General features: G+C 35.4%; 4 protein-coding genes across 6 annotated transcripts; all 4 read left to right on the forward strand.

Annotated features, from left to right (window-relative positions):
• The first annotated feature begins 284 nt into the window (after nt 1-284).
• On the forward strand, nt 285-9,712 carry LOC147395954 (uncharacterized). 2 transcript variants are annotated; one of them, XM_086450630.1, is made up of 4 exons: nt 285-509; nt 591-694; nt 3,392-4,201; nt 7,293-9,712. In XM_086450630.1, exons 2-4 carry the CDS (start codon nt 689-691, stop codon nt 9,099-9,101), a joined length of 2,625 nt encoding a protein of 874 aa, XP_086306756.1. In that variant the 5' UTR covers nt 285-509; nt 591-688; the 3' UTR covers nt 9,102-9,712. The 2 variants fall into 2 exon arrangements, with proteins under 2 accessions (XP_086306756.1, XP_086306757.1); XM_086450631.1 differs by having other exon boundaries at nt 649-694.
• A 14,029-nt stretch (nt 9,713-23,741) lies between these two features.
• On the forward strand, nt 23,742-31,916 carry LOC147395955 (dynein beta chain, ciliary protein). Of its 2 annotated transcripts, none has more exons than XM_086451104.1 (3): nt 23,742-24,124; nt 30,201-30,325; nt 31,364-31,916. In XM_086451104.1, the coding sequence occupies exons 1-3, from the start codon at nt 23,776-23,778 to the stop codon at nt 31,643-31,645; spliced, it is 756 nt and encodes a 251-aa protein (XP_086307230.1). In that variant the 5' UTR covers nt 23,742-23,775; the 3' UTR covers nt 31,646-31,916. The 2 variants fall into 2 exon arrangements, with proteins under 2 accessions (XP_086307230.1, XP_086307232.1); XM_086451106.1 differs by lacking the exon at nt 23,742-24,124 and adding an exon at nt 26,323-26,452.
• Nucleotides 31,917-33,003: 1,087 nt separating this feature from the next.
• Nucleotides 33,004-39,406, forward strand: LOC147395956 (Tudor/PWWP/MBT superfamily protein). The gene is made up of 2 exons (XM_086449956.1): nt 33,004-34,982; nt 36,495-39,406. The coding sequence occupies exons 1-2, from the start codon at nt 33,242-33,244 to the stop codon at nt 39,050-39,052; spliced, it is 4,299 nt and encodes a 1,432-aa protein (XP_086306082.1). The 5' UTR covers nt 33,004-33,241; the 3' UTR covers nt 39,053-39,406.
• An 18,366-nt stretch (nt 39,407-57,772) lies between these two features.
• LOC147395957 (protein SRC2-like) lies at nt 57,773-58,884 on the forward strand. Its single transcript, XM_086450976.1, has one exon. The coding sequence runs from the start codon at nt 57,866-57,868 to the stop codon at nt 58,757-58,759; it is 894 nt and encodes a 297-aa protein (XP_086307102.1). The 5' UTR covers nt 57,773-57,865; the 3' UTR covers nt 58,760-58,884.
• Nucleotides 58,885-72,089: the final 13,205 nt, after the last annotated feature.

Raw genomic sequence — 72,089 nt, forward strand, 5'->3', positions numbered from 1 at the left:
AAATTTTAATCTTTGATCGTATTCAACCACAAGATTTTTTCTACTTCAATCTTCAAATCTAAAGAACAAAATAAGATTATCGATGAGGTTGAACACGATGAATTTTAGAAGAAAATAATGGGTATTTCTATAATTTCACATTACTCTCTAAGGGAAGATTAAAGTCAAGAGTATGCCCTCACTCTAATTTTGGAAAAAAAGGTTTATCTCTAATTTTTCCAAAATTAGGAGGGGGTACTTTAAGATTACCATTAATACTTAATAGGAGCATTAGCGTAGACTAGACTACTAGAGAGCTCGCCCGCGTACAAACTCTGGGGCATGTGACCATAAATCTGCCATCTCTCTCCCTCTTGAATCCCTCCTTCGCTTTCTCTCTCTAAAAACTCGTATATTATTTCCCTCTCTCTCTCTCACAGAAAGCGAACGACTTTGATTTTTCTTTCCCCTTGAAGTCCACAAGAATTCTCACCTTACTTAGCCATGAAAGCTCACATCTTTTAAACCAGGTAAACCCTTTCTCTCTCTATGAATATATATGAGCTGTTCTTCATTTTGTGTTCTTGTTTTTTTTTTTTTTTTCTTTTTAGTCCAAAAGTCATCAATCAAGGTCAATAAATACATAACCACGAATACCCATTTTCCCAGACTTACTTTTCCACGTGGGTTTTGACGTTAAAGCTCTTCCATGGAGGTTAGCTAATCCTCTCCCTTCTTTTCTTGTTTAAGCATGTTTTACTCTTAATTTATATATCTGATTTAATGCAATTTTCTTAGTGTTTTAATGCTTGTTTTAGTGTTTGAAATTACTAGAATTTGATGGTTCACCTGGGAATTCTTAATGTTTCGATGTGAGATCATGTGGCGTTTAGTTAGAGATTGAGATTGATTCACTTATTGGGTTTCTTTTAATTTAATGTGATTTTCTTGTGTTTATGTTAGCTTGATATATGGGTAATCTTCGAGTTTGAAAATGGATCTGGGTTTGGTTTTTTTTTTTTTTTTTTGGTGGGTTTGTGACCTTGAAGCTCTGTTCATATGTTTCATGTCAAAATCTGTTATTTTGGATCAATCTTGTTTATGGGTTTATTGGGTTGTAAGTAGATGAATGCCTGTCTGTGTGTCTGTTTAGCTCAAGCATTCCCTGTGATCCCCGCCGAGATATATATATATATAGGGATTTTCATGCTGAAATACTGTTAATTCTAATGTATTTACTCATTTGATCTTCAGTTCCAATTCAAGATTTTTTATTGGAATAGAAGAAATTATTTTTCCCCTATAGAAGCAAATGCATGGCTAATTGGGTTTGGTGATAGGTTTAATTAAGCTATTTTTCACAGTATTTGTTATATTATGAGAAATTTCCTGCTTGAATTGTTGTTTTTTTTTTTGTCTGTTTGAAATTCGAATGTTCTATAGGTTGATCATTGAAACTTTTGGAAATAAAAAGTGGTAACTAATTCGGTATGTCCAAGTAAGAGTAAGAGTAGCTGCAGATGCAAACTAACTTAGTTGATAAAGTCTATGGGTGGTTATACAATAGACCTGCAATTCCCGCCAGCACCAAGTTACCAATCTCATTAAAAACAACCTTACTAATAGAAAAAGATAGATAGGGTAGCTCTCTAATGCATTATAAAATGCTTGGTGTTTGTCCCGTTTAAATGATTACACATATAGGATGTATACATTCACAAGGCATACATATACATTTAAAAAAAAAAAAAAAAGAATTTCCTAACAAGTGGAAACTATATACATTTTTTTTATTTTAATTTTCTTGAAAGAACAACATCTATATATTTTGGAAGCGAACTAACTTGCAGATAGCTTATTTGGATAGGAATTCAGATGTGAAGAGGAGAAGTGCCCTTTTTGTTCGAAATCTATGGCGTTAAGATCGAAAATTATCTTAGAATCCTAGTTTTAATGGCTACCTTATTTGATGGTTGAGTGAATCCTAGGGGTAGCTTATCAACTCTATAACAACCTGTATGAAAGATAGATGTTAGTGCATTTCAGTAGCAATGATATTACTAAACGATGTTTTTGCTATGATTTCAGCACGAGGGCATCATGTTCTTGTCTTATAAGTATGGGTAGATGCTGCAACTAATGTTCATAAGAAACTTCTATCCATCTTGTATTCTAATTTTTAATTACAACTGAAAGATGAAATCCTGTCAAAAACTTGATTTACCTATTTTGGCATTAGGTTTTTAATTTTTGGGAAAATTACTTAAAGGACCCTAGCGGAGGGTTTTCTTTCTAAATAGTCCCCAAGTTTTGGGCAGTATCTTAATAGTCCCTGAACCACTTAGTGCTGGGTTCACCACTTTTTATTGTCTAGTTCACCACTTTTTATTGTTGTGTTCGACGATTTTTTTAATGAAAATATTGTCGAACTCTGCACTAATTAAACATGACTTAAAAAGCGTTGAGTTCATCAATAATATAACAAATATCATCGAGCTTGATAATATTAATATTTTGAGTTCGACTATAACTATTGATGAACTCAACGCTTTAAGGTCATGTTTAATTATTGTCGAGTACAACAATAAAAAGTGGTGAGCTTGACAATGAAAATATTGACTAGAAAGTGGTGAACTCAACACTGAGTGGTTTAGGGACCATTAAGAAAGGTTTTTTTTTCTTTTTTTTACTAAATGGACTATTAAGATACCGCCCAAAACTTAAGGACTATTTGGAAAGAAACCACTCTGCTAGAGTACTTTAAGTAGTTTTCCCTTAATTTTTTTCACCTGTTACTTCGTGAGATCCACATCCTCATCTCATTGATGGATGGAAACTGTGAACCATGTATAATTTTGCTTTACATTTATGGCCTGAACAAAGGTTTCCAGCTCAATTTACAGGCTTTGGAAGTTCTGTATAGAATGTATATTGCCTTTGAATTATCCCTCTATCTTCATTCTTTCTTTTCATTTTAAAACATAAAAATTTATTAGATAAAAAAGGGTAAGTAATTGTGTGATCTTCCACGAAAGAGAATCAAAACAGACACCTGAGTGCCAACATATGAAAGCTCTTTACAATCTTCAGTACTAACTAGAGATATATTTATATTAGTGGAAGAATGTCTATTCCATTCATATCAGTTTTCACATTTATTTAGGTCATACGTTGGTTTCTTCATCTTTTTAATTTCAGATGGTTCTCTATTAATTAAAATGATTAACTCACTTTGGTTGACATATGGTGTACCCACATTGTACTTCTATGCATAAAAGAATTGGTTTAAAAAGCTTTCATCTTTTATTTCTTAAATAATGTTTGGGTCTATTTGAGGTATTCCTAAAGAATTAGATTAACATCTTTGCAAGTTTCTTGGGCTCACAGTTTTTAGTTTCAATTGTTTTGACAGATGGATTTAGTTGAGCTGGATAATGATGGAGAGAGCATCATAGAAGAAACATCTGCCAATCAGTTTCTTTCTCCGGGTTCTCCTGATGTGAATGACATCTTTGGAGATCCACACATACTTCCTCGAGTTGGAGATCAGTACCAAGTGGAAATTCCACCCTTAATTACAGAATCCAACCCTCAGCTTTTAACAAACCCATTTGATACTGAAGTCATGGTTGATGTTGATCATTTTTTTCTAATGGGATTACCCATCCCAATCATTTGGATCCATGACCAAGTTAATATTAAGTCCGAATCACTAGAATTTCTTGGTGGCCCAGATGTTGCTCTTGATAAAAATGGATCGGCAGAGTCCAAAAACAGTCAACAAAGCTATATATGTTCAAATAACAAAGATTCAAATTTTAAAGATGAAGCTTTAGATGTACACTTACCTTTGCAACAACATGAAAATTCTAACTCGGATCAGAAGTATACGGGCAAAGGTTACGTTCCGGTTCCTGGCTCATTAGGTAACTCTTGGAGTGATATGGAGCGGGAAAGCTTTCTTCTTGGTCTCTACATTTTTGGGAAGAATCTTGTTCAAGTGAAGAGATTTATTGAGAGTAAAGAGATGGGGGATATATTATCATACTATTATGGGGAATTTTATAGGTCTGATGGACACCGTAGATGGTCAGAGTGCCAAAAGATAAGGAGCCGGAGGTGTATAATGGGACAAAGGATTTTTACAGGATGGAGGCAACAAGAATTGTTATCACGTTTGCTTCCACATGTATCAGAGGAATGCCATAATACTTTGTCAGAGGTAATAATGTTTCAGCTTTCCTCTTTAATTTCTCTGACCCCAATATTTGGGATGAATAAAAGATGAAGATGGACTCTCTTTCTGTTCTTTAGTTATGTGTTTTTTTTTTATATTATAAATTGGGACTCGGAAAATAGTCAAAGTTGTTCTAGAATAAGGAAAGAGATCTGATAAACTGAAACTTTTCTAAGAAATTTTCTTTTCCATTGATTTGATATTTTATTAGTCTCCAAAATATTGTCAAACAACTTTGTTTACCAAGACAATTGAGTTTTTTATGCACTCTAGATATCTCTATTGGATACCATCTACACCCAAAGCCTTTCTTATCTTTTCATCCTTGACAAAGCTTCCATCACTTTTACAATTCTAATTCTAAGAAAGTTTATGTGCCACCTTTTTAAGATAAACTTTTCCTTCTAGTTTGAAGCATGCTATGTGGTCTTTACTTGTATTTGTAAAGTAGCCTTGCCATCTTTTCTTATTCTCTGATCCCTTACAGGACTCCTGGTCGTCATTATTAATGCATCTAAATTGATTTAGGTCTTTAGTTTTTCTCTCTTATTCTTGCAAATTTGTAAAAATCTTCCCCAACTATTTGGTATCCAACCCACTGTTTTAAGTTATAATATGACTCATGTTTTGCTTGATTTTTTTTTTTTTTTTGTTTCCTTTACATACTTCAATATTTTAAAGTTTCTTGCTTTTAGTTCATTGCTTAGTCTTTACTTGGGCCTCTTTTCTCTAATGGCCTTTGAACGTCATTGTTCTACCACCACTGTTATGAGTGATGTTCACTTTAAACTATCTTACAACTTTTTATGTTTGCTAATTTTTTAATAAAAATCTATTTCATTCTTATTTAAATGTAATGCCCGCTTCTAAATTACAAAAAACATGGCTTTAGGCAGAATCGAATGGAGGAATAGGATTTGGTTAGCCAACCCCAAATTTAGGGATAATGCTTTGATGATGATGACAACAACTTGCATCTAAATTCCACTTTCAAAATTGTCTCTAAAGTATTCTGTTTTTTTTTTTCTTTTTCATATTCCACCACCTTATTTTCTGCCATTTCTTACTTCCAGTCATTCTGTTCTGTCTTTCACTTCAAACATCTAAGGTAACTAACCCTTGTTAATTAAAATCTCTCCTAAGATATTGTTACATGTCTAGAGTATATGCAATGCAACAATATTTAGGAAAATGGAAAATAATTTTGTTCTTTGTTAGAGTTTTGTTCCCATAAAAATACGAGTTTGCTTCACTTTCAAGAGTTTGTATGATGGGTAGACTTGTAAGTTCACTTGACTTATACAAGCCTAGGAGTCTGGGCATGGTATCCAAAGAGTTAACACTTTCTAATTCATAGACATATGGGACTTGCATGATTTAAAATCTCATCTCAAGGCATTGTCCTGGTTAGGGAAAAACTGATATCATCTTGGCCAAGAATGTCTCATTCAAGTCACCATCGAGACCAAGACATCTTGGGCAAGAGATTCTGAGTTGATACTAAATTTTGAACCATGCTTGCAAGTCAATATTCTAAAGAGACGAGCCCAAGTAGCCCTGATATCTAGTGGCTCTTACAAAAATGACTTGGGAACACATATGCTCTTTATAGAAGCCAAGAAATGGTTTGGTGGGTAAAGAAACTGAAGTACTCTCATTGATTAAAGAAAGAAATTGGAGGTCTTGCCTGTCCAAGACTTTTCAACCCTTAAATGTCCTAGCCTTCTGAGCTAAAGCTCCTGGAGACTATTATTAATTGTGACTGGATTAGACATCAAGTATTTGTGCTTCAATGTGGTATTTTTGATGGATCGGATGTCAAGTATTTGTGTTTCAATATGGTATTTTTTGATCCCGCAAGTTCCTTGGGGTACTTTTTTGATGTGACCAACATTAAGGTGGCATGAGTATGAGATCTGTGGCAGATGTAGCTCAGTCATACCGAATCTTTTTATTAAATTTTTTTTGATAAGTATAAATTTATTAGAATGAGAATAAAAGGAGGCCGAGAAAATGATTCCAAATTTCAGTACTAAAGGCACCATGAAGCAAAATGTGATTTCCTGACTCACCATTTGCCCTACACAGAAAGCAATAGTTTGGCTTAAGCAAGCCCCTTTTGATTAAATTATCCAGGGTTAAGATTTTACGAATCTAGACCACAAATGTTTGCCTCCATGAGAACACAATCGAAAGAAGGCAAAAGAGTTTTGTAAAAGAAACTCACAGATAAGATTCTTTTCTTATTTGCGCTCCACTCTCTTCTAACTTCCTCAGTCCTCACAAATCTTGTATTAAATCATATTTAAAGTTTCTAGAATTTGACTAAATAGAATATATTTAAAGCATATTTCCTCCAACCAGGGCCAATTACAGCCTTAGAAGAAATATAAAATTGAAGGTCCTAAAAGAGCAAGATGAAGACCCAAAAGAATGTGAATGAAGATGGTGAAAGCAGATTGAACTCTCTTTCAAGAACAGAAGATGTGGCTCTGGACAGAGTGGGATGGAGGAACATGATTCGTTTAGCCAACCCCAAATCTTTAGGACAAGGCTTTATTGTTGTTTGTTATACTAAGTACAATAAGTTGAGAATATAAAAATCACTTGGGAGAGTAGAATATGTAGTAGAGCACATTCATTATGTTAACTATATAGAGCAGTATCTTTGTGCCCCAAGATTCATGGTTCAGTGTTACACATACCCAGTACAAGTTATTCTGCTCAATACAGTATGGCAGGAAAAAAACATCCAAGACATGGTTGTCATCTCTTTGAGGAAAACAAAGAGGAATCTTTCAAATATTTTTGGTGGTTTAATTGAGATATTGGATGCTTGCTTTAATTGAGGAATATGGGAATACATAGGAAAATCGTAAAGTAAAACCAGTGGACATTTCTTGTACTTTATGCAAAAGGCTTTGAATCTGCTTTACAAGTGAAAATGATTAATTACTTCATTTTAATAGCCTTTACTTGTACCTCTAGAATTACTTTTTTATTTATTTATTTCTTTTTCTGATAATAACAGAAATTTCTGTCATTCTGTTTTCTTTTATCCATATTTCATGGGCAGGTTTCTAAGACATTCGGAGAGGGCAAAATTTTTCTGGAAGACTATGTCTCAACTTTGAAAGCTAAAGTTGGCATAAGCACTCTTATAGAAGCTATAGGAATTGGCAAAGGGAAGCAAAATCTCACTGGCATTGTGGACCCAATTAAGACAAATCAAGTTATCCCTATTCGTCAAGAAATACCGAGTGGCAAGGAATGCAACTCTCTTACATCTACTGACATCATCAAGTTCCTAACAGGAGACTTTCGATTAAGCAAAGCCCGGTCCAACGATCTTTTCTGGGAAGCCGTTTGGCCCCGTTTGCTTGCAAGAGGATGGCACTCTGAGCAGCCGAAGAATCACTCTTATGTTGGCTCCAAGCATTCATTGGTGTTTATCATACCTGGTGTTAAGAAATTCTCGAGAAGGAAACTTGTGAAAGGAAGCCACTATTTTGACTCTGTTAGTGATGTCTTGAACAAAGTTGCATCAGATCCAAGGCTTCTTGATGTTGAGGTGGAAGCATCTAAAGGTGTTGGCAGCAAGGAAGAATATGAATTGGACCAAGATGGTCCTTCAGATCGTCAACGACATTGTTATCTTCAACCACGAATTTCAAAGTGCAATTCAGAGCTCATGAAATTTACTGTTGTTGACACAAGTTTGGTTTATGACGAAGGACCATTCAAGGTGAGAGAACTGAGGACTTTACCCGTCGAAACTACAAATAGTTCCACCCCAACTAGTCTTTCTGGGGAGACTGATGGGGAGAGCTCTGAAGAGCCTGTGGATGAGCCGGACTCCAATGAAATGTTATCAAATGATCAAGAGGAAGCTAATACTTCTAGGCCTGCAGAGGATGTACTTGACTTATCGGATTGTTTAGTTAATGTTTCTAAGCAAGCAAAGCCAATTAATGGCCCGGCTACCACCAATGCTTCGATGTCCAATGATGATGATCGCTATCCCAATATGTGTAATGAGAAGCACCCAAGGAAGAATACCGTAAAGTGCCAATTCAGCCGAAGAGTCAAATCTGGTCAATCGAACTATTTATCCCCCGTCACGAAACGACGGAGATTAACTGTTTGTAGTTACTCAGAGACAAGTTACAGCTTGAACAATCTTTCTGAGGGCTCCAAGCTAAAACAAGAGGAACCCCATTGCTGTTTAGATTCACGTGATGCAGATGAGAACATGGTATCTGAAGTTGGTCCATCTCAAGAAAAAGTATCAACTAGTACTTCACCTAAAGGCAGTCCAAATGATAACCATGAAGGCATTCTTAGTGAGAATTGTTTCGGCTCAACAGTGTCTCACGAGAAAGCTGAGCCCCGAACTTTGATCGACCTAAACCTACCACATGTCCCGCAAGATTTTGAAACTGGTGAACCTGTCGTCAGCACCGAAGTGGTGGACACCCAGGACGATCCAATTACAATAGAAGTGGATTCCCAGACATTGAGAGCCTCTAATGGCATGCCCAGTGTAGAACATGAACCTGTTGTGAATGTGCGGAGGCAGAGCACAAGAAACCGGCCATTGACCACGAGAGCATTGGAAGCTCTTGAATGTGGGTTTCTAAACACAAAGCGGAGACGGAGGGGCACAGAGGCTATATCATGGGAGAGCTCGATACTGAGACCCTCTCGGCGGGCCCGTGGTAGGGTTGGTGTTACTGAAAACCTTGGTAGTGTCGGTACTGGAGTTGTGGATCCCAAGGTGGATGATGGGGTTGATGAAGAGTGCAGTAGTAACCTTGTCGTGGTTAGCAATCCAGTTACCAATCATCCTGGAATCTTTGCGGGCAAAGACAATCAAGCTGGTTAGGTGTTCTTACATGCTTTGGACAAGGTTTACTTGTCATTTGGCCTTTAGGGTCCTATCTATCTTTCGCACCCATAACAACTGATTCTACATCAAGGGCACAGCAATCTTGTTCACACTGAAACTATGGTGTTTGTGGCTGGTGAAATCTCAGAATGGTATACAGGCTTGGACAAAAATGGGAGAAAGGGGTTTAGGGACAGTTGGAGTCATGTAGTGGACAAGAAGACTTTGACAGTCTCGGCACTTTTCTCTTTTAAAATATAACTGTGGTGGCTGATCCTATTTGTTATTCGGAAACATTGTTTCGACCAAAAAGTTGCAGATACCGATCTCCGGAAAGATAATAAACCCTATGTTCCTTCTATTTACATTTACACGGGTTTGACCAAAAAGTTGCTGATACCATCTCCAGAAAGACAATAAACTGTATGTTTCTTCCATTTACAATAAGATTGCATATTATTCTCAAATACCCATAGTTGTAGTAAGGGTAGTTCTGGTTATTTTAATCGTTAGCCTTCTACCCTTAACTCTACTGCAATGAAAGATCCAAGGTATGGAGTCTACTTGCTACCTTTTTTATGAACTTGAGATATGTTTGATCCTTTAAATGAGTGGCAGTTGCTAAGAAGAGATATCATACTCTCTCTCACAAACTAGAGACACTCGGCAAAATCCAGTAATCAAGACGATGAGCAATTATTCCAAAACTCTCTATCTACACCATGGTTTTTAAACTCGGTATCTCGTCTCGTCTCGTCTCGTCTTGTTCAACTCTGATACCGAGTTGACTCGGACAATACGTCTCGTCTCGTTCGACATTGAGACAATGGTTTTTAACCATTTAAAGAATTTGAAAAAATCTAAAAAACTTCGTAAATGATTCCTATTAGAAAAAACCCAAAAAAATATAAAATTAAAAAAAAATTGATTTGGAGGTGAAAGAATAGAAGATTGAGGCATAACTCGTTTGTCTTGATTAACTCGGACGAGATTTTGAAAATCTCGTCCGAGACGTCTCGTTTAACTCGCGAGTTAAATACTTTACTGCGATGTTTCGTCCGTATCATTCGTATTGTCTGAGATAATCGAAAATATCATTCGTGACGACTTGTTTATCTCACGATACGCAGTGTCTCTTAACACTTTGTGAGTTGGTCTCGTTGGACTTCGATATCGAGTTAACTCGGGCGGTACGTCTCGGTCTCGGACAAGTTTAAAAACCATGATCTGCACATATGTATTGGTATCCATTTTTCTGTCCTACATTTGAAAAAAAAGGGTTCAAAGCCTATAATGGAGAGGATAACATGGTTAGAAATCAGTATGAAATTATAGTTGTTGTTGATTTGTGTTTCAACGCTGTGGAAGATATTTCTTGAGTGAGTGACATGTGGCAATCTTGAGGAATCATAACCGACTCACCGAATTATGTGGAGGGCCAACCGACCAAGCATTAAGACCAACCTTTCAAATTACGTTAGTGGGTAGGTCGGGGGAGACTCCGTAAAACCTGGTATGTTAGATGTAATTGCTCCTGCAACTAAGAGGTTAGGTGTACCTGCTCTTGCAACTGAGAGTTTAAGGGCAATTGCTCCCACGAAAATCGAGGCAGATCACAGAGTAGATGCACCTACTCCAGAAAGAATCCAGGGAGATCCACAAGTGGAAAATTCTATAAATATAAGGTAGCAACACACCTAAAATTAGGGGTGCACACTGGATTGGGTAAATCCGAGAACCGAGCCAATCCAAAGCCTTTTGGATTAGATTGGTTCGGATTGAGCATGGGTTGGTTCGGGTGCGGATTGTTAAAAAAAAAAATCTGATTGATTTGATTCGGTCCCGGATTAGGGGTATAGTAGAATCGAACCAATCCGAGAACCGAACTAATCCGAAGTATCTATTATAATATATATTTGTACTAATTTTTATATGCTTTAACAATATATTTCGAAAAAGAACGATTTTCTCCTAATGAATTTTAACTTCCTTTCTATTTCATTTTATGAGTATTTTGTGTTACACTCATATTTGAATATGATTCTAATATTTATTTTCTTTTCAATTTCATTAATTACGGATCTTTGAATTATAAGAATTTCTTTATCGATCACTCCCCCACTTGAAATATCCATGAAATTTTCATTTAAAAAAAATAAATTCTAGTAATTTTTGGTGCATAGGTAGACCGATGTAAGATCGGACTATGGGTTTGTTATTTTTGTGTTATGTGTGATGCTTTGTTCATATTGAAATAAAAAGTATGTTCATGTTTTGTTTATGCATGCTATGTCTTATGTGTGATGCTTTGTTTAATATTTATTTTGCTTAGTTTTAAGTTTTAATTATTTTAATTTTACTATTGAAAATAATAAGTATGAGAACCGAGATCCGATCTGAACCAATCCGAACCAAAGTTGGTTTGGATTGGTTCGGTTCTATAGGGTAATTGGATTGGTTTGGTTCTAAATTTGTAAAACCGATCATGTTTGGTTCAGTTCTAATTTTGTCAAAATCCGAACTAATCCAAACCATGTGCACTCCTACCTAAAATGTTAGAAAAATATTCCTTGGAGAACACTTTGTTAAGTCGTCATTGAAATTCTAACTTGAGCGTTGGAGTGGTTTTGCTGCAAGTCCTCCTCCGAGTTTAGGAAGAATCAATGAGGATCACGAGGTAGATCAAACTTTTGCTTCTACAATTTGGCGTTGTCCGTGGAAAACGTTACAAAGAGAGAAATGACCAACATGGTGAGAGTAAGAGGTGAAGGACGTGGAGAACCGTCAAACCCCTTACCAATGGACTTACCTCCAGCACCGCAAGATCCAATGCTTGCGCTGCATCATTTGTTAACGGAAATGAGAGAAGAAATGCATAAGGGATTAGAGAAGCAGAATGACGAGATTACAACAATAAAGAGGGAAAACGAGGAACTCGGACAGAGACTGGGTGAGGGAATGAGACATGAGGAGGTCTGGAAGGGGAAGGTATTCAAGGACACCCGTCCCGTGCAGCGGAATGAACCAAGGGTGTGGACTCGGCTGCAATAAGAACACGATAGGGAAACTTTGATGCTCGGAACTCGATGACGAAGTTGAAGAAATGCTGATAAGGAGAGATGAGGAACTCGTTCGAGAAAAGAATCTGGGACAAAAAGCTCGAAATGCTATTCAAGAACTTAGGGAGACACTATTCTCACCAACAATAATGGGATCCAACCACCCGAGGGCATTCCATTAACCAAAATTCGAAGCATCTGATGGAACGAGTGACCCTATGGACCATATTCTCCATTATAGGAGTCAAATAGTCTTGTATCAGAACGATAATTCGTTATTTTGCAAACGCTTCCCGTCAACTTTGAGGTAGGGGCTATGACGTGGTTCTAAGGGCTGTCTGCTGAATCAATAACAAAATTTTCCAAGCTGGAAGAAGCGTTTGTCCGACAATTCGTCCACTTACGTAAAAAGAAAGTCGGTGTAAACACGCTTTTTAACCTATGACAAGAAGTCGGCGAGAGTATACGTTCTTTCGTGACTCGATTTCGGACAAAGACACTAGTTGTTGAGAATATCGATGAGGTGCCTGCTTGCGCAGCCTATGTAGCGGCAATCATCCTTGAAACTCGGTTGCATGAATCATTGATCAAGTCTGACCCTCATGACTTGAAAACCTCTATGCGAAAGTTGAGAAATACATCTTAGTGGAGGAGTCGCTGAAGAGTAGGGGGCAAATAGTACAAACAGTCGTCGTCAGTACGGCAAATCCTGAGACTCCAAAAACTGTAGTCGAGCCAGGTAACGGGGGTAGTAGGAAGAGACGTTGGGACCAGAAAGAGCAGTCGAGGTGGAAGAGGGGGTGAGTATATACATCGCTCAACGAGAAGTTGTAAGTGATACTGAGACACATCTACAGCGACCCTGGCTTCATGCAACCACCTCGTGATTACTGAGGAAAGTCGGGAAAACTATACTACGAATGCCACGGAGTAGAAGACCATCTGACCAAAGATTGTTACAAATTGTGACATATCGTACAAAATATGATTGAAGATGGAAAACTCACGAGATATGTGGTTGCCACCACTAGAGAATGACGAAGAGATCAAAGGGAAGAGAATTAGATACCATGACCTCAAACACCTAGGGGATAGAGGCAGCATGAACCCTAGGGGCGTAGAGTAGTGCACACAATCTTGGGGTTATATGAATTAGAAAGGTAGTCAAAGCATGTGGCCAGAACAATAGTAAGAAAGATATGCTATGAAGTTAGCATCAACCAAGTATCCTCGGGGGTCGGCGAAGCACGAAGATTGTGTCCCGTCTCGGGGGAACATGCAGTAATGTTCACTGAAGATGACTTCCAAGGTATAACAATGTCTTATCAAGACGTGCTCATAATAGCGTTGCCAGTTGGAAGCGTAAACCTCAGGAGAATTTTGGTGGACGTCAGCAGTGTAGTAGACATCCTCTTTTTTAGGAGTATCGAAAAAAATGGGGATCTCAGAAAGCCTTGAGCTAACTTAGTTCATTGTGTTCAAATTCAACGGAGCCTTGACTTTCTTAGTTGGAGAAATAACCCTTCCAATAGCAGTAGGGTCAAGGGTTGTCATAACGATCGATGCAGATTCGGCGTACAATGCCATTCTCGAAAGGAGATGGATACATGAGATGAAAACCGTCCCTTCAACCTACCATCAAGTAATACGATTCCCAAATAGGAAGGGAATAATGGAAATCAGTGGAGAACGAGAAATGTCCCAAAGGTGTTTTATAATGGCACTCAACCCCGGACAACATGGTGGAATCGAGCCTCGGAAGAAGAGGAAAGAGCCACCTATTGAAGTTGAGCAATTATAGCAATTACAAAAAGAATTGCAGAAAGAATGGGTGGCATCGATCGAGGAAGTAGAACAAATAGATCTTAGTACCAACAAAAAATAGCTAATTAACGTCGGGACATTACTACCAAATGAAGAACATGATATGCTGGTGCAGTTTTTGAAAGCCAATAAAGATGTTTTTGTATGGTCTTTCGAATATATGCCAAGGATAGATCCCCTTTTTGTGTGTCATCGATTAAACGTCGATGAGACATTCCGACCAGTTTGGCAAAAACCAAGGATATTGTCCCCACACCTGAGACAAAGGTAAATGAGGAGTCAGTAAACTCTTGAGAGTGGGATTCATCAAAGAACTTAAGTATCCTGAATGGATAGTGAATATAGTAGTAGTGCCAAAAAAGGATGAGAGGGTCTGGGTTTGCATCGATTTCACCAACTTTTACAAAGCCTGCCCAAAAGATAATTTTACCTTGTCGAGGATCGATAGGTTGGTTGATTCCACTTCGGCACATGAAATGGTGTCATTCATGGACGAATACTCAGGATATAAGCAGATTCCCCTGGCAGTAAAGGATCAGGAGATAACATCTTTCATAATTGAGCAAAGGTTGTTTCACTACACAGTCATGCCTTTCGGGTTAAAAAAATGCAAGGACAACATATCAGAGACTGGTAACTAGAATGTTCGAGGACATGATCAAGAGGACGGTAGAGGTGTACATCGATGATCTGCTAGTAAATAATAAAAAAATAGAAGACCACCTAAGAGATCTTGAGGTGACGTTCAAGCCCCTAAGGGGATATCGAATGAGGTTAAACTCGAAAAAGTTATCAGGGTGTCTTTTGAAAAAGTCCTTGAGTATATAATTACAAATAGAGGAGTTGAGGCAAACCCAAATCAAATACGATTTTTGATCGAGATGCCAAGTCCGAGGAACCTGAAGTAGGTGCAGACTTTAGCCGGGAGGATACGACCTTGAATAGGTTCATCTCTCGAGTCTCGGATAGATGTTGTCTATTATTCAGCTTGTTGAAGAAAGGAAAAAGGGTTTGAGTGGAATGAAGAATGCGAGACAGTTTTCCGCAACCTTAAGAAATACTTGAGATAGCCACCTATTCTCAATACTTTAAAAGAAGGGGAAGAGTTGGAGATCTATTCGGCAACCACAACATTGTCTATAAGCTCGATCTTATTCAAGGTAGACCTCGGGCAAGAGTATCTTATCTATTACATCAACAAAATGCTAGGCCCATCAAAGGTCAAATACACAAAAATTGAAAAGGTTAGCATATCCCTAGTTTATGCAGCATAGAAACTTCGATCCTACTTTTTGTCTCATTGAATCCGAGTAGTAAACAATCACCCTCTAAAAGACATGATGTATAGGCCGGAAAAATTTAGGAGAATGGTGAGATGGGCAGTAGCTCTTGGAGAGCACGACCTATAGTTCGAAAAAAGAACAACATTGAAAAGACAAGTGTTGGCGGATTTCCTAGTAGATTTTTCAATCAAGGATCCTAACTGGGAAGAGGAAGAGGATGAAATAGTAGAAGAAATCGACCCATGCAGCAGTCAATCAGGGTAGAGAATGTTCGTCGACGGGTCGTCAAACTATACTGGGTCAAGTGTCGGCATAGTGTTGGTAACCCTGAACAATGACATGCTCAAGTATTGAAGCTCGGGTATGGGACTTCAAACAACGAGGTAGAATATGAAGTCGTCATAAATGGGTTCAAAATGGCTAAGGACCTCAAGATCAGCAAACTTATGGTATTTAGACTCCTAGCTAGTTGTAAACCAGTGTGGTAGAGAGTACAAGGCTAAAAATAAGTAGATGGCAAGATACTTGGCAGTAGTAAAAAGATAGCTCAACAAATTAATCGAAGTACAGATAAATAGAATTTCGAGGGACAAAAACAGATACGTTGACTCGCTAGCGTTCATTGCTTCAATACTTGGAGATTTGGAATCTTGAGTGATACCCGTGGAATATCAGCAAAAGGCAAATATCGACTGTCAGCTAGAGAAATGTATATAGATCGACCAAACGCTGGATTGGATGCACAACTACATGGAATACCTTCGGTCAAGACTCCTCCCTGAGGATAAGAAAAAGGCAAGGAACCTCCTTTATAAGATCAGAAGGTATACTAGTCGATAGAGAACTGTACAAAATGTCGTTCGGGGGACCACTCTTGAAATGCAAAAGAATCCGAGCTAGTAATGGTAGAGATGCATGGGGGAGTATGTGGGAATCACTTGGGAGGACGGTCACTGACGAATAAAGTAGTAACTTAAGGATATTTCTGGCCAAGGATGCAAGAAGATTGTAAAAGGTACAACAGAACGTGTGACAGATGCAAAAGTTCGCTCATTTGAACCTCCGACCTTCTGACGAGCTTCACTCGATGACAACTTCCTGACCATTCACAATCTGGGGAATGTATATCGTTGAGCCCTTACCTCAAGAGAAAGGGAGTAAGAAGTTCATACTGGTGGCAACGGACTACTTCACAAAATGGGTAAAGGCTATCCAACTTACTCGAATAAGAGAGGAAGAAGTTATCAAATTTACATGAGAACACATCATAACACGTTTTGGGATCCCATATGTGATAATCTCAGAAAACGACATACAATTCAAAGGAAATCGAGTGCAATTGTACTATAAAGAGTACGAGATCCACTCACTCCAATCATCGTCGAGTTACCCACAAGGGAATGGATAGGTAGAAGTTTCAAACAAGACGATACTGGATAACCTAAGAAAAAAGACTAGCCGAACATAAAGGGAAATGGGTGGAAGAATTGTACAACGTATTATGGGCATACTGAATGATGCTTAGACAAGCCTCGGGGCTAACACCGTTTGCATTAGCATATGGAATGGAGGCCGTCATCCCCACCAAGGTACAAATCCCCACAATCAGAGCGCAAGTTGTTGAGGCAAGCATGAACGAGGAAATGATAGCACGAAATCTTGATTGGTTGGATGAAACTCGAGAGAGAGTAATGGAGAGACTCACACGGTATCAATAGCAACTGAAGAGATCTTATGATCGAAGAGCACGGAAGAGGGAGTTCAAGGTTGGAGATATTGTACTGCGAAAGGTATTCTCCAACACAAAATAGCTAAACAATGGAAAGCTATGAGCAAATTGGGAAGGACTGTACATCGTCTACAAAGTCGAAGAAGCAGGGGTATATTATTTAAAAACGGTACTAGGAGATGTAATCACGGCATTGTGGAATGCCTTCAACCTCAAAAAATACTATCAATGAAATATCTTATCTCCAAACGTTATTACATTCTATTACCCTTTAAAAGTCTTGGATCATCTAAATTTAAACCTATCCTGGGACTTCTGTCGATTATTATCAGAATCCTCCGCAAGATGAAAAGCCTTGGCATTTCACTAGAGTCAAGCCCAATTAAGGAGTTGGTATAGAGAAAAACCTTGGCCTTTCACTAGAGCCGAACCCAACTGAGGAGTTGGTATATCAAAAAGCCTCACCCTTTATTGGAGTTGAGCCCAATTGAGGAGTTGGTATAATGAAAAGTCTTGGTACTTCACTGGAGTCGAGTCCAATTGAGGAATTGGTACAACAAAGAGCTTTGACCCTTCATTATGGCCAAGCTCGGTCCAGGATCTCATTCGGTCATGTTATTATATACCTAAGTCTTTGGTCATCTCACGATCTAAGCCCAATCTGGCATTTCAAACAGTTTTTATGTGAACTCGGCTCATCGCAGGAGCAGAGCCCGACCATATGAAGTTAAACATCTATTTCATTTTCTGAATCTCAGATTGTTTTGAAATCATATCCCAAGTTGGGAATGCATTATCAAATTAAATCCATAATCTTTTGGGGATTACTTGGTTTGTAAATAAAGTCTATAAGGCGAAACACAAAGAAGAAACATATTTTTTATTGATAAAGAACTAAGTTAATTACAAAAGATTTCCTAAGAAAGATTGGCATCATTGGGAATGTTGCCCGTATCCTTTGGAGCTTCGGTAGGGTCAGTAGAAGCAATAACAGCTTTCAGAGCCAGCTCGACTTTTGTCAATTTTGCCTTAATCTTGTTATAAGCCTTCTCCCAGGCTGACTCTGACTCATCAAGTTGGGCTTACAGGTGAGCTAGCTTTTCCTCGAGTGCTTTCTCCTTCTCTGCCTCCAACTCTTTTTCAATCGAGGCAACCTTTCTCTCCACCAAGGCGAGACTTGTCCTCACCTATTCTAGCTCGGATTTCATAACATCCAGGTTGCCATGGATCTTCAGAGAGTTGGACGTGACAACATCATTTTCGTTTTGAAACCTTTTTGCAGCCGCTTCAGCATTATCACAATCGGTTAGCGTCGCGTCCCTCGAGTGGTTGATCTTCGTCACAGCATGCTAGACCTGAAAAAAAATAGAGACGTCAAAACTGGGCAAATAGAAATAAAAAAGAACATTAAGGGAAGTCAGAGAGCCTCATTGTAATCAAAGCTCGAAAAGTATCGTTGAAGAACCTTGATGGGTCCTTCGCAAAATGCTTGTTAATAATTGCCATGTCTTTTGGAAGACATGACGACTCAAACAACACTCGAGCAACTCTGGAGCTGATGAGCGCGAAATCTTGGTATGTGATTGACTTTCCAGCCATGGACTGGAAAACGACCCATGGGACGGTCTGGGGGCTAGTTTCCCTGTGTCCAGTCTTAGATGTGGAAGCTGAGGTTTGGGATCGATTGGTAGGGGCTTGAGAAGAAGTAGCAACTGTTGGAGCAGGAACTTGGGGGGTAGCGGTTCCAATTTTAGAGGGCTGGGGGTCATTACCCCTCTTTAGTTTCTTCAGAAGAGGCTGCTCGTCCTCCTCATCTTCAGCTTTGAGGTGGGAAAGAGCCACTTCCACCACCTCGTCGTTAGAGGCATCGGAATCGAAGGTAGGAGTTGGCCGATTCGAACAAAAAGACATGTCCTCATCGTCAGAAAGCTGGTGAGCAAAGCTCGGACACCTCGATCCTTCGCCCTCCCTATATGAACCGACGAGCTGTAGAAACTCAGTGGCGTGGTGATACAATTTCAGGTTGGAGAGATAGTGCGTGATGATTACACGCCTTTATCTTTGCTCGGACTTGTAGTCATATAAAAAAAAGGGTTAAACCTCAGAAAAAACTTGAAGGATGATAGGAATAAAAGGGATAAGACTCACCCGTCCATTGAAAGAGTTAAACGCGAGAGAGAGAGAGAAGCTTGTCCCTGGGCACGTACTCCCACCGACCAGTTAACTTCATCAGGAATAAAAACCATTCCTTGTCCGAGTCAAGAAGCTCGAACAAGGATGACTTATCTCTCCTCTTGGTTAAATAAAAAACCTTTGTTTCTTGGGACACCTTTTTAGGGCAAATTGGGCCCTTATATCGAGGAGCCCGAGATGGAGACCTTCCCCTAGCCGAGCATTCATCTGCTCTATAGCATGGATTAAGTGAAAAAAGTTTTCGCTCATTTGACTTGGGACCCTTCGGTAGAAATTTAAGACCTCTTGAGTTAACCTACTTAGAGGGACTCAGAAGTCGACTTTAAACTACCTCCAAAACACCACTGTGGTACCCTGGGGGAAGCCTTAAGAGCACGAGGGCATATTCGTAAGAGATGTGCCCACGTCATCAGGGATAGCATAGGTATCCTTGATTTTGGATAATGGAGGACGTGTGGGGGAATAAGTCTTCCCCATAGCCATAAATGAATAAGGTATAAAAAATATGAGATTTCTTTTGAGGAGAGGGGAAAGGACTGGCAATTTAACCTTGTGGTTGAAGAAGTACACTAAATGTAAGAATTTTGGAAGAGAAGAACTCCCTGATGCCGAGCTAGTACAAGCTTGAGAAACGAGAGAGTAGAGTGTTAAGAGAGGAAAATAGAGAGTAAAGAGTAAAAATTGAAAAACGAGAAGGAATGAGGTATATATAGGCCTATGGAACCTCGAGATGTGTAGCAAAATGGAAGGCTAGGAAGCCCTCGAGAAACAAGGCAATAATGAATAGGATGACATATTGATTGGCGTTAGGAACGAGGCAAGAGGTACAAACGCGTGTGCGAAGCCGACTAATACCATTGCGCCATGTGTAGACGACGCATAAATGTGCCGCATAACAAATTCACCGAGAGCACGAGTTACGAAGGAAATAATTACAAGTGCTAACATGGACGTTCAAACGGTCGGATTTTGAGTTTAATGCCATTAATGAGTGCTTGATGAACCACCACCCAGCAAGAGGTCGCCATGCGTCTGCCATTAATTACGGTATCTTGGGGCCAGCCGCGGATCATGATCCAAAATCCCGAAAGGGTAGTGTGGAGGATATTTTTTCAGCGAGTAACATGTGGCAATCTCGAGGAATCATAACCGAATCACCAGATTCTGTGGAGGGCTAACTGACCAAGCATTAAGACTGACCTTTTAAATTATGTTAGTGGGTAGGTCAGGGGAAACTCTGTAAAGCTTGGTATGTTAGATGTAATTACTTCTGCATCTGAGAGGTTACGTGTAACTGCTCCTGCAAGTAAGAGATTAGGTGTAATTGCTCTCACGGAAATCGAGGTAGATCACAGAGCAGGTGCAACTACTTCGAAAAGTATCCAAGGAGATCTACAAGTAGAGAATTCTATAAATACAAGGTAGCAACACACCTAAAATGTTAGAAAAATATTTCCTAGAGAATACTTTGTTAAGTCGGCATTGAAATTCTAACTTGAGAGTCGAAGTGGTTTTGTTGTAGGTCCTCCTCCGAGCTTAGGAAGAATCAGTGAGGATAATGAGGTAGAGTGAATTTTTGCCTATACAAACGCCTTGGGTGCGACTTGGAGCATGCATGGGTTTTCAATACTTCTAAATACTCGATTTATTAGTAAGTCTCCTCGACCTCCTTTGTAAACCATTTTGTTTTATTTTCAATTAATTTTATAAAAAAAATAATCTGAAACATGTATTTCAATGAATTGTTTCTTTGATTTACTTTGTTAAGGTGCTTGTGGCTTGCATGGTGTTGATGTTTGGTCTCTTTGAGTCGGACAAATTTGTTTAGCCTATTTGCAGAATCTGCTTGAAAGCATCCTCAAAATGTAGTATTTGTGTGCTTGGGTAGTATGATTACAAGGTCATGGCTTGATGGTCTTTGAACTCAAGAAGAAACGAGCCTTCTTTTGGTTCACTCCAATCGCCTTTCATCCAATTGCGACCCTTAAGGTACTCTTTTTGATCTTTAAGATTGTATGGTGGTTTCTATAATTGTTTTCATTTTTCAATTTGGAGGTGTCGGTGTTATGTCCAATGAACCGCTCCCTATATATATATAGGGTCAAGATCAAGGGCCATATGAAAAAACATATGTAAAAACATTGTAACATTAATAAAATTTTAAAATATAGGTTAGAAGTTTCGAATTGAGCTGATTTTTCGTGAGGATGATCTCTATGATGTGAAGATCATCAAAAAAAAAAAAAAAAAAATCAGTCCAATCTGAAATTTCTAACCCCATTAAAAGTGATTTAGAATGTGGACCGTCGATTTTTTGTCAACTTTTTTCAATAATTTATAAATCATTTTTGATGGATTTAGAAGTTTCTGATTGAGCTGATTTTTTGTGAGGATGATCTTCTCATCATAGTGACCATCCTTGCAAAAAATCAGCTCAATCCAAAACCTCCAACCCTTATTTTGAAAAACCATTGTTTTTTCATATGTTTTTACATATGGCCCTTGAACCGCCCCCATATATATAGGTCCCTTTCAGCAACAAACATTTTGACAAACATTTTGGCAAAACATTTTTCAAAACATGGGTTATAGGTTTTGGAATAGGCTGATTTTTGGTGAGGATGATCTCTACGGTGAGGAGATCATCCTCATCAAAAATCAGCTCATTCCAAAACTTCTAGCCCCATGTTTACAAATTGAAAATTTGTGGACCGTCCATTTTTTGTAAATCATTTTTTATGGGTTAGAAGTTTTGGAATGGGCTGATTTTTGGTGATGATGATCTCCTCCCCGTAGAGATCATCCTCACCAAAAATCAGCCCATTCCAAAACCTATAACCCATATTTTGAAAAATGTTTTGCCAAAATGTTTGTCAAAATGTTTGTTGCTGAACATTTTCCATATATATATATATATATATATATATATTATATATATATATATATATATATATGGGTCACGTTATTACGACCCCCTTTGCAACCCCCTTTGCGACACACCTTTTTGTCTTATATGGGCAAAAATGTTTGGAATGGGCTGATTTTTTGTGAGGATGATCTCTATGGTGAGGGGATCATCCTGGAAAAAAATCATCCCATTCCAAAACTTCTAACCCCATCAAAATTGATTACAAAAATTGGACGGTCTATAATTTTTCAACAAAAATCGGACGGTCTAGAAGTTTTGGAATGGGCTGATTTTTTGCCAGGATGATCCCCTCACCATAGAGATCATTCTCACAAAAAATCAGCCCATTCCAAACATTTTTGCCCATATAAGACAAAAAGGTGTGTCGCAAAGGGGGTTGCAAAGGGGGTCGTAATAACGCAACTCTATATATATATATATGAGTTGCGTTATTACGACCCCCTTTGCAACCCCCTTTGCGACACACCTTTTTGTCTTATATGGGCAAAAATGTTTGGAATGGGCTGATTTTTTGTGAGGATGATCTCTATGGTGAGGGGATCATCCTGGCAAAAAATCAGCCCATTCCAAAACTTCTAGACCGTCCGATTTTTGTTGAAAAATTATAGACCGTCCAATTTTTGTAAATCAATTTTGATGGGGTTAGAAGTTTTGGAATGGGATGATTTTTTGCCAGGATGATCCCCTCACCATAGAGATCATCCTCACAAAAAATCAGCCCATTCCAAACATTTTTGCCCATATAAGACAAAAAGGTGTGTCGCAAAGGGGGTTGCAAAGGGGGTCGTAATAACGCAACTCTATATATATATATATGAGTTGCGTTATTACGACCCCCTTTGCAACCCCCTTTGCGACACACCTTTTTGTCTTATATGGGCAAAAATGTTTGGAATGGGCTGATTTTTTGTGAGGATGATCTCTATGGTGAGGGGATCATCCTGGCAAAAAATCAGCCCATTCCAAAACTTCTAGACCGTCCGATTTTTGTTGAAAAATTATAGACCGTCCATTTTTTGTAAATCAATTTTGATGGGGTTAGAAGTTTTGGAATGGGATGATTTTTTGCCAGGATGATCCCCTCACCATAGAGATCATCCTCACAAAAAATCAGCCCATTCCAAACATTTTTGCCCATATAAGACAAAAAGGTGTGTCGCAAAGGGGGTCGCAAAGGGGGTCGTAATAACGTGACCCTATATATATATATATATGTATGTATATCCATTGAATTACATCATAAGGTTGAAGATGAGGATACAAATTATTAAAAGCAAGGGTGCAATATAATAATTTTTTGGTCTCTCATAGAGGGCTGTGGTCAAGGGGCATCCTATGACTTTGAAAATGCAGGGGAGCTTTCTCAAATATTCACCAAATAACATTTTTCGAGGTTGAAGGTAAAAAGTGGAGTATGTCTAACTTACCCAAAATTTATTGATCCAGATCCGTCTAAACCTGATCTGATCCAATCCACCACGATTGGATCCGAACCGAACCTGTACCATTGAGTGACGTGGTTATCAAATGCAAAAGCTACGTGGATGATAGATCATCCATCCAAGTCGCATTAGAGCCATTTCCCAGTTTTTCAGCGTTGCGTATTTAAAACCCCATCATTCTCGTTTCTTACACCTAAAGCTGCAATGTGCCTATGTCTATATGTAGTTTTCGTTCTCAGATTTCTCCAAATAAAACCCTAATTTCAGCTCTTCGTTTCTCATCAAACCTCTCTAATCCAACAGAAACAGCATCAAAACCTCCTGATTTGATCCCAAATCACCCTAAAACAAGTCCGTACAGTGGTAGTAGTTGGAAAAAGGCGGAATCAGGGATGGGGCAGGCATTGAGGCGAGCCACGAGTCGAGTTCGGAGTTCGAGTCTCGATCCGTCTTCTTCGTCACAGGTCAAGAACGTTGAGAGGCGTCCGAAAGTGGTTCCAACAGTGGAACCAAAGATGGATCCGAAGAGAGGCGAAGGTAGAACCGATGGTTCCGATCCTGGTGAGTGGGTTAAATTGCTGCCGTTTTTATATCTTTCGTTTTATTCCTAATTTTTTTTGTAAGAAATTTGAATTTAACTGATATTAAAAGAACCAATAATAAAGAATTTACAAGAAAATAACCTCATTGAAAATGAGAATTTTTTTTATTATTTATAAGTATAATATATTGAAAAAGGGGGAAAACAAGATACAAGGAGATTGAAAATGAGAATTACCAACACCCCCCACAATAAAAATCCCATTTTTCTCGACTTCTCTTCTTCTTCTCTCTCTCTCTCTCCCCCCCTCCCCCCCCCCCCCCCCCCCCCCCCCCCCCCCCCCCCCCCCCAACCACAATTATCTCTTAGCATTAAAAAGAAGCTTAATGGACTTAAAATGTAGAAAATTCTATAGAACAAAATATCAACAATTGGAACTGTCTTCCACCTAGGTTATGTGCAGGGTTACAAATTTATAAGAAACACCCAAACAAGAGAAAATCTAACATCACTTTATCTGATTCCATAAAACCCATCAGTATCAATGTTGCAGAAACTTATGCCCTTTATTGTTGAGTGTTGTCTTTTCCTCTTCCACTCCGGATGTCACGTGCTCCCGTATCGTGCCCTAGTTCGACCCGTGACCCTCTTATATTCATAGTTGCACCCTTCCCCGTCAGATAGGTCTTTTGAGGTAAATGGTTGTCAACATGGTATCAGAGCCTTAGGTTTGTTTATGTTGTGGCTAGATCCCAAGCTATACATAGAAATCCAATTATTGAAATTAATCCCTTCTAGCACTAAAGCAATTAATTCCAACAACCAAACCCCAAGAATGTGTTGCAAAATAAATACAAGTAATAATAAAGAAAATAGAGAAATGAACACAATCACAACACAAGATATACGTGATTCACCCACAATGAAGTTACATCCACGGGCAATCCGGCAAGTAGAAATTTACTACTTAAGGAAGAAATTACAAGAATGAAGATTTATACTTACCTCCAACTCTCCGGTGAAAACCCACCAAATCTCTACACCCAACTCTAGTAAATACCCAAACAAGAAATTGATCCCACTTCCGTTGTCACAAGCCTTCGACTATAATGTGGAGATCAACCCCAACAACTTTGAGCATCTAGGTTTTACTAGAGAAGAAAAATACTCACATAGAGACTCAATCTTTTCTCACACCTTTTAACAAAAGAGAAAAATTCATTTTAAAGGAACCCCCTTTTAAAGTCTCAATCTAAGGACCCCTTTTGTTTCTCATAAGCTAATGAAAGAAAATACTAAAAATACCCCACATAAGTAGAAACCTCAAGAAACAAAAGAATGTGGTGATTTTATATCACCAAACCCAACAATTTAGGTCATGGATTCGAGTCTCCCCGAAGGAATTTTCCACCCTTATGGGTGAGAGGGAGTGTTGAGTTATCCGCCTCTGCTCTCGGGTGTCACGTGCTCATGTATTATGCCCCGGTTCGACTCGTGACCCTCTTATATTTATGGTTGCATCCTTTCCCATCAGATCGGTCTTTTGGGGTAAATGGTTGTCAACATTTATTTCCTTGGTCTTTTAGCATGGAACTTCTAATTGAGACATTTATTGTACAAAACAATGGGTAATGGGCATCTGTCAAACACTTCCATAAGACTAAAAAAACTTATAAATTGTAGTATTACAATTTTTTTGATTGATAAGGGAATAAAATGATACAACGACGGGAAGGTTGAGACGACCCACCCTGAGGGAAAAAAAACAGGTAACTAAGGAAGTTCAATACTACAAATGTTTTCTTACAATTTTATTAGAAATACCTAAATAAGAGAAAACCCAGCATGGCTTGATCTAGGCCTGTCAATGGATATCCGAAAATTTGAATTCGAATTCGAATTCGATTCGAAAAATTGGATATTATTCGAATTTTTCGGATATCGAATTCGAATTTGGATGTTATTTTAATATTCAAATGAGTTTCGGATACGAATTCGGATGTTGTGAAATCCGATTTGATAATATCCGCTCCGATTTAAATATATATGTTATATATTCATAATATACAACAATATATATATATATATACAACAAAATTTAATTTTAAAACTTTATCTTCTCTAAACCGCAAACGCAAAAACCAGTCGGTAGCCGGCAAAATGGTAAGGGTGGGTTTCGACCGGACCATCTCCATAACCACTATCTTCTCCGGCCGGCGAGCATCAGGTAATACTTCCTCTCTCTCTCACTCTCAAAGCAAAACGATTTTTGCCAAAACCCTTTATTTTTTTCCAGCGAGCTCCATGACCACCATCTTTCTTCGGTCGGCAAGCATCCATGCTTCCAGGTAGATACTTCATCTCCCTCTCTCAAAGTAAAACCCCATTTTTTTCCTTTAAAATTCCATCGGCTTCAACCTCAAACCAAAATAGGAAAATCGGTTGGGTTTTTTTTGTAGATTGAAGAGGATGGTAGAGATCGAATCTAATTTTTGTAGGATTTTTATCGGATCGGATATTATCGGATATTCGATATACTTTTCAAATTCGAATTCAAATCTTGGTTAGTGATATCTGATCAAATTTGAATTTGAATTCGGATATCACTATTTTTTTTCGGATTCGAATTCGGATATAGCACTATCCGATCAGATACCTATCCGTTGATAGCCCTAGCTTGATCTGACTCTAAAAAACTAATCTGTATTAATATTGCAGAGAGTTAAGCCATTGTCACTTAGGGGTTGTAACATATAACTTCTAATTGAGACATTTATTGTGCAAAACAATGGTTTCATAATAAGCATCTGTTGAACACTTTCACAATAGTAAACACGTGTATGACTTGATCATTTATATTTTATTCAGGCTTGTATTGATAAGATTACATCATATCATGTATACTAATTCAAACTAAACAAAAAAGAATTGGACTTGGGGTTCTAGATCTCCTAGATCACTTTGAGAGTGAATGACTGATGTAGGACAATAAGGGGAGATAAGAAAATGGAATTTGATTAGGCAAAATAAGAGATTTAGGGAAATCTGGTTCGTGATTGGGTTAAGGATTTGGGCAACATTAGGAGAGATAAGAAAATGGAATTTGATTTTGGAAAAATAGAGGATTCAGGAAAATCTGATTAGGGATTGGGTTAAGGATTTGGTTTAGGATTGGGTAAGGATTATAGGTTGGATTCTTAAACGATTAAAGGTTCTTGATGGTTTCTTGATTTTTCACATCTCACAAATAAAAAAAGAAGATAGATGATAAGAAAGAGATTAAAGAAAAGGAAAATATATATATATATATACCTTGGAATCACTCCAATGATTTCCATGGCAACAATCATGTTGAATGCACCAATATTCAAAGAAAATAGAAAGTTTTTGTTTATTCCATTCATTTTCTCCATAAATAAACCCTAATACAATCTATAAATAAATAAATAAAATCAACCAAGAGTCCTAATAAAATTAAAATACCTAATTTTCGTAACTTTCTCTCTTCTAAATGTTCAACCCTATTAAACTTAAATAAAACACATCCTAACTTATATAAAACACATCCTAAAGTTACCAAACTGTCCATAAATATTATACTAAGACCATGGGCCAATAAAACATGAAATAAGCCATAGAAACATAAATTCAAGTCTTAAAACAGAAATTTAAATAGAAATTAAAATCTACTCTTCAAGATTTGATGTCCCCATCAATTCTCCTCAACTAGGAATATTTCGTCACTAGAAAAATAAAATTGTAGTAATTCTCATCATCGGTTACGTTCCGCATTATTCTCTTCTAGTTGGAGAAAACTCGACCTCGAGTTTTAAAGTGCTTGAGAATGATCATGATAATTTGTGGTTCATCTCTTTTGGTGAAGATTCGTCTTTGTGTCTTGATGTTGTGTTGAACTATTAACTTCAAATTGCTAACTTTTATCTTGGAAAAGTTTTCATTATACCTGTTTGAGATGATTAAGTCGATTTGAGGTATTGAAGGAATAACTTTATCATTAACAAAAACTCTAGATGTTGGCTACAAAAGATTTTCCTTAGGCTCTTTTGACGTAATTTCTACTTCATGATCTTCATTAAGATTCAATAATGATGCTTCACACTCCTCAATTTCACTATCATTTAGATCAGGCTCATAGATTTCTTCATTACTCGCATTGTGTTTAGAAGGATGGACTTCTATCACATTTGCTTCATTATCCCTGTTTGAGCATTCTGATTTAAAGTGTCCAAAATGGTTGCACTTGAAGCACAAGTTTTGTTGTCTGAATTGTTCATACCATGTATCACGTAATTGCTTGTGCTTTTTGTTTTCCTTTATAATACGGTTACGAACAATCCGAAAATATGCTAGAGAGGCGCGTTGACGTAATTCTAACAACATATATTTCAATTCCTTTGAGAACATCTTTGTTGAGTCCATCTCCCATCAACATATTCTGCTAATTTTTTTTTTGCTTGGACCTATGCTTTGATACCAATTTAATGCAGGACGATGAGTGGAGATAAGAAAATGGAATTTGATTTAGGCAAAATAGGAGATTCAAGGAAATCTTGTTGGGAATTGGGTTAGGATTGGGTAAGGATTATGGGTTGGATTCTTGAAAGGATTAAAGGTTCTTGATGGTTTCTTGATTTCTCATAATTGAAATAAGAAGATAGAGATGATAAGAAGAAGATTAAAGAAATGAAAAAGAAAAAAATATTTACCTTGGAATCACACAAATGATTTCCATGGCAACAACCATGTTGAATGCAACAACATTCAAAGAAAATAGAAATTTCTTGTTTTTCCATTCGTTCTTCCCATAAATAAATCCTAATACAATATATAAATAAAAAAAATCAACCAAGAGTCCTAATAAAATTAAATACCTAATTTTCGTAATTTTCTCTCTCCTAAAATTTCAACCCTAATAAACTTAAATAAAACACATCTTAAAGTTATCAAACTGCTTTTAAATATTATACTAAGACCATGGGTCAATAAAACATGAAAATAAAGTCCTAAAAAAGAAATCTAAATAAAAATTAAAATCTATTCTTCAAGATTTAATGTCCCCATCAATTCTCCTCGATTGGGAAGATTTCGTCACTGGCAAAATAAAATTGTAGTAATTCTCATCATTGGCTGCGTTCTGCATTAACGACCTTCTAAGCTCGAATTCTTCATTTATATTTATATGGAATCCAAAATAAATCCCAAGTTAGCCAAATTCTGTTTTTGTATAAGTGATTTGCTCAAAGAACCCAACCCAACTAGGAACCTAGAATGTAACACTAAACAAATAACTAAACCTAGAATCCCATCGAACACAATCTGTTGTTTTGATGTTGCAAGTTCCATTTTTTCTATCGCTACCATGATAGATCTCCTTCTACCTTTGAAGCCATCTATTTGTCACTGTTGGTCCTTTTCAGTCAAGTCACTATAGATTAAAGGTGTTGTATTAGTTTTTAGAGAATATGTGTCTCCTTTTATGTAGCATAAGAGAAAAGGGAACTTAGCTCAATGTATATAAATGAGAAAAAATGAGGTGAGGTGCTTCAACGGCCTAAAGTGTGAGGCGTAAGCCTCATGAGCAAGCCTTTTTAAATGAAAACTAAAAACAAAAGATAAATGAATAATAGGATAAATTTAGTTAGTAAAAGAAATTTTTCAAGAAATATACAGTAACTGAGATATTGGATTAGTAAAATTATTAAAATTCATCAGGAATTTCCTTTTTTCCTATCTTTGGTAGGAAAACTCAACTTTAAATCAAATGAGAGAATATGGGAATTTGTTTAGATAAACAAACCTAGTGCCTGAAAATACGAAGCTAAGTTATTTTTGGTTCGCTTATCCTTATGTAAGCATCATTTCTGACAATTCAAGAAACCATTCTACATCTAGAACTGTTAAGATCCACCGATAAACCATGGAAAAGAAAACTATAAATGTCCATTAGCTTTTGAGCTATTTGTGAAGGATTATTTCGGACAATTATTTCTATAAACTGTATTTTTTTGTGCATAGGAACAATAATATATATTTTTGTTTTATCTTTCTTAATTTTTTCTTCTCTCTTTGTGCCAGATGGCATTTCGAAGACTACCACTGATAATACCCTTGAAGATCGTGACCCAGGATACGATGCCATGCTTAGTCAGATGGTAGGTCGTATCAAGTCAAAACCTGGAGGAAAGCCTGAAATGGGCCAGGTGAGGTTACGAGTTGATGCTACTTTTTTTTATAATTTTCCGTCAGGAAGTGTTGTGAATTTGGACCAGAATTTTTTGTGAAGGGCTTTTATATTGTTATCTATAATGTTTGAATTGTATCTTGAATCGTACGTAGATCTCAAGATTGGTGATTATAGATTTGTATCTAACCAGATTCAAATCGTTTGGAATAAGGTTTGGTTTTAATCATAGGATTTTAATAAGACTGATTTTGATATTTCCCACAGTTGCAATTAGATCATTGATGACAAAATATCCAGAATGTATCATCTTAATTATAAAGAATATGTTATGAATTATTTAACACTATTTTGTAATTAATAGATGTTTCTTTTGCTCTCTTGCTTTTTGAATTTTTCAACTGCTGCCACTAATTCTGACTTGTTCTTGCTTCCATATTTTCAATGGGCCCTGTGTTGTAACTATTGTACTGGAAATATATACGGCCTTCTACATAGCCACCTAGGGAAATATGTATAACTGGCTTCTAATATGGAAATATATTAGGGAGGTCGGTTTTCATGGATTGTGGGTGGTGTTTTAGCCCCTTAAGGTGTGGATGCACTTGCTTCTTCGTGAGTGCTGGGGGGGATGGCTTTAAAATATAGTGCATCCTCAGATGTCACGATGGAATCCTTTCCATTGGAATGTAGACAGTGCTGCAATAAAAATCAGTGTACTTAGATTGTCACAAAGACACAAAATTTAACCTCACCTTTGTCTGTAGAGTGTAAACAAATACTTGTCAAGTAGAACAGGAACTACCTTCCTCCTTGCTTACACTGTGCCACATGGCGACCCACATCGATAGGTCTCACATTAGAAATCTCCTAGACCAGAAACCTTGATGTTTTTTATTCTTTTCAACAATCTAGAAGTACTGAAACCACTCAAGAAAAAAAAATCTAGTTTGCCCGGTTATATGATCATTTGGTCTATAGTTTGATTTTTCAGATCTCCGTAACCACAAATTTTTATTAGATTTTTGAATTTTAAATATCTGGGTGTTTGGTGCAGGCATTCATCGTGGAGAAGTATAATCGACCCATGCCAAAGCTGCGAAATACAAAGCCAGAATCAAGTCGCTATGAGGAAAGACCAGTTCCTCCCGGAACCCTAAACGTAGCTCAGCTGCGACAGATCTTCCTCCTGCATAAAGGAAAGGGTGAAGATCATGACGGGCCCATGGATGTCCACCAGATTGCTACAAAGTTCCGAATCAATGTCTTGCAGGTTCAAAAGATCTTGCACTTCCTATCCATTCCTCCTGAAGACAGGGCCGATAGGCGAAAAGATTAGTGATGTCTTATGGCTTTTGCATCTCGTCTTATGATGATCTTAATGGGAAAGAACATGTAATGGTCAGATGGGCTTCAGAGTGCTTACAAGTGGTCAGTTGTTTGGTGGGCCAAATGGAGCAGAAAGGTCTTCATGTTTAGGAAGTTTTGTATGAGAAACCTAACTAACTGTTCCTTTTATATTGAGTGTAATTATGAGATTCAAAATGAGAAACACAAAATTGTTTCATAATAATCAATTTATGAGATTTAATTGTTTGAATGGGGAATAATGCTTTTGTACTCATGGTTTTAAAACTCGTTTGACGCCTCTTCTCGTCCATGAACGAGTCTTCCGATATGTTTGAGTCGTCACGTTCAACAATGAGCATAATAAACCTATGGTTTTAAATCTTGTCCCATATGTTTTACTTGTCTTGGTCTTGGATGAGATTTAAAACAATGTTTGTACTACATTTGTGAATATTTTCATTGTTTTTTTTATGACAAATGATCAAGGAAAAGTAGTAGTGTGGGTTTGATAGCTATGATCATCTGATTAAGTTAATTCTGGTCGGTCATAATGGTCCAGCTCATTAAATACCAAGTCTTGATGGAAACTTGATTGGATTCGAGCAATTTTCCCGAACGATGGACAGAGCAAAAGAGTATGACTGCAGGAGGAAAATGACTTCTCCCTTAAAAGTAGAATTGACATGAGTATAATTGTACATTCTTCCTGGAAAATGTTTTTCTGCCCAACCCACCTGGAAAATGCATTTTTTCAAGAAAACATATTTTCCCTCCCAAAAAATGTGATTTGAACTAGAGTTCTTTAATATTTTGACATGACCCATAATATAATGATTTTTTTGTTGTTATTCTCACTTGATATTTGAAACCAACAATGAATATACTAAACAAATCAAAGTTTTTAAAAAAAAATTTCCCAGAAAATTAGAATCTGAGATAACTTTGTATATTGTTGATATTAAGAAGGAATAGAAAATATAAACATTTGTCTAAAGAGAAGTACGTTCTAGCTTTTATTAAAGTATATTTAATTCAAACTACTTCATTAATTAATATATCATTAGACTACTTCATATCTTATGTGTCTAACAGAATCACTATTGGATCCTAAAATGTCTAGTCAGAATCAAATCCATAAATAATTATTAGGTCATCATGCTAAACTCGAAGCCGACTAATCAAAATTTTTATTTTTTATTTTTTTAATAACAATTAATTATATGAAAATATTTTTTAAAGACAAATTATTTTCCTTTCTGGAAATTTATTTTTCCTCTCAAACAATACAGACATCTGGATTCTGATTGGTGGTGCGATTATAACCGACGATTTTTTCTCATTTTTTACATTCGTAAACCCTAGAAATACTAAACGAGCCCTCTCTCTCTCTGGTTGAAATCATCATAGTGGATAACGCTTTCAGGTTTCCAGGCCAAATGCGCAGCTTTTATGGTAAAATTTTCTTCGCTGGTTAACCATAAGAGGTACGGTTTCTTCTTTCGAACATCTAGGGTTTCGTCTTCTTCTTAATCGAAGCTACAGAAGCTTCGATTTACGATATTTTGATTCATCTTGCGATGTCGCCATGACATCCGAGACGAACAACGAGAGTGAGTTAGAGAGACAACAATCTGATGTTATTGATGATCCATCCATCTTAGGGGTTGAATCGTCTGAAAAAACTAGGGTTTCTGGAGATGTAGTTAGGGATCCTCGTGTTGATGGTTCGAATGAGGGTTTTTTATATGGTAGTGTTGATTTGAGAGAAGAAGAGACGAAGATAATGGGATCCGAGGAAGTTAGGGTTTCTTCGGAGGTTGTTTTGGGAGAATCGGAGATCGAAGCAGAAAATGGGATTTCGGATGAGTTGCAGTCGAGTGGTGGGAAGGATAGTTCCGTTGGTTTTGAAGAATTAGGGAAAAATGGGTCTGAGGAAGCTAGGGTTTCATTGGAAGTCGATTTGAAAGAAATAGATAGTGAAATGCAAGTTAGGGTTTCCGAAGTTGATGCTGTGGAGGTCGGAAGGAACGATGGTTTTGTTGTTGGAGACACTGAAGTGGAGCCGTTGATGACAAGAACAGAAGAAGGGGTTAGGGTTTCTTCCGGAGAAACAAAAGAAGATGAAGAAGTTAGGTTGTCTGAAGTTAAGGCCTTGGAAGTAGGGAGGAAGGATGATTTTTCTGTTGGAGACACTGCAATGGAGCAATTGATGACAAGAACAGAAGAAGGGGTTATGGTTTCTTCTGGAGAAACAAAAGAAGATTCAAAATTTAGGGTTTCTGAAGTTAAGGTTTCGGAAATAGGGAGGAACGATGGTTTAGCTGTTGGAGACACAAAAATGGGGCAATTGATGACAAGAACAGAAGAAGGAGCTAGGGTTTCTTCTGAAAATCCAAAAGAAGATGCGGAAGTTAAGGTTTCTGACGTTAAATCTGTGGAGGTAGGGAGGAACAATGGTATTTCTGTTGGAGAGTCTGCGGTGGAGCAATTTAAAAGTACAACGGATGAAGGGTCTGGATCTAGGGCTTCTTCCGGAAAAATAAAAGTAGATGCAGAGGTGACGGAGGAACCAAGTGTTTTTAGCTTCGATTCTCCGTATTCTTTGGTTGATGGAGGCTCTAGTACTGCATTATTGGAGGGGTTTGGATCAGAGGCAGAGAAGGCCTTGACGTACGGATTTGAACCAGGGGACATGGTATGGGGAAAAGTCAAATCTCATCCATGGTGGCCAGGACACATATTCCATGAAGCTTTCGCGGCTCCTTCTGTGCGACGGACAAAGCGAGAGGGTCATATGTTAGTTGCCTTCTTTGGTGACAGTAGTTATGGATGGTTTGATTTAGCCGAACTTATCCCATTTGAGCCTAACTACGCCGAGAAATCACGGCAGACGAACTCTCGGAATTTCATGAAGGCCGTGGAAGAGGCTGTTGATGAGGCTCGTAGGAGAGCTGCTCTTGGTTTGGCTTGCCGATGTCGGAACCCCTTCAATTTTCGGTCCATGAATGTTCCCGGGTACTTTTCTGTTGATGTTGGTGGTTATGAGCCTGGAGAAGTTTATTCGGTGAAGCAAATTAAGAAGGCAAGAGATTGCTTTCAGCCCACTGAGGCACTTTCTTTTGTACAACAGTTGGCACTCACGCCTATGAGTAATGAACAAAGGAGTCTTGATTGGATCAAGAATGTGTCGATGATTCTTGCTTATCGAAAGGCAACTTTTGAGGAGTTTGATGAGACCTACGCTCAGGCGTTTGGTATGCAGCCAGTACGCCCTAGTCGTGATTCTATGGGGGTGGTGGATCAGCCTGCTAGAGTGCCACCTCGAGGTATAAGTTACTAACGCTAAATTTTCAGTTTTTTTTTTTTTTTTTGGTTTAGTATAATGTTACTTAGATTTGTGGCAAATGAGGAATGGTGGTTTGTATTTGATCGTTTTGCATTCATATATTATGTACATTTAATTCATTGGTACTTCCTATCATGCTCCAGCATAGTTAAAGCTTCACCTAGTGATTGACACACCTAGCCAAGACCCATATTGCCTAGGCCAGCTTGAAGTCACTTAGGCGCCCATGATTTAAACTTAAAAAGCTTCAGCCTAGAAGCAATTTAATATAGTAATATTCTACATACAATTATATACCTCTGATGAATTATTTATCTACTTAGTTTTCTTCTTCATTCACTTTTCAGAATCCTAGCAATCAAGTTTGGAATCTCTAGCTAAGGCAACATTCTTGAGGAACAGAGTGTGCAAAACGGAAACAATCCTCTGTCTTCTAGCTATAGAAAGGGACTCTGTGCACTATAGAATCATAGAGACAACACTTCTTTCTCTACTTTTTTGTTTCCATGATGGAGATTGTCTCTTTGAGACACTGAAACAATCTTCTCTGTATTTTCCATTAGTTTCTTTTCTTCTCCCCTCTCTTTTTTGTGTTTTGGAGAGGCACTATGTGCAATAAAGAAACAATCTCTATCGATCATTATTCTTTTTCTGTTTTTTGGAGAGGGACTATGTATGCTCAAGTTTGCAACGCAAATGATTATCCATTTCTGTTGTCTCTTTCCTTGCTGTTTTTTTTTCTTTTACCCCAGTTTCTCTTTCTATGTGTTGGTCTCTTTTTTTCATTTGGTTGTTTATGGGTTTCTTCTCACTATTCAAAGAAAAAAAAATTACAATGGGATTTGCTTTTATGTGAATCTAATTTTCTGTTTATTTAACAAAAAAATATTTTCATTGTAATTGATGATCAAGTTATCCAATTAGTAATCTATTTTGGCTATTTGTTACATAATCCAATATTTGCATTGCACAAATGATGAGTTCCTTCTCATTTAGTTATTTGTTACACTCTATTAGCTCCCCAAGGGAAGAATTATTCTGTGAGAAACTTTTAGATTAGGTTTGTCTGATTTCTGTCTCGATCAAATTTGTTCACATTTCAGAATTTTATTGAGGTGGCTTCGTTTAGGGCTCTTAACATTGTACATACCCCCTCTTTTTATCAAATTGTTTTCAGCTCTCACTATGATCAACAGTTCCAAACAATGTTCATTTGGAGTACTTTCTTCTGATTTGTTCTGGTCATCCCTCAATTTTCTGCTATTCCTATTTTTGCTGAGCCTCATTCTTGGATTGTTGATCATTTGTGTTTAGAGCAGCTTTAGTACATGTTTTATCTGATAGCATACATGTAATCCCATGCAGTGTTTATTAGCCTTTTATTTATTATTTTTTAACAAAAAAATAAAAATAAATTGAAGGACATTTTGTTTTTAATAAGCTCTCTCTCTCTCTCTCCCTCAATTGGTGTATTTGTTACTGTTTCCTTCAGCTCCTTTGAGTGGTCCTCTAGTGATTGCCGAAGCACTAGGTGAAAAGAAGAACTCCGCAAAGCCTACGAAAGTGAAGGACCAATCGAAGAAGGACAAGTATCTATTAAAACGGAGAGATGAACCATTTGAGCCTAGATCCCATCATGTTGGCCCAGGCTTTGTTTCCTCGTCATCTTATAAGGAGGGATCTGCAGCAACGATACCTGGGGATTATGTACTCCAAAAGAGAACTCCAGCTGTCTCAATGAAGTCTCAAGTTCCAGTAAAACAGGATGGAATGGGAACCATTAGTGGGCGCGCAGCAGTTTTGATTCAAGGGGGAACTGGGCCTAGAGCTGAATCCTTGGACAAGAAATTGGTTGCTGCCAAATTTAACTTGGTTGAGACACAGGTCAACATGTCTCCAGTTGATTCATTAGCTAGATATCCTGGTGATAAAGAGAGTGCCTTGCACGAGATGAATGGAAGCATGAATGCAGGTAGTGCCATGGGTCCCATAAGCACAGGCCTCGATGGATCCTCTCTACCCAGAAAACCAGAAACCCCTGGCGTACAAGATAGGCAGGAGAGCAAAGCTATGGTCGAGTCAAAATGGGAGGGGAGTGCAAAATTATCCAGCACAATTGAGGGTCTTGAGCAGCCCAAGCCGAGATTGTCAACGCCAATTGAAGATCACAGTGGTTCAGATCAAGTATGGGATGGTGGTGGTAGCAGGAATGCTTCGGAGTCTATGGGTACTAATCTATTACCTGCTGATGCCAAGCTTCCTGGTAGGGTTGTTGGCACTGGTGGTGATGGGGTGGTAAAAAAAGTTAAAGTTCTTAAACGCCCCGGAGCTGACTTGAATCATGATAAATCTATGGTGGGGGAGAAAAAGAAGAAAAAGAAGGAAAAAACATCCTTGGAAACCTACCCGGAGCATCTGCAGAAGCGTCTTAAAACTGCAAAAGATGGAGAATCCGTAAGAAAGTCGGCCAGTAAATCCAGTGGGATCGGTTTGGCCTCCAGAGAGAATACACAGGTGGATACACAGAGGAAAGACAGTGGGGCTGGTGGTACAAAGCTCCCATCTGAGCCTTCAGTGTCGCAGCCAAAAGTTGACCTTGAAAATATTGAGGTCGATCTTCCTCAAGTATTGGACGACCTATTGGCTCTTGCTCTTGATCCATTTCATGGTCTCGAACGAAACAGCCCTTCAATTGTACGGCAGGTTTTCCTCAATTTTCGGTCACTTGTTTATCAGAAGAGCTTGGTTCTTTCTCCTCCAAGTGAAGCTGAAACTACAGAATTTTCTACTGAAAAATCTCCTATTAGGTCTTCTGACATTCCTTATGGTGAGGATGTGAGAGACCTGCCTTCAAAACGGCCAAAGCACTTGACGAGGCCCGAGGATCCCACAAAATCTGGTCGGAAACGTGGCCCGTCTGATCGACAGGAGGAGAAGACTGCCAAGAAGCTTAAGAGACAGAGTGATTTGAAGTTGATGACTGCAGAAAAGAAGGCTGGTAAAATTCCAGAGATGCAGAGAGATCATAAAGAAATTGGCTCAACTATTCCAGCTAAGACCGTCAAGACTGTTTCGGTGAAGAAGCCAGGACTGCCACCTGCAAGGGTGTTGGAACCCATGTTTCTGGTGATGAAGTTCCCTCCTCGAACCACTCTTCCATCAATTCCGGAGCTGAAGGCAAGGTTTGGGCGCTTTGGACCACTGGATCACTCTGCCACGCGAGTGTTCTGGAAATCCTCGTCATGCCGGGTCCTGTTCAAGCACAAGTCTGATGCTCAGTTGGCATACGATGCACTCCGAAACAAAGCCATCTATGCCCAAATGCAGGTGAACTTCCACCTAAAAGATGTAGGAGCTCCAGCCCCCGAAGTACCTGAATCTTCTAATCGAGTGGATGATGCTTCTGATGAAGTGGTCCCACAGTTCAGACCTGGAGGTGGTAATGATTCCATAGGTGAGCCGAGGCCAATGGCACCTATTCAACGGCCTCAACATTCAAGTGGCCAGCTGAAGTCAATTCTGAAGAAGCCATCTGGTGATGAGGCGGGGCCCTCTATGGGTGTCACAAGAGAGAGCCCACGTGTAAAGTTCATGTTGGGTTCGGACGAAAGTATTAGGGGAGAGCAGTCGATGATGGTTAGTGGTAGTAGTAATAGTAGCAAAGACAACAACAACAATGGTTTTAGTGCTGATGGTGGTTCATCATCTTCTTCCATTGGAATGGGTGTTAATAGTAAGAACTTTCAAAAGGTTATTCCTCCTCAACAACTGCCTCCTCTTCTTCCTCTACCCCCTCGAGTTCCCGATTTGCATGAAAGTCGTGGAGTTGGTCATTTTACTAAAGCCCCCATTGCACATTATAGTGAAGTAGTGGTAGAGCCAAGAAACAACAATAACTACTACAACACAGCCAACACCAACACCAATACCAATACCAATACCAATGGCATAGACATCTCTCATCAGATGCTAAACCTTCTGATGAGGTGCAATGACATAGTAAGTGATGTCAAGTGCACGTTGGGCTATATACCTTACCATCCTCTGTGATGAATCTGATGGTTATAATGGGAAGCGTGCCGCCGCAATGGGCCATTTTTAGGCTGTCGTGATGAAGCTCAAAGTAAAGCGATTGCAAAACATGAAGAGATGTTGAGTCATGAAGATCATTTCAAATGGGAAAAAATGTAACTAAAAAAATCAGAATCATTATAGAATGTGTGGGTTTTAATGTTTAGAATTCGATCTTTTTTGTTCTTTTTTTTTTTTTTTGGCGTGGGTTCGTCTGGGTGGACCCTGTGCATGCATACCCAGACCTCACAAAATTCTGTTCTAGTAGTGTGTTAAATCTTGGAACTTTAATTTTATTTTGTTTTGCTGGAAATTAAATGCTTTTCAACCCCATGGGAAGCTTTAATCTGCTTGGGTGGGTTATTTCTGAAAAGGTTCAGCCTCGTTAAGTGGGTTTCTTGTTGTTGCTATCATGACAAAAGTGGGCACACTGATCTCTGAACAGTCGTCCATAGATTTCCAACCGTGGATTTTAACACCTTTTCATCTAGTCTTGCACTACGGGTTAAAAGATTAGGTTTCCAAACCCTTTATAATTTAAAATTATAAATCTTGTTAAATTTTAGTGTGTACTTTGGTAATGTGGTGGGCCATAAAATTTCATGATGCTTATCGATTAGCCATTTATCAAGATAATTTATTTAAATTGCCAACTCAATTAGTTGATATGTGACGACTTAAAAATTATGGGAAGTCTTCGGCTCTCTATGCTTTGTCTTACATGGGTTAGAGAGGAATGAACTGATTTTTTGTGAGAGTAATCTCTATAAGTCAACATGACCCTTTAAAACTTAAATTATATAAAATCCATGGTGATAATTTTCTTGAGGGTAATTTAGAGATAACCTGCTAAGTTTTAGTGAAGATGACATGCCCCTGCTTTCAAACTGGTGACGTACCCCTTGACTAAGATCTTTTATGAGAGAGAGAGAGAGAGAAAGAAACTGATTGAAATACCCTATACCCTTGTCTTCAACCTCATGCCAAAGGCTCTTGTTTTATTTTCTTTTCTCCCAAAAATCTCAGTCTTGATCCTTCATACTTGGTGAAGTCAACTAGTGTGGAAAAAACCTGATTGTTGGACGATCCAATCACTAAAAGTAAAAAATTATGTTGACCCACTATTTGATGATTCTACATCTTTTTGTTGCACTTGTGGATGATTAAAGCAACAAGTTGAAAAAACAAATAAAAGAAAATGGTGTTCAATTGAGCTAATACCAAGACAATTTGGTTATATTGTTTAAGGAAAATGTAAGATTATTTCTAGTAAATGATAAATTAAGGAAAAATTGATTGAGATGATTTAGGAAATTTTGACGAGAGAGACGATTATAATTTTAATTAAAAGTATTCAAACTATAGATTTTAAAAAAGTGAAAGGAATATCTATGTCAGAGTATTAGGTTATATTGTGATGTATTTGTTGGAAAAATCAACGAAAATTTATAGATTTGTATGATCAAGTGGGTCACTTTGAGCTATAATTTAAGTGGGATTCACATTTTGTTTGAGGCGGAACCAGTTTGAAATTTATTCTTCTCTTTAAAATGAATAATTTTATTTATTAAGTCGTTAAAAATCCCTTTTAGGTGAATGAAAAATCAGCTCCAAATAATCCCTATTAGCCATGATTTGTTACTATATGATTTGTAAAACTATTAAGTTTATTAGTGAAACTCTTTAGTCCCATATTGGATATGAATAAGAAATTTGTCTAGTTCTGATATAGAATTTCTCATATCACTTAAGTGAATATGAGAGAAAGATTTAGGTAAGTCCACAAACACACAAAATGCCCATTGGCTCAAGAAAGATTTAAACCATTGGTCGAAAAAAATCTTTAATGCGTGTGCGTTAGGCAGATGAGGTGCAAATTTTAACAATTTGACTTATTTTGAAGGGGCGAGCACCCCTTAATTCCTTTCTCATCTTCCATGGTGTTTGTTTGTCCAGAAATATTGTCTTCAAAAAGACAATTCTCTTGAGTTGTGGGTTGTCTCTTAGAAACCTTTTTTTTTTTTTCCAAAAGACATCGTGTCTCTTCTTTTTCTATAAATAGGTCATTTTGACCTTGATTGTCATTCATTCGATTTTCTCTTATCTTCTGTTTTATTTGCATTTTAAATTTCTTGTCTGCATTCTTTGAGAGTACAAACTTAATGTTCGGTTAGTTAAACGTGCAAATTGAAGTGTTGCCTCTGCACGTGTGATCGTTGTATCTTGAGAAACAATTGTTCGTAGATCCATAAGCTCCTAATTGAGGGAACAAAATTGTCTTAAGGACATTGTATTCAGCACAAGCCTCGATCAATCTCCAATTTGTTTAGTTTAGATTTCTAACCAGTTCTGATTTTACTTATTTTGAATCATTTCTTGTTGATTTTTTTTTGTGAAAACAGATTTTCGGGTATTTATCTAATAGCAATCTTAAGACAAATTTATATTTAATTATTTCTAATTCTGTTTTCACATATTAAAATGAATCACCAAAAAAAATCAAAGAAATTTAATGGCTCAGATTTTCAAGTGTTGGAAACAAAAAATGTTGTTCTACTTGACAACATTAACTTTAGCCAAATTTCTTTAAGAAGATGTTCTTGTTCTTAAAGAGAACAAATAATATAGTACAACTGTTACTGCTGTTGAAGCATGTAATATTCTAGTTTCTTATGCAGGAATTATATCCTAAATGGAGTAGATAACACCCTGTATAATGTATATAGTCCAATCGCCACTGTAAAAGAACTACGATAGTCAAGGTTTATATAAGTGATAAAATTGGTGTCCTTGTACTTGTTCTAGTTCTGGCAGGACTCTTATTCCATCTAAGCGTGAACATGGTTCGACTGAAGCAAGGGCAACAGTTAAGAATGCAAGGCGTGTGGGAAATCTTAGACAAAATATAAAATAGAAGATGCTGGACAGAAAAAATTTGGAGTTGGGAGGTTCTTAGATTTTAAAATGTTGGACTCCAAAACAATGATAAATCAAGTACAAGAACTTCAGATTATCCTGCATGAAATTCATGCAGAATGTATGTCTATTAGTAAATCCTTTTAAGTGGCATCAGTAATTAAAAAATTATCGTCATCTTAGAAAGATTTTAAAAATTATTTGAAGCACAAATGCAAAGAGATGAAGCTCAAAGACTTCAAAAATACTAAAGAATAGTGGGTAGACATAGGTGCTACTCGATATATATGTTCTAATAAAAATTTATTTTCAAAATATATAAAAATGAAAAAAGATGAATAACTCTTTATGAGAAATTCTTCAACTTCAAAAATCGAAGATCAAGGGAAGGTGATGCAGAAATTTACTTTAGAGAAGAGTCTTAGTTTGATGGATGTGTTGCATGTACTCGATATCCCAAAAAAATCTTGGATTCGAATCTTTACTTAGTAAGAAGGGTTACTAAGTATTTGAATTTGAATTTGATAAATTTGGATTCGAATCTTTACTTAGTATTTGAATTTGGTAAATTTATATTTACTAAGAATGGAATGTATGTAAGCAAATGATATTTGACCGATAGTCTGTTTAAGATGAATGCAATGACGATTGTACCTAAAGCTTCTAATATGAATAAAGTGAACTCTTCTATTTATATGCTTAAGTTTTTCAATGTATGACATGATAGATTAGGTTATTTGAATTTTAATATCTTGCAAAGGTTAATAAATTTAGATTTATTACTTAAATTTTATATCAACCAAAATCATAAATATGAAATATGTGTGGAGGCAAAATTGACTAAAACACCATTTCATAGTGATATCTGTGATTTAAAATTTATGCAAACAAAATGTGAGAAAAAGTATTTCATTATTTTTATTGATGATTGCACAATATATTATTATGTGTATTTGCTAAGAAGTAAAGAGGAAGCCTTATAAATATTTAAACATTACAAGAATGAAGTTGAAAATCAACTTAGTAAAAAGATAAAGGTAATAAGTAGTGATAAATAAGGTGAATATGAAATACCCATTGATGGGTTCTATTTAGAACATGATATTATTCACTAAACTACTGCTCTCATTATTCACCACAATCTAATGGTGTTGTTGAAAGCAAAAAAATCGAACTTTAAAAGAAATGATTGCTATGTTGGTAAGTTTTAATTTACCTAGAATTTATAGGAAGAAACAATCCTTTCAATAAATCACATTCTTAACAAAATACCTCACAAGAAATTAAACTAAACTCTATATGAGTTATAAAAAGGTCAAAGACCATTTATAAATATTTAAAAGTATGAGAGTGTTTAGATAAGGTAATGGTTCATAACCTGTAGACACCCCATTTTTGCATTCGCCTAATTAATCAACTCGTCAACCCGATCGCAACGGTTCCCAATGATGGATGTTTATTCTAATGCTTTATTTTGTTATCAGATATGTTTCAGAAATCCGGATGAGGTATCTCGAATTAACAAAATCTTAAAAATCACGCTACGCTAGGAAAATACGACCCCAGAAACATAGAAATTATCATCTTGCAGACCAAAAGGAAGCTTCACGATAAAAATCACTAAAAATGACCAAATTATCAAAATATCCCTAATATCAAAACAACCCTAGAGCCTAGATTACGCTTAGGAAAACTCATTCAAACACATAAAATACAAATCGAAATCAAATAAATCATTTCGCCAATTTTCACAGAATTTGACAAAATTACGAAAATACCCTCATAAAGTTCACGACCATTTCATACAAAAAATTTCATAAATGACAAAAACCAATATTCCCATTGAATTTCTTATGAAAAATTGATTTCAAAACATCTTAGAACATTGAAAAACGACTTAAAACGTAAAAAATCATCTCCGAGGGCAAAACGGTAGTTTTACAATTTTAATAATTAAAATTTTTAAAATAATAAATAAATAATTAAATAATGTAAAGTGAAACATTAATAAAATTAATTTAAAAATTTTAACCAAAAAATCGATCAATCAGGCTTTCAGGCAAAATTGTTGATAGTTGTCAAGATATTTATTTAAGAACCCCTCCATCTAGGGGCCCAAAGAATTAAAGATATAATAAAAGGGGAATCTCCAAAAATTAAAGTCAATCAAGTAAGACTAAAGTCAAGATATTAAAAACCAACCAAGAAAGACTAAAGTCAAAGTATTAAAGTCAATCTCATAAGACTAAAGTCAAAATCCTAATTTAAACTAATCAAGTCAATCTCATAAGACTAAAGTCAAAACCCTAAATCAAAATCCTAATCTAAACTAATCAAGTCAATCTCTTAAGACTAAAATCAAAACCCTAAATTAAAACCCTAAAGACTAAGTCAATCTCATAAGACCAAAGTCAAAACCCTAATTAAAACCCTAAAAAAAACCCTAATCAAACCCTAATTCTTCTAAAAAAATTTATAAATAGGAGCCTCCACACCCTATTTTCGTATCAAATGAAAAACCCTAAGAGAAGTAGGTCAAAAAGCTTCCCTAGCCTCCCACAAACCCTAATTTTGAAGTCCCAACTCCTTACCTAACACCCATACTTCGATTTTAGCTTGAAAAACACCTAGAAGTTCTTCAAAAAACACCCCAAAATCCATAACAAATTTGAAGAATCCAGATCCAAGAAGGAGATACCTTGCCTCAGAGATCAGAAATCAGATCCGGAGACAGAACGAAGCAAGGAGTACGGTACAAAGAGCAGTTTCATCAGATCTGAGGGAATATAACCTTTGCATATCGAAGGTAAAATTTCTGTTATTTTTTATCTAGGTTTTGTCATTAGCAATGTAGTCTTATTTGAGATAAGTAGAGACCGGCATTGGCCAGGCAGGGTTGGTGCCTAACACCTTCCAATCCCGTAATATGATCCTTGGATTCAATTTTTTTTGTAGTAGATTAGTTTTTTATTCGTTTAAAGTCAGTATTCGGTTCCTAGACCGTAATAACTAGGTGGCGACTCCCAAACCTCAAGGGTCAAAAGCGGATCCGCGCACTCCGCGGATCGAGGGCGCTTTCATAACCCTAAAAATGTTAAGATAGGATAAAAAATCAATAATTATATATTAATTGGTTATGCACATAACAGTAGTGTATATTGATTTCTTGTGTAGAAATCTGACATTTCTCACATTCATGCTAATACCATTATTGAGTCAATGAATGTTTTACTTTTAAGAATATTTTTCCCTGTAAAAATGTACAAGAAATAAGTCTTCATAAAAGAACTTATGATATTGCGATTATTAGTTTACAAGATAATATATACCAAAAATCAATAAAAATGAAGTTGAACCTAAACGCGGTAAGATAATTAAAGTGACTAAATCATTTGGTCATGATGTTTTAACATTTTTGTTAGAAAATGAACCTCAAAAGAAAGCCATGTCTACATCTGAAGCACCTTATTGGAAGGAGGCTGTGAATAGCGAAATTGATTCAATTTTATAATATCATACTTGAAAATTGGTGAAACTTCCACCATTCAACAAGCCTATAGATTGCAAATGGATCTTCAAAAAGAAAATGAAACCTGATAGTTCCATAGACAAATACATGGCAAGACTTGTTGCCAAAGGGTTTACAAGAATAATTTTCATTCGCATGTTAATATTTATTGCAGCATTACATAAGCTAAAAATATATCAAATGGATGTTAAAATAAAATTTTTAAATGGTGAATTAAATGAAGAAATTTATATGAAACAACCAAAAGGATTTACTGTCAAAGAACAGAAAAAAAATGTACAGACTTGTTAAATCACTTTATGGATTGAAACAAACACCTAAATAATGACTTGAAAAATTTGACAGTGTAATGTTGTCAAATGATTTTAAAATTAATAAATGTGACAAATGTGTATACCTTAAGAGTATTGAAGATGCTTATATTATTGTTTGTTTTTATGTTGATGATATGTTAATTTTATAAACTAACAAAAATATCATCAAGTCAATAAAGAAAATGTTGACTAATAAGCTTGAAGTGAAAAACTTAAGTGTTATTAATATTATCCTAGGAGTAAAAATTAATAGAACATTAAAATGACTTGTATTATCTTAATCACATTATATTGAGAAAATGCTTAAGAAATTTAATTAATTTGATTATAGTCTTCTTAAAACTTCAGTAAAAGTTAATTTTTATATGAAGAAAAAGATTAGTGAGAGTATCTCTTAATTAGAGTACTCTCGTATAATTGACAATTTAATGAATCTCATGAATTGCACAAAGCCAAACATTGCTTACTCAGTTAGCAAACTGAGTAGACATACAAGTAATTCAGGATTAGATCACGAGAAGGCATTAATCAAGGTTTTAAGATGTTTAAAATTTACGTTCGACTTTGGGTTGCACTACATTAGGTACCCAACGATACTTGAAGGATATTGTGATGCCAATTAGATATCAAAATTTGAAGAATCAAAATCCACAAATAGATATATATTCACACTTGAAGGTATAGTTGTTTCTTGAAAATCTTCTAAGTAGACGTGTATAATCCGGTCCACCATGGAATCGGAATTTATAGTTTTAGATAAAGTAAGAGAATAAGTTGAGTGCCTTTAACATTTTTTAGCGGATATTTCATTATGACCAAAACCCATGCCTGCCATCTGTATATATTGTGATAATCAAGTAATGATAGCAATAGCACAAAATAATATGTATAATGTTAAGTCTTTACATATTCGTCGTAGACACAATACTGTTAAATAATTTCTTTTAAATGGAGTTATTTCTATTGATTATATAAAGTCTAAGGACAACCTCGCAGATTCGCTTACCAAAGATTTAACAAGAGAGAAAATATACTATACATCGAGGGTTTGACACCCCGCCAAAAGCTAACACAAAGCCACATGTCAGATCTCGAAGCAGTAGGTGGAGCCTCGAAATTTCGGCATGGTTTCCTATGTTTATGTTAGCATTCCAAGGCGTTCAACCTGCACCTAATAAATGACATACAATCCTGCATATATACATACAAAATATAATATTAACGGAAGCTTATTTACATCTAATAACGTATGATAGATCAGAATGCGAAAGAATAAATTTATATACAGGATTATACAAAAATTCCTCACTTTAACAAAAGTCTTAACGCTCTATAAAAAAAACCCATAATACTCCTAAACGAATTTGACACCATTAGGGGTATAGCCCCAATACTCACCAAGTGACAGACTCTGATTGTCTATCTGACCTACCAGATGATTCTCACTTGTTTTCTACACCTGCTTCATCAAGCTTAGGATCTGAAACTAAAAAAAATAGAGAAGGAAATGATGAGTAATAATGGTTACCTAGTAAGAAAGAAAACAATTATGCCAATAACCTCTCCTAACATAATCGAATAACCGTACTAAATCATTTTAAAATATATAAAATTTTATAAAAGAAACTACGATTAACTGGTACATATAGCCAATGATGAGCAACTAAACGTTTTAAAACTCACATTACATCGATCAGCAGTACTCACTATTTCTTTTTATTATTATTTTTTATACAAGACTAATTGATCAAGTGGAAATATTAAACATGCATTTCATTTTATATATCAAAATAAGGTAACAAATACATAATACACAATGGTGTAGTAGTGGAATTAAAGAGTTAGGATTCATGACTGGATCGCTCCCAGTTGGGACATAGTGTTTCATAATAAATTATTAGTTCTTGATTTTGTGGCTAGTCGCTGTTTACCACACTTGCGGAATTATTTATCCGACTTAAACTGACTGTTTGACTTGATCGTAAGTAATGGGTCTCTTTTCGATGTATTAGAATGTTCGACTACTATAGATTATTAGTGATCACTAACTAATCATCTTAGTCTATGCTTATCAAGCGTGCATGTGATTTTCAAATATACAAACCATTTGTATACGACTCACCTTTATATTATAAGTTCACTAGTAAAGATAGAGAGGAATAACCTAGATTCCAGTTGTGACTTCACTCTCATATGCGTTCTATACCACGTATGAGCTTGGTGATCCCTACCGTACATCTTAGGATAATACACCACTCAAGATGATATGACGCACTATCTCTTCAGACATTCACAGACTCTTTAACAACTCACAAAATAGCTATATATATATAGGGAAATGTTCAGCACCCTAAGTTTTACCACACACTTTAACAAACGTTTTTTGTCCTACATGGGTTAGAAGTTTTGGAATGTGCTGATTTTTGGTGAGGATGATCTCTATGATTAGAAGATCATCCTCCCCAAAAATCAGCCCATTCCGAAATGTTTAGCCCCATGTTTACACGTTGAAAAATCGTGGACCGTCCATTTTTTGTAAATCAATTTTGATGGGGTTAGAAGTTTTGGAATGAGCTGATTTTTGGTGAGGATGATCTCCTCACCATAGAGATCATCCTCACCAAAAATCAGCTCATTCTGAAACTTCTAACCCATTTAAGACAAAACGCGTTTGTTAAAGTGTGTGGTAAAGCTTAGGGTGCCGAACGGGACCCATAATATATATATATTATTTTCATTTGAAAACAAAAGAGAAATTAGCAATACAAGATTGAGAATGAATATCCAGTTTCCTACCATGCAAGTATGGTCATCCGGCCTAAAATAAATAACAGAACAACAAAGTAAACAGTGCATCGCGCTAATAGAAAATAAATAAACATGCAACTAGTAACATTATCCATGGATATCCGTTTACCAACCTACACACAACACAACAATGTAAAATGCAAACATCACTCCTCGGGTGTGACTGACATTTTACAATTTCATACCTTTTTTCCCTTTTTTCGATTTGTATCGTTTTCAATCTTTCAAATAAAATATTCACTTTCTGATATTCATCAACTCAATTTGAGTTCATTGAATATTAAATCATTTTTTCAACTATGAAATTCATTTTTATCAATAACATTGAAAAAATACTAAAACTTAGATCAAAACGTGGTCCAAACGGTGCACATGACTCAACTAACGGAAATAGCTTAGTGAGATATCATATCCACGTATATTTTGTTATAAAATACAATTAGACATATTAAACATGCAAGTTCTAGCGTGAATTTGAAATAACAAATTTTTTTATATTTTTTAAAACACACCACAAATTTTTAATAAAATCCTAAATGCAATTTTCACAATCTGTGATTACTAATAAAAATTGAAAGTTCCTTACAATCTCTAGGCGACAGAATTGAAACACGTGCGTGGAAATCGAGATGATTGACGTGAAAATCAAGACAGATCAAACTTCGAGATGACTGATTTTCGAATCTAACATAGTGGTTTCGAAGATCTTGACGTCGTCATCTTTTCTCCTTTCTACGGCTAATGATGATTTGACATCGAAATTGGTGAAATCTGAGGTCAACGTTTCGAAACTCCCGTATATAAATACGACTGATTTTTGACGATACGGGGTGAAAAAGAAAGTGAATAGAAAAGATGTTGGATGGGTTTTGTAGAGAACGAGGTTGTGGATGTTTCTCCCTTTTGCGTCGAACGTCGATGGCGAGCCGTTTGTAACAAATCTGAGGTGAAAAATCGAAGAAAAATAAATTTTTTTTAAAACCGTTGGCTGGTTTTGGATGACTTTTGGAAGATGAATAGTGAAAAAAAATTAAAAAATTTATTTATATAAAGTCTTGGGACAAAATCGGTATTTCACCTATTGCTTCGATCGACGATAACTTGATCGTCCGGACTTCAAAAGTGACGAATGAATATTTTATTTTGTTTAATTTTTCATTTCAAATCTAATGGTGTGGTCAATTTCTACAAATTCTGTCTCTAACAAAATTTACATTTTTGGCCTGAGGTGACCCCTAAAATTGACGTCATTTTCGTTTTTGATGATAATTCGACTTTCTATGCTCCAAAAATGACAAATAAATAGTTTATGTTCAATAATTTTTCGTTATGAACCCAATGGTATGATCAAATCTTAAAAATTCTTACTCTAACAAAAAGTCATTATTTTAGCGTGGTCTGACTCGGTAATCGAGGATTTTGTAACTTTTTTGTTCGGACTCTTATTTGAGCGTGCTTATAGGCTAAAGTATGTTTTTTAATCATTTTGAATCCAATGGTGATGTTAGATTTTCTTAAAAATGATCAGAAACCTTTTAAAATTTTAGCTTAAGTCCCACTTTCAAGATTTTTTTCAAAATTCAACTATTTATTTTTTCTCGAGATACGAATCGAAAACTCAGAATTTTACAAAGGGGAATGAGATTAAAACCTATACAAAATGGTCATCTCAATGGCAATCCAACCTAGTTAACTTGAGATCTCAAGATCTAGGTTCAACTAGACAATTAGTTGTGTGTGACTTGCTAGTAGTACTGAGAAAATAAACTCTCTTACCCACTCCTATGATGTAACAGTACTGCCTATAACAATTTTTAGGGTAAACTTTGCTTTTAATGAAGTCTATAACTTGTTTCACAAATAGGGTACAATAGGGTACTCTTAATAGGAATCACCTATACAAGTGTGGAGTTGGGTCGTTTCTATGAGAATTTACAAAGACTAAAATTCTCTATAGCACTCATGAATCCAAGATTGTTCATGGCCAAAATGAACATAATCATGAAAACTGGTTATATTAGGAAATGAATTATGTGAATTTTAGTATCTTGATTTACACCTAAGGTTGAACATTTCAAGTCACCATGTTCACCATTTAGTTAGTTAATCCTATAGTTTTTATTAAGGAATGTTTAAAGTCACAAGCTATTTATCTTGACGTAATATCATTCTTATTTGTACTTTTTTTTTTTTATTTTGTTTTGTTTTATCATCATTTAGTTGTCTTCATTTCTATTCATGTGGGAGATTGTTGGAAAAATCTATAGAAATTTGAAGATTTCTAGACCAAGTGGGTTACTTTGAGTTATGATTTAAGTGAGACCCACATTTTATTTGAGAGGGGACCACTTAGAAACTTATTCTTCTTTTTGAAAAGAATAATTTCATTTATTAAGTTGTCGAAAATCCTTTTTGGGTGAATGAGAAATCGACTCTAAACAATTCTTATTAGCCATGATTTATTAGTATGTGATTTGTAGAACTATTGAGTTTGTTAATTAAATTCTTTAGTCCCACATCGGATATGAATAAAAAATTTGTCTAGTTCTTATATAAAACTTCTCATATCACTTAAGTAAATATGAGAGAAAAATTTGGGTAAGCCAATGCATGCTCATGGAGCCTATGGGTTCAAGAAAGATTTAAACCATTGGTAAAAAAAAATCCTTAATGTGTATGCATGCACACAATGCAATCGTCAAAAGGGTGCAAATTTCGACAATTTGACTGCATGTGGGTGTGTGCGTCGAGCCCTTTTACTGATTTAAGTGTTGGGCCGCATCCCTTAATTTCTATTTTATTTTTCATGGTGTCTGTTCGTCCAGAAAGGTTGTCTTCAAAAAGACATATCTCTTGAGTTGTGGGTTGCCTTTTAAGAAACACCGTACCTTTAACATCATGTCTCTTAGAAATCTTGTCTTTTTCAAGAGACACCGTGTCTCTTCTTTTTCTATAAATTGGTCATTTTGATCTGGTTGTCATTCATTCAATTTTCTCTTTTCTCCTATTTTACTTGCATTTTAAATTTCTTATTTGCATTCCTTCAGAGTACAAACTTAGCGTTCGGTTCGCTAGACGTACAAATTGAAATGTTGCTCTGTACGTGTGATCATTGTATCATGTGAGACAATTATTCATAGATCCGTGGGCATCAAATTATGGGGAAAAATGGTCTTAAGGACATTGTGTTCAACACTAACCTTGATTAATATCTAATTTGTTCGGTTTGGATTTGTAACTAGTTCTGATTTTACTTATTTTGAATCATTTCTTATTGATTATTTTGTGAAAACAGATTCTTGGGTATCTACCTAATAACAATATTAAGGTGTTTCAAGTAGTAATAAATCATTATCTTAATTTAGTTAGAATAAGATCATAGAGTTGGTTATAGTGGTTATGTAACTACATGTACTGAATTTCTATTAATAAGAGTTTATACAAGAGATCAGATTCATCCAAGAATTTTAATCTTATCAGAACGTTTTTATAGTGTCAAAGCTTTTGTTTCTACTGCCACTTACCATCTTTATTTTTGGTCACCGGCCTTTCTTGGAGAACAAGTTCCAAGCCATTTCTTAAACTATTTGTCTTAAGAGTTTCGATGAAGGTGGAAGACCGCTCAACATCCACACGTTGAGATGGGGCTTGTTTTCTTCAAACCAGACCATAAAATTTGCGTGCTTTTGTTTTTTATTGCTAGTTAATGGGTTGTTCTTAAGGCCAAATTAGTCACTATCCCATCTCTTCAAGATTTCATGTCTTTTAAGGCACTAATCATGTGAATAGTAGGCCTAATGCCCGATTTTGTTCTTTCTTTGTGAGAGAGATTTTAAAAAGAAAAAAAAAAAAAAAAGAGATGTAATGTTTTGACCACTAATGTTTATGGGAATCACGAGTAAACCCAAAGCCACCGGTTCAAGATGAGCCCAACCTCTATGTCATGGCCTACAAGTGACCACACTTGGCTCAAACCTAATTGGTTGAAACCAACATGATTAATCTTTTTAATTGAGCCTATGAATTTATTATAATCAAGCACTCCATGGCCCACTGAGCCCCATTCTCTCGTATAAACCCACAAAGGCCATCACCAATGATCGAACTCATGAAAATGTTGACATTGAGCCTATTTATGGTCCATTAGAGACCAATTGAATTTTAAAATATTTTTAGATTCATATACGTCAGGTTTCAATTTTGCCTAAACTAATCATGGCCATAGAGGTCAATTTAAATTGAGCAAAATGCTCATCGTCTTCTACACACTTGGGCATATCATTCATCTTCTCTATCAAGCAAATTTTTTTTTTCATCTCAATCAAAGGCACACAATCGACAACCGGATTCTTCAACAAATTGGTGGTGATCTCCAACAAGTACAATAGAAGTTATTGATACTATGTAGTCAATCGCACATTCCTTAATCAAAGGGATATGCGATTACGGGAGAATGTTAGAGTATTAAGTTATGTTATACTGTATTAGGATGTTTCAAGTAGCAATAAATCATTATCTTAGATTAGTTAAGAAAAGATCATGGAGTTGATTACGATGATAATGTAACTACATGTACAAAATTTCTATTAATAAGAGTTCATATTGGACACGGGTGGAGTTAGTAAGGAGTTGGTGGGGGCAATTGCCCTCACATAACTTTGAGACACCCCTATATTTTCAATTAATTACATGCCCCATTTGTCCCCACTCTCTCACCTCTCTACCCATTTGCCCTCACACCCTCACCTCCCTCCTTCAATTTTTTGTTGATGACATTGTCTCTTGACCGAACCTTTTCGTATATTAATTGAAAATGACTTAAATAACCTTTCCTTCAACTTCTAACAAAAACCTTTGGATTTATACCTAAAACCATTCATCTTCAAGTTCTTTAACTATACAACAAATCATAGTTTGCCCCAACTACAAGAAAATCCTGGCTCACCCCTGATATTGGAGATCAGATTTATCTAAGAATTTCAAACTTATTAAAGTCAAAACGTCTTCAATGTAAACTAATAGGTGAAAAAAATATATATATAAACATAATTTTAATAATTGAAGACGTGACTTTAGATGTGGTAGGATAAAGGGATATCGATAAATTATCCAATTTTTTTTTGGAGGTTTACAAAAGTAAGATGCAAGAAATTATTTGATATAAATTTGGATAAACAATATCTACCCTTCCCTTATAATAGAAATTTTTTTTTATTTAAATTAACTATATACTAATTTCATTATTTTTCTATTAGTGCTTAAGGCATGTTCCTTCCACTAGTCTTGAGGGTTGAAATCATGAGATGTTGTCACGAAGTATCTTTAGGTAACTGTTGTTATCTAAAGTCAAGTAGACTGCACGTTCCAACGTCATTGAAAAATACCCACTAAAAGGATTCTTCTTCATTGATGGATAGACAAAGGGATATTCATTTATATCCCCCCACTTGTCGTTTGGAAAAAAAGATTTTGTTAAAGTGCATTAAATACACTTTGAATATTGGTATCTGAGGCTATTTGGGTAAAATTAATTTTTCAAAGGGTATTTTGATATAAAATTTAATTTTCAAAGTGTATTTATTACACTTTAAAGTGTGCCCTTACGGCCACGTTAACAAGACCCGAATTTATGTTAAAAGTGCAATAAATGCACTTCGGAAATGCCCTTAATTTTTTATTACCAAAATACCCTCCAATGTTAAATCCAAAGTGTAGTTATTGGACTTTAATGTGTGTTCTAAGGGCACACGTTAACAAAACCCTATAATCTAATACACTAATGATTTTTTAACTCAAATTTTTTCACTTGATCTATACTTGACTGATTTGGCAAGGTTAAAGAAACGTTAATTATTTTCTTGTGTATCTCGAAGAAAAAGATCTATGGTTTTGTGCCTTGTCATGTCAATCGAGTGCAAATTGAGTCAAAAAATCATGACTCAATTTAATATAGAGTTTTCTCCCTAAAATATCCTCTAATTTTTTTTTTTAAATGAAATGTATGACATCTTTACATATTTCATTGGAAAATTTCTCAAATGAGTGCCAAATTTTTTGAAAATATCAAAATTGTAAAATGTGTTGACAGAGCATTCAATCTTACATGGTGTTGACAAATCTTTTTTTTAATCATCAACAATATGTAATAGATTTGTTAATAGTTGTAAGAGCATCTCCAACAAAAGGTTCCAAGAGACTCTTTAGAAGTAAATGTTAAAAAATGAAAAATACTTTCCCTACTAACTTAGTAGGGTCCACATGAATTATTACATTAGCAATTCATCACAAAACATCTTTCTAGATTTCAGGGAAAAACTCCCATCCAAATTTATTTATTTTTAAAAATAATAATTTTTGGACTTGATCCAAAGTGTTGAAAATGGACAGTTACTGACTTGCGAAATTTAAAATTAAAATTTAAAGGTGAAAATAACGTGATTTTTTTTTTAATTATTAAAATTTTATTTTTTACAAACTTTTGACATCAGATCAAGTTTTTGGATGTCAAAATGTGAATTGACAACCCTTAATAGGATTTAATAAGATTTTAACAAATATAAAATAATATAAAATATTAAAAGTAAAAAAAGATTTGTTGAGTCTCTTGGAGCAATCAACAGATTTTTAATGCAAATGTATGTTATTCTTTGAAAAAAAAATTTAATTTTTTTTTTCATATTGTATTTTAGGCCGTAATGAAAAATATTTTTTAGACAAATTACAAATTTATTTTCAAATTTTCTTATAAAAGTTAAAAAAACCAAATACAAATAGAGTCCAAATGACAAAAGCTCTTTGGAAAAATCAATTTCCAAGAAGAAAAATACTCTTCAACTTCTCTTACACATGTGACATTAGTTGAGAGTTGAGAGTTTTCAGCCGTATCCAGGGCTGCAGAAGAATTGAATGAGTCTAAATATTCTAGATCTCTTTCTCTTCCTGCACGTTGGACCACGTGTCTTCATCATGACGATTGATCTATATAAAAATTGTTGCTGTCAATCGTAATTAAATCATACAAATCTCGAGGAAAAAAATTTAATTACTGTATAATCCATAATTGATAACTGATAAGCTCACACTATGATCATCTTAGAAACCTCACAAAAAGGGTGATTTAGTCAACTAAAAATGCCAAAAAGGAGAGTAATTTTTTGATGTTGTCTTTTTCTTCAAAGTCAAGTAATTGGGCCAATAGAATCTTTTGGCCCACTAATCCACTTAATATTTATCTTATTCTGATTGGTGATATATAACAACTGACAAGAAATAAATCAAAGAAAAAAAAATACATAATTAATGGTTAAAAATTACTCATCAAAACGTCCACAAGAGGTGGGCCCACTGGATAGCTAAATATTTCCAATTGGAAAAAGATTCCCATCATAAAAGATTCAATCATTCACTAAGGAATCCCTAAGAATAACTTCCCATCTCAGCCGTTGACTTGGGCTATAATTTTTTCCTATTTTAATCGATGTTTGTGTGGTGGACCTAGAAAATCAACTTTGTATATTTAGAATCAAATGATCTGTCTCCCAGTTCAGACAATTGGATGTTCCTCGAGATTGACATCGAATAGCGTGTATAAGGCGTGTTCTCCTAAAATAGTTGTTGTGGGCCCCACCAATATCTTGTAAGGAGAACCCTCAGCCTGTTTGCTTTGTATGAGAGATTAAGGATCAATCGCCGTGGCCAAACACACGCGATCTGTACGCGGATGACGTGGTAAAGGTCCAAAAGGAAAAAAGAGAGAACGTTTATGTGCACCTGCCACGTCAATCACGTTTAAACCGCCTATATTTTGCCGCGTTGAGTTAACACGGATCCGAGGAAAGTAAAAGATAGATTAAGACATACACCCCTACGTTTTTCCGATTATTTAAAAAATCCCTATATTATCAAATTAATATGACAAAGTACCTTTCACCTCAAACTATAAAGAAATACTACTTCCAATTTCAATCTTAATAATCAAAATTCCACGAGTTTTCTTCCAAGATTCAAGCTCTTAGAACTTATAAGATAAATTAATCTATTCAATCTCACCTTCAATCAATAATTTTTGACTTCTTGTAAAACTCTTTTTGACATTTTATTTGCTCGATTCTTGCTCTCCAACCTTCTTATTTGAAAGTTGTGTTTAAACTCCAATGATGAAATTAATTATAAATTTGATAGATTTTTTACATCAAATAATATATTTTATGTAAGTTTGTCTTTAATAATTACGTGTTTATAAACTCCGAGTCCATGACGATAATGAATGCTTATTTGATCATTAACAATCACATTGTGTTGGTATGAGATTTTTTTTTTGGTGTAAAACTCACAAAATGTTAGGTTATTTGTTTTTTCGATGAGTCTACGACACTTTTAGATATATTTTTGTCAAATGAATGTGCAAAATGTCAGATTACATGAACTTAATAATCATGACCAGCATAAAAGAAATTTTATTTTTAGAAAGAGTCAGTGATTTTTTGACTCGAATATTTTCACTCGGTTTGATGTGGCAATGGTATATAACCATTGACCAATTTCTTCTATATCCCAAAGAAGCTGATCAACGATTTTGTACCCTTATCACATCAAACTGAGTGAAAATACTCGAGTCAAAAAATCATTAGTCTTTTAGAAAATGTGTTTGTTAACAATGCACTTGGGATTCTATGTCCTTCACATATTTGTTCCATATAACTATTTAATTTGAGCCCATCCAATTCAACAAATTGACCAATTACCTTCTACCTCTTAAAAACATGTTTTGGTGGAAAAGATTTGTCGATCAGTGCATTGAAGTGATTTTCTCTCACTCCAATTTTTTATATTTTTTGTCCTTAATATTAAATATGAGAGATTACTGCTTTTTTTTTTTTTTCTTTTCTGGAATGAAAACAAAGAGGAAGAGGGTATTTTTCTTATCTCACCAGTTTGAAAATACAAGGGGGATATTTCAAATATTTATCAAAATATGGGTCAAACTGAAAATACTGAGTGGCATTCCAGGTATTTTCCAAGAAAATCTAGGTCCTTCTAATAACCTCGATGAAGGAAGGTTATCTCTGTAAATAACGCGTAAGCCGTTGAAAACCGAAACTTCCTCCTCTTTTCTTCTCCATTATAAATTTCCTTCTACTCCTCCCCTTCTCTCTCGTTCCAATAACAATAACAATTCTTCTCCTCTCTCTCTCGTAGAATTTCTGATCTTTACAGGCAAGAATCATGGAGTACAGACCATTAGAGATAACCGTAATCTCTGCAAAAGATCTCAAAGATGTAAACCTCTTCTCCAAGATGGATGTCTACGCTGTTGTATCTCTCGCTGGAGATCCAAGAACAAAGCAGAAAACCCCAGTAGACAAAGATGGTGGAACAAATCCTAATTGGAATTTCCCCATGAAGTTCTTCATCGACGAAACCCTAGCCAAGCAGAACCGATCTAGCCTCATTTTTCAACTCATGTGCGATCGAAGCCTTGGAGACAAAGAAATCGGAGAGGTTCATGTACCCGTCAAAGAGCTTCTCGACAATCTCGGAGATGCAAAATCTTCCCAATTCGTGAGTTATCAGGTTAGAAAACCTTCTGGAAAAGCTAAAGGAACATTGAATTTCTCTTACAAATTTGGGGAAAAAGTTAGCGGTTCGGCTACGGGTACGGGTACGGTTAAAGGGGACGAACCCGTTACGGCTTATCCGGCTCCAGGAGCAGCTGGTTCGAGTACGGCGTACCCTCCTCCTGGGGGGTACCCACCGCCTGGTGGCGCTTCGATTCCGTATCGTCAACCGGGTCCTGGGCATGGGTATCCTCCTCCTCCACAACAGGTTGCGGGTTATGGGTATCCGCCACAAGGTGGGTATCCTCCTCAGGGTCCTGGGTATGGGTATCCACCCCAACAGGGGTATGGGTATCCGCCCCAACAGGGGTATGGTGGGTATCCACCACCACAAGTAGTGCAACAACCGCCAAAGAAGAATAAGTTTGGGATGGGATTGGGAGCAGGATTGCTTGGTGGAGCACTTGGTGGGATGTTGATTGGTGATATGGTGTCTGATGCTGGTGCTTATGATTCTGGGTATGATGGAGGGTTTGATGATGGTGGTGGTTTTGATTTCTGATTTTTATTTTATGTTGAATGTTTGTGTTTTAGGAGAGGTTTAAGGTTTATGATGACTGTGATTTCGGTTTATGTTTTTTTTTTTTACTATATCTATATAAAATTTCCGGATCTTGGACATAATAATTTCTTGTTTGGATGCTCAGAATTAAATTTTTTTTTTAAATTGTGTGAGGTGAAGACATAGGTTTCGAGATCTCTATAGTTATTCTCACAAGATGACCATGTGATGGGTGGTAATGTAGAGTTAAGTTTGTTTCATTGAGATTTGTGTACAAAAATAGTTGGGATAAGGACTTTGATGAGCTAAGGAAATAAAAGGGTTATAGAGAAGATGCATGATGGTAGATCAAAATATTGCTAATTTGCTATAATTGAAAATATCGGCTTAGAACGATATGAAATATTGAATGATACAAATGTATAAATTTGTATTGGAATATTTTGAAATATTTTCAGTATCAATTTTCTCTTGAATATAAAGAATTAAATGTAATTAGTTCATTGTGCAATTTGACATTTATTTGTTTCAACATGTTAAGGAGAAACTAGAATCTTTTATCAATGTTTGATGAATATTATAACATTGATTTATAGATTTCTACAAATTATGGAGAAGTTGGAATCTTGTTTTGAAAGGTGTGAAGATGATTAGAGTAGTATTAGAAAAAAAGTGAAGATAATTTTTATAGAATCTTCTTTTTATCATGTAAGACTTTCATAAAATATTTTATATTTTATTGGGAGAAATTTCAAGTTTCTCAATGTTAATATATATATAAAATATGGTGAAATTGTTGAAATGTCTCCAAACCTAATTATCCAAAGTATGTCATATTATTATTCAAATGTGGTCCATATGTGACTTTTGCATATGTGATTTCGGATGTTGCATATACTGCCATCCCACAAAAAAATATGCCATCACATTGCATCAAAATTTTTTTTTTTTTTTATGACCGGTGAACATTAAAATATACATCACATATTTGTCAGATAGCATATGCGATTTTTATTTATTTTTAAATAGCATATGTGATCGGATTTGACAATATGGAATGTACTTGTTCAAGTACAAGGTCAATTAGGGCATCAAATATAGAGCATAAACTGAGGGGAGGGGATTTATTATGGTTTGATTTTACGTTCTTAGCCGAATTCACAATGATCATTTTGTACATTTGGTTATATAGAGTTCCGGGGATTTTCTGAATTATTGTAGTATTTCCATTGTGTTTGGTATTTAAAAAAAAAAAATTTCTATTTTGTTATATGCCTAGGGGTAGAAATAGTGATTTAATGTTTTTTTATACTTTAGAATTATTTTGAGGAAAAATCTATGGCTCTATGCATATGCCATGTTAGGATAGAAAAATCATTATTCTTTGTTTTTATAACTTTGAAAGGAGCATTTGGACGTTCGACTCCCCTCTAAGATGACCAATTCTTTTTAAATTGTGTTTATTCTTATTTGTTGGCTAAAGGAGTACCCATATCATTATTGTTGCCTTTAAATGTTATTTGTCCCTGAAATGCCATGCCTAATGGGGTGGTTGATGAATATTGTAGAAGTTGATTTTGTGATAATTGGTATCGATCATAATTCCATTACTAAACTCATAGAATAATTAGAAAAATATGAAAAAGAAAAGAATACAATGATTTTTATGTGATTCAGCAAATGTGTTTACATCGACTTTATGAATCTCACAGTTACATGATCTCTTCTCCTCGATCTCTCCCTTTTTTCATCTTCTTCTCTTCTCGTTTACAATGATTTTTACCCCTTTAAATAGAAAATTCTTAAAAATGATCTTAATCCTAGTTAAATTATAATTGACCCTATTATCTAGCATTTAAAATAGTAATTACCTAAAAGAGAAAGAATCCTTTTAAATTTGGAATCTTTTCTAATAAGACAAAATCTTTTTCAAATGATGTCATGTGTTTATCTTAGGATGCATGTTGATGATATGAGTGAACAATCCAAATAGAAGATAATTTTAGTCCTCCACAAATATTTTCTTAAGATACAGCCCAATTCAACTATTGTTGTCATCCCTTAAAATTGTGGACAAGCATTAAGACATCCAAACACAAAGATTGAGATTGAGATCGTATCTTCTACAAGTGAAGATTAAAAAGATATATTTCAAAGTAAGCATTTTCGTGTATAAAGTTGAGGTCCGAAATCAATTTCTTATTGAGGTCTACAATCACTGGAACTATTGTTTCCTTAGACACATTTGAATGGTCAGGATCACTTGTGTCCAATGGTTCAAGAGAGGTGGTTGCACTCGCATCATTTTAGGGTGAACACCAACTGTGATGGGCAACATGGAAGTTGTATCATTGCACCATGACCAATGGTAATGACGTCCCCAAACTTTGGAGATCGAATCAACAATTTCTCATTAAAGTTATAAATTTATTTCTACAACACAAGATTCTTAATTCCCCTCTCCTCTCTCACTAGGGTGTTCTAAAGAGAAAAGTTCATTTGCTCTATATAAAAGATAATTAATTCTATTAATGAATATTAATCATCCTATTAATTTAAGAGATTTGATAATAAACTATAGTTCAAGGAAGATTTATATCCTACTTAGTAACAAAGTTCACTATGTAATTATTTGGTAGGGCTTTCATTGGGATAAGTTCGTGAAAATTTTGTTAAAAAAGTCAGGAAAATGTTGGGAAACATAAAAAAATGTTTTTGAATTTCTTACCAAAATCCTTCGTCTTCAACCTCCTAAAAACCCTACTTGTTCTTAATATTTAAATGTTGAAGAAAATAAACTTTTGAAGTTGAGAGTAAGTATTTTATCATAAATTGCGATCAATCGATTAATTCATTGATTTGTCAAATTAATTGGTTACTCCCTTGTTTGGAGAATTTTGTGACTATGTTGCCAGGGTGGGTTACCCCGAAAACCATTAAAAGCTTAACAAAAAAATTGACCAATATGCCTACCCAACTACCCAAAGGTAGGGAACATAAGGTGTGACCTATAAAAGAGACAAGTTCCTTTTAATTATCTTCTTTTATTTTCAAAAAAGTTGTGATCTAGAACGGTGTCTCGTTTCTATAATAACATTAGGTGTCTATGTGGCACATTTTGGTTGAATTCAAAATCACTGGGCATCGTGAACAACTTGATTAGGAGCCCAAGGTGTTTTAAACACCAACTACAGCGTGCAATGTAGACTCCTAACCTATTTTATAAGAACGAGACACCATATTGGATCCTTAGTTTTGTAAAAAAGAGTCGTGATAATCTGACTATCCCACGTGGCACACTAAAACAACTCTCCTGACGTGACAAGTTTGAGAACCATAGATCTATACGTCTCGGGATACACGGTTCCCTCGGGATACATTTTTATGGGGAAGTACAATTTTGTATCCCAAGGCTTACACATTAATGATTTCCAAACTTGTCACGTTAGGAGAGTCGATTGAGTGTGCCACAGAGAAGTTGCTTTCCTTAAAACCAATTTTGCCCATTTAGGATGATATCCACAGTATAGTCGGTCTTAGCCGATCGATTTCCAAGATTCAATAGTTAAATCAAAGATTTACACCCCCCTGTGCATGCATATTATGCGCACACCAGCACGACAGGTTGGCCCCAAATACAATGGGCTACAGTCCCATGGAACCTTGGGCCCCCATGTGCGCATGAGGCACAGTTTCTTTCTTTCTCACACTTAAGCAATAAGGAGAATGAAAACATTTATAAGTTGAGTATAAGTTATACATTTACCTGATGTGAGGCTAAATATTTAGAGAGTTATCTCTACAACTCTCAATAGAAAGAACAAGAAAAAGAAATAATCTTTGACTATTAAACTATCATAAATAAGGAAAATGTTCTCTTAACTAAGATTTCACAAAAAATGAAAAAAACCCTACACCAACCACACTCAAAAGAAAATAAGGTCTTGAATTTAAATCTTGCCTCCAACAAAACCCAATAAATAATATTTACTATGAATCCTACGACAACAACTTCTAGAGAAAAAAAATAGAATTAGATTTTTTTTCTTTTAGATCTAAGAAATATATTATCGATTACAAAGTATAGAATAAGAATATAAAGTAAGATTAAGCCTTCTTAGGGGACTTAGGCTACAACTCCTCCCGCTCATCTTAGGAAACGATATTGTCACTATGTGAAAACTGGAAAATTTGACAGAAAAAATTGACGGACCAAGGCCCACAGATTTTAGAAATTGAATTTTGACGATCTAAGATCATCGAAATTCTTAATGTTCCCATATTTGATGGCTTAGAGTTGTTGAATTTCTCCCATCCTTCATTAATTTGACAGTTTCGGCCCATCGAAAATAAAAATTTGACAATGAAACATTCAACGCCAATTGGACCCTTTTGTCCGTCGAATTTTATGAAATTTGATGACCCTGGGCCAACAAATTTGGACTTTTTTCACATTGTGTGTGGATGATGTTAGGGACGACTCCACTACTAGCAATGGTGACACCACCAACCAATTTCTGCAACTCTTCATTGTTCCTCACTGCCAATTAAAAATATAAAAATAAATGAAGGGTGAATCTCCATTTCGTGAGCTGAATATGACGAATTTCTGAGTTTAGTACACTATTCATTTTAATTTCCAAAACATGCATTCACCATTTTTATAATCTACAAACTCGTGAGTTCATCACTTTTAATATCTATGAATTCGTAGATATACCAGTGAATTCATTGATTATAAAAGTGATGAATTCAGTAGAAATGCAAGTTTTGGGAATTAAAATGAATAGTGTACCGAAACCAGATTTTGGACAATGTTTTAGAAAATATCCCATAAATAAATTATTGAGAATAAGTAAAAGTTGGGGTGCCATTAGAAGCTCTCTCTCTCTCTCTCTCTCTCTCCTCTCTCTCTCTCTCTCTCTCTCTTTCTTTATAGATTTACATTTAAGGTTTGGGTTTTTATATAGGCCTAATCCTTTTTTATTTTTAACTTAACATATATGGGCCTAATCCAACTCCAATGGGTTGGCCTAGTGGCAAGCTAAGCCTTGATTAGCTCCCTAGGAAGGGTAGGTCAAGTGCTCGAAACTCCAAGAGCCAATGAATTCCTTGGGGCCACCCTCCAGGGTCTGTTGACCCTTGACTCAAACAGTTGCACGTAGGACTTTTTGAGGGGGTGGTGTGTGTGACCGTGGGATTAGTCTCACCCGAGGGAGGGATACCCACAATAAGCAAAATAAAAAATAAAAAATGGGCCTAATCCTAATTGTAAGCAATTATTGAAATTGTTTGAACGAGTGTTACAATATTCTTTAATATTGAGATAATAACTTGAGCCAAAGTTATGTAATGTTTGAGTAGTGTCTTCTAATGTTTAATTGGGGTTGGATAAATAATTTAAGAAATTAGGGTATAATAAGTAAAAGTTGAGGTGTCAATGACGACTCTCATTATTTATCACCCCTATAGAACAGGGACAATGTCTACATAGCACATTTTGATTGGAGTTTGAAATACATTACCCCTAACCAAGTCGTTTACTACATTGCACATAGCCCGATGTATTCAATCTCCAACCAAAATGTGCCATGTAGACATGGTATGTTGTTATAGGAACCAAACATTTTTTTGGATGACAGACTCTAAATTAAAGGATCATGTGTGGGCATTTGATTCCAAAATTCTGGTGTCCAACCACTTCTATTCCCAACTTCCCTTTACTAATTTTAATTCCTTTACTTTGTTTATTAGTGCTCAAGGTATCTTCCTTCCACTAGTCTTGAGGGTTGATGTCATCAGATATCGTCATGAAGAATATATTAGATTAAGAAAAATACTTTACTAATTAACTTAATATGATTTTAACACTTACTAAGGGTCCTTGAGCTCAAATGGATTATCACATTGGGCAATCCAACACCACAGCCTTCTAGATTTCATGGAAAATTCTGATAAAAAAAATCAAATTTAAAATTTGAAAAACAATTTTTTTTAGAATTATTCGAAGGTTTTTAAAATGGACAACAACCAAACTTTCATGGAACTTTAAATTTAAAATTAAATTTCAACAATGAAAAATAACATTTTTTAGATTTTTTTTTTACAAAGTTAATGGAATTCTATCCTCTACAACACTGGCATCGGATCATGATTTTTGGTGCCACAAGTGGAGCTCAATGACCTTTAGTAAGAGTTAAAATCTTACTTGGAAATAAGCATTAGAGGTTATCTTTTAGTAGGAAAAAAATTGAGAGCATTTTTAGTAGGAAAACTAATCTTAATAAAACCCTAGATTAAGAATAATGCTGAAGTAAGCTCAAAGATTGACCTCATTTTGCACTTTCCTGACTTGGAGGTGTGTATGAACCATAGATGTTTTTCATTAACATAAAGGTCACTCCAACACAATTCTTAGATTAATTATTTAAAAGTCAACCTCATTAAAAAGATTTGTCCTAACTGGCATCCTAAGTCACACTCAACTTTGCGCTGACATGCCAGTGTGCAGTCATAGATTTTTTCCTCTAAGATACAAGGAAAAAAATCTATGATTTTGTACACACTATCATATCAGCAAAGTGTCAAACGCAATAGTGTAGGAAGTCGGGTCTATTTTCCATTGAAAAATCCCATATTAGATAAATTTTAGAATCTCTTGGCCCAATAGTTCATTAACAGTTGTCCTATCGGTCGACTTGCACACTATAGGTCATTCAGATTGGTGATGTATATCAATTGAGTAGAAATCACTCAAGAAAAATAATTCTCAATGTTAGGCCACCGAGAAAATGAGTTATAAAAGTTTGCTTCCTCTGATTGTGTGAAATTTTGCTGGGATTAGGTCGTGAGACTGTAGGAATTAGTCCCATTCCAAACGGGTGTGGGGAAACCCGGCAATGTCAAAAAAAAAAAAAAAAAAATGTTAGGTCGTATTCATATTTGACGAGCGTGCGACTCTTTCAAGTGCACTTAGGAGAATGTTGTATTACATGAACTCGATCAACAATCATATATGAAATGCATAGGAGATTTTATTTTTTAGGAAAAGTATTTATTAACTATGCACTTGACACTCTATGTTGTTCTCCCATTTATTAGATATACCCATCTCATGTCATGATTATCAATTTAAGTATACTTCTACACCGTTAAGAGTAGGATGCAATAAAACGATAAATTTATACAATAAAATGATGTACAATGTTAATTTTTCATGCAAAACTTTTATGAAAATTTTCGTGGGAAACTAATACATTTGGTTTAGCTAAAATCTATGTCTTTTATATGATAATAAACATCATTTACAAATCTATAATTTTTCTCTAAATATTATCAATATTTATACTACGCCATATATTCGGTGAGAGTTATGTTAGTAAAAACATCTTAAATAACAATAAATAAATAAAAAAAACTTAATTTCATGTAACTCCATTGAAAATCCTATTAATGAAAATCTCATTTTTATTAAAATAATACTGCATGAAATATTACTTTTCATTGATTTTATCAATAAAGAAATAAATAAAAGCTACGTGTTTATACAAAAAAGGTGTAATTTTTTAATAAAAATATATTTACGAACAAAAGAACGTAGAAACTACTTTTTCTTTTAAATTTAAAATAACAACAACAACAACAACAACAACAACAATAATAATAATTAAATTTCATAGTCTAAGAGTTCATAAATTAAAGAACTAAATAATACATTAAAATATATATGAGAATACTAATTGAAAAACAAAAAAAAAAAAAAACGGAAAAGTGCAAAATTTTTTGAAGCAGACTGCCTGCTACAAAGTCAGACTTGGATCCATTAGAGTTGTGAGAACTTCAAGGGAGTTTTGTAATAAAAGTGCAACTATTAGCTAAATTTCTCTAGTTTTTTTATTTATTATAGATATTTTATCAATACTTATTATATATTATATAGAGTAAGTAAGTGAGAGTTCAGTAGCCGTGTGTTTTTAAAACCTTGGATGTAGAGGACACAATTCTACAAATATTGGAAATTTTGTTTTTAAGAAATGTAATTTTTCACCGTTAAATTTTTATTTTAAATTTGTGAGTTCACTAGTCGTGTCTTTTCAAGAAATTATTTTTTAAAATTTGTTTTTTTGATCTGAGTTTTTTTGATTTAAGCGAAACCGAATCGGATACCCCAATTTCGGATCCCTTTTTATTAGAATCAATTAGAACCGAGTCTAAAATAGAACCGAACTGATAGGAACTGGAACCGTTAGGTTCTATCCAATGAGCACCCGCGGGGTACCAAGAACTGATTTATTTTGTCATTTCTTTCCATACTATAGATGATTTAATAGGGCTGTCAACGGATAGGTATTCGATCGGATATTGCTATATCCGAATTCGAATCCGAAAAAAAAGAATGATATCCGAATTCGAATTCGAATCCGATCGGATAGCACTAACAAATATTCGAATCCGAACTTGAAAATTATATCGGATATCCGATAATATCCGATCCGACAAAAATCCTACAAATGGGATTTTCTTCTTTGTGTGAGAGTAAAATAGGGTTTTACTGTGTTTGAGAGAGAGAGAGAGATAGAGGAAATACCCTTGGATGCTAGTCGGTCGGAGAAGACGACGGTAATGGAGCTCGCACAAGTCGAGAAGATGGGTTTTACCGAGAGAGAGAGAGAGAGAGAGAGAGAGAGAGTATGTACCTGGATGACGCCGGCCGGAGAAGACGGTGGGTTATGGAGCTCGCAGCCTCGCACAGGCCATACCCTCCATTACTGACTGATTCTACATTTCAGATGGAGGTTGGGGAGAAGATGACTTTATAAGTTAAGTTTTGTTATGAAACAGAAATACAAATCACCATGTATATATGTGTTAAAGTTTTGTTGTAAAACATAAACACACGATATACATATTCTTATCGGAGCGGATATTATCGAATCGGATATCGCAATATCCGAATTCGTATCCGAAACTCATTCGAATGTTAAACTGACATCCGAATCCGAATCCGATATCCGAAATTTTTGGATAATATCCGATTTTTCGAATTCGAATTCGAATTCGGATTCGGATTTCGACTATCCATTGACACCCCTATGATTTAAGGTATTTTTAATTTAAAAAATAAATGCATGTCATATAAAATTCTTCAATTTTGCATATAAATTATCGATTGAAACTTAAAATGAGTTACTCTTCTAAAAAATTATTATTTTTAAAAAGACAAATTTTTATTTTTGAAAAAAATAATTAATTTGTATCTTAAGTATAACAAATTATAACTAAGTTAACGATTTTGTTGACAATATGTTAATTTTTTTGAAAGAATTTTTTATTTTAATATAATGATCATTTGAAATACTTATTTTCTCATTTGATTCTTAAGAATCGGAATCAATGGGTACCCATGATTTTTGATGGTTCTGATTTCATTTATTTTGGATTTAGACTCGGAATCGACAAGAACCAGAATCGAACTAATATAATAGTTATGGATCTAAGTTCCTTAGGAACTGAACTAGAACCAACCCATTGACACCTCTAATCCAGAAGGCTGTATTATTGGATTCCCAATTTCTTAATCCATTTGAGTTCAACAACCTTAAATCTTACTAACTCAATAAGAAAGTGTTTCTCTATTATATATTAGTAAGGCAAGAATTTTCCCCCTCCCCCTCTTGACATACGCCTACTACCACCCATCACAGAACCGTAGAGGGGGAGTAAGAAAATCATTATTATTATTTTTTTAATGATTGACGTACCAAAATTACTTTTTGCCTTCTACGAGGGTAGAGGATTATCACGAATCAACTCTAACAATTATTGAGTTTCCACTTGATAAATATTAAAATATCAATCAAAGGCTATTCAATGAGAAGTATGGAATTTTATGATTCCACCACATTACAAAAGTAGACATTAAAAGTTAATGTGATTGATAATTTAAAATTAATTAAAGAGTTTGGAACACTGATCTTAGCAGGACTTTGTTTAAACAAAAGAAAAAAAAAGGAGAGAGAGAGAGAAACAGCTGTTATAGGCACCCCCCACTTTTGCCTATTCCACCCCAATTTCTTAAATTAATTATCACACTCCAAAAATGAACTCTAATACTTATATAAGTATTAATTACGTTTACAACACTATTAGAACTGAAGGCTCTCTCACTACAAACAAAGTCATTTAAAGATAAGGAGCTAATTGCGTGAGTTAAGGGCAAGGAAGCCAATATGAGAGGTGAAAGCAGTTAAGAAATTAAGGTATTCTCATATTTATCTTATGAGTCATGGTGATGAATGCATGCAATCTTAGGACACGGTTGGGTATGCAGCTGACATGATAAGGGCACAAAATCATAAATTATTTTCTTCACAATGCACAAGAAAAAAATGTGTGGTTCTGTGCCCTTGCCACATCCGCCATGTACCAACCGTTAGATCACATGCATTCATCATTATTCTTATGTTAAAGTACACGTGCAACATGATAGCTGTTGCCACAAGCATGATTTGTACTCTCTATAAATAATACCTCATGTGCCAATCATAATTCGAGTTAATGACACTCTTATTAGGTGGTGGGTACGACCAAGGAGAAGGGTACGCCATATGATGGGCGTGTTATTGAAGTTGTGGTCGTCCAGTTCTCTTACCAGGACGATTTTTTTTTTTTTTTTTCAAGTGTGATCCCCAACTAATATTTAGTATAACGTGCCAGTTGTTTCAAAAGAGAGATTCTATATTTATTCAATATTTTAACCATTTATACATGAAAGTTTTATTAATTTGATGCTCTAATGTGTAGTTTAGTATATTCTTATGTAATTGATGTTCTAAACATGTTGTTTTCAAATTGAATAATTATAAACTGAATTTCTAGAGTTGTATCTTCGTTGGATTTTGTATGGGAGTTCATGATTTGAAAATATACACATCCATGATATTTAAACGTATTCAATGTGTTAGTTACGGGCTTCTGTAGCTCACCCTTATCTTTTTGTTACTATGAATTGGTGAGGCTGCGACTTAAAGCTGGAGTGGCATTGGTAGATTTTTGGATAGGCACCAGAATGAAAGATTTGATATTTTGAGGCACAAACCATCTTGGAGCACGCTTTGTAAAAGATACACTATGTGAATTATACTTAAGGGTATTCTAGTTTGCGTGCTTTGTAGCCATAAAATCTTATAAATGTTGTTAAGATGTAATTGTGGATGTAAAATTTTGAGTCTCATGGAATGAGATGAATATATGATACATATTGCAGGTATTGTTTATCAGGTACAATGTACTCTCTCTCTCTCTCTTACTATTTTGAACTTTTACAGTCAATAATCATAGAGTGTAAGCCCTTACAGATCACCATAATCTCCACAAAAGATCTTCAAGACATGAATCTCTTTTCCAAGATGGACATCTACATTGTCGTGTTTCTCGCTGGTGACACAGATACCAAATAGAAAATCCCAATGGACAAAGATGGGGAAACGGACCCTAATTAGAATTTCCCCATGAAGTTCTTCATCGACATAACATTAGCCAAGCTGAACTGATCAAACCTAGTCTTTAAACTTAGATACTGTAGACACCTCATTTTGCATACTCTTGATCCAACAATTTGTCATCCCGATTGTTGTGGATTCGTAATGATGAGTCGAAAAGACAATATAAGAATTGAAAGTATAGACAAGGCCTCTCTAACTTTCTCTCAGTTTTCCCTGAAATTTTGGAGTTTTTTATGATTTCTTTTCTTCTTCGGTACACTCAACATAGAAATTACGCACGTTTATGATTGCTATACATCCCACAATCGACATAGAAACTACACACGCTTAGATTCTCTACTACAGTTTGCTAACACCTAGAGACCACATGGTACAAGGAAAATGTGACTTTTTGACTTAGAAATATTTCATCATCGTGGGATCAAACAAAGTTTACGCAAAATCCAAGAATTCAACAAAATGACGTAAATACATTTGAGACTATTTACAATGACATGACATTGGAAAATAGTAATTATCACTCTGAGACTAAACAAAGCTTCTCGCCGACATTCGAAAATTTGATGAAACGATGAAAATACCGTGGAAAATTTGAAATTAGAAATCATTCTATGCTTAAGGAAACCTCAACCACATGCAATGACAACAAATAGAACTCACCGATAGTTTTTCAACCAATGGTATATCCTTTTAACTAAAAAAAAAAAAATTTAATCAACCAATCGATGAAATGTTTAATCATTAAATCTAAAAATAAAAAATAAAAAAATATTGAAGATAAATCAGTCTTTAACAAATCCTTAATCAATTTTCACCAATAAATTTAATTAACAAACAAAATTTTAGTCCACCTTAAGGCAATCATAAGTTTCTAATCATTAAATCCTTAACCGATAATTAGTAGAATTTTAATCAACAAATACATTTTTTAATCCGAACACTACACCAAAAAACCATTTAAGAATGGTTATAAACAATTTCCTAAAGGGTTGTTCCTAATATTTAGCATGGTAACTAAATTTCCATCTATTTTGAAAAAGTATCAAGCAAATAGTTCCAAACCATTCTTGATTAAAAATAAACCTGTAAAAAAAAATGAACGATAGAAAACACTACATATATTAGTGTTCATACAAATATATTGATACAAAAGAAACTAATACCGAAGGTATTTAAGTCTAATCATTTTAATAATAACCACGAAAAATATTATTCCTTAGAAATCCCTAGAAATTGACATCCATAAAAAATCTCTCATCATCCTATCCTTTCACTAAAAAACATGTTGATTGTATTCAACTTTATGAAAATAACCTTTTTTTATGAAGTTATATTCAACAATGCATATCAGAGTGTTGTGTGCCTTGTTACTATCAACAATTTGGGAATAAAAAGATGGTTACTTCAAGGGTAACCTGCTACCTTAGATAGATTTTATTTTGGAGAAAAACAACTTGTTTTTTTACATTCACAGAAATAGATTAAATACACTTCAAACCTCCACTTTCTACTAACAACTAAACCTATATTACAACCCACTAACTACATAACTCTTACACCGCAATCTACACAACTGACCACTAATTTCTCTATAGAAACCTACAATCAGTAACTACCCAACTAAAGTAAACCATCATGTTTCCATACACCTTGAAGCACTAGATCCAACTTCAGGCACGTAACATGCCTTTCCCTTCAGAAAAAACCATGTCCTCAAGGTTTATGTTAGGGAATTGTTCACACAACTTGTAATAGGACTCCCATGTTGCATCCTCCTCCTCTAATCATTTCCACTTGATTAGGACTTTAATAGTAGCTTGGTTCCT

This window comes from Akebia trifoliata, chromosome 8 (assembly GCF_017979445.1).
Source record: "Akebia trifoliata isolate Shusen 1 chromosome 8, ASM1797944v1, whole genome shotgun sequence".
Lineage (NCBI taxonomy): Eukaryota > Viridiplantae > Streptophyta > Magnoliopsida > Ranunculales > Lardizabalaceae > Akebia > Akebia trifoliata.

Bases quoted from the DNA above. Each gene is read 5' to 3' on its own strand.
- LOC147395957 (XM_086450976.1), top strand. From the start codon at position 57,866: ATGGAGTACAGACCATTAGAGATAACCGTAATCTCTGCAAAAGATCTC.
- LOC147395954 (XM_086450630.1), top strand. The intron at 4,202-7,292 runs GTAATAATGTTT...TTTCATGGGCAG, and splicing joins GCCATAATACTTTGTCAGAG to GTTTCTAAGACATTCGGAGA.
- LOC147395956 (XM_086449956.1), top strand. From the start codon at position 33,242: ATGACATCCGAGACGAACAACGAGAGTGAGTTAGAGAGACAACAATCT. The intron at 34,983-36,494 runs GTATAAGTTACT...TGTTTCCTTCAG, and splicing joins TGCTAGAGTGCCACCTCGAG to CTCCTTTGAGTGGTCCTCTA.
- LOC147395955 (XM_086451104.1), top strand. From the start codon at position 23,776: ATGTCTATATGTAGTTTTCGTTCTCAGATTTCTCCAAATAAAACCCTA. The intron at 24,125-30,200 runs GTGAGTGGGTTA...TCTTTGTGCCAG, and splicing joins AACCGATGGTTCCGATCCTG to ATGGCATTTCGAAGACTACC. The intron at 30,326-31,363 runs GTGAGGTTACGA...TGTTTGGTGCAG, and splicing joins GAAAGCCTGAAATGGGCCAG to GCATTCATCGTGGAGAAGTA.